The 72,089-nt window shown below is 40.1% G+C and overlaps 1 long non-coding RNA gene across 1 annotated transcript; it reads left to right on the top strand.

The window, feature by feature from the left end:
* The first annotated feature begins 19,969 nt into the window (after nt 1-19,969).
* On the top strand, nt 19,970-65,497 carry LOC135109408 (uncharacterized). The gene is made up of 3 exons (XR_010272695.1): nt 19,970-20,040; nt 48,171-48,217; nt 63,859-65,497. It is a non-coding gene; the product is annotated as an uncharacterized LOC135109408 (long non-coding RNA).
* The last annotated feature ends 6,592 nt before the right edge of the window (nt 65,498-72,089 follow it).

Below are 72,089 nucleotides of genomic sequence, written 5' to 3'. Positions count from 1 at the left end.
GTGTATGATAGAAACATGAGAATCAGTTAGAATATAATTGAAAAATCCAGTACTTTTTTTTATAGTTGAAAGTGATTCGGAAAGAATGACGTAGAGAAATAGAAGAGATACGATGCAAACATGATACATACTAAACTGAAACATAAATCCGAACTGAATACTAGAAATAATTCATCGTCCTTACACGTAGTTGAAGGTGAATCGGTTTTACAATAAGAGCGGCCTTCAGTGTTCTATGAAAGTGAAACTAGGCAATGCAAGGCAGGCAAAACAACTCTCTTCTAGGAACGTGTGAGTGTGGAAACATTTACTGATACAGATAAAAGAAGCGACACAGTTGTGCAAGAGAAAGTAGGAGGCAGAAAGTAAGTAGTTGGAGCTAAACATTTATTGCTACAAGTAAAAGTAGAGTCACGACGATACAAGTCAAAGTATATAGATAGTAGGAGGTAAACAGTAGGTAGTAGAAGAAGCTAGAAGAAGGTAAGAAGTTAGTAATAGACGGAAGATAAAGAGTGAGTTGTAGGTAGTTAGTAGTTGGTAGAGGATAGTGAGAGTCAAGCTTTGAATTTCATGATGATAAAATTAATATTGGCAGCTCAAATTAATACCAACAGAGGAAAGGAGGAATCTAGATTTACACTATTAAGTAAATTACTCTCTGAAGAACCTTATTGAATAGAAAATCGCACCACTTATTCACATATAGGTGATGTGAAAGACAGAATATAAGTTTTATTTGATAATGTGACCCTTGAATGCACAGGTGATATGAGAGACTGTAGTGAGCAGCGAGAGGAACACAATACAGCCAGGGAAAAGATACGAAAGCTCTGGGAAATATTGGTGAGTGTATAGGAAGTGCATTACCGTATGGACAGGAGACACGAAATGGCAAACGAAGCGTACAAAATATAAAGAACAGTAAGGGAGGGAAGAAAAGGCAGCTAAGAAATAAATATGAGAGCTTTCGTAAATATGAAATGAATGTTGTCTAGAGGCAGTAAAGGAAATGCAGTCATACATACAAGGCAATGAGGAGAATAAAAACACAAAAAAATAAGTAAAGAAAATGAGAAAGGAGAGAATGCGTAGATATAAGTGGAAGCCTTGACAAATAAAAATTTGCTATACCTAGAGGCAGTTAGGAGAAAAATATGGAAATTAGAAACGAGGGAAAGGAAAACCAGATTAATAAGTAAGAGATAAGACTAGAAAGAAATGTTATCAATATAAAGAGGAAGTAAGGGAAGAACAATGTCACACGTTAATGCTTGCTGCGTTAGCATTAAGACTCGAGAAAGTGGACGTAGGTAAGCGTGTATTGAGTACATTGAGAGAGTGTTTTGTTCGATACGTAAGATGGACAGGATGAAGGCTGAGATTTGATGGAGAGAGAAAGATGCTGCAGAGATGTGAGGCAGGAGATCAAAGAGAAAAATTCTAATATAATGTGATCTAGTTATGAAGATAGTTAATGCAGAAGCTGTAAAAAAAAAACCGAATCAATAAGGCGAGGGGAAAGAAAAAGGAGTGAAAATTATGATACACACACACACACACACACACACACACACTCACACACAGAGAGAGAGAGAGAGAGAGAGAGAGAGAGAGAGAGAGAGAGAGAGAGAGAGAGAGAGAGAGAGAGAGATAGCACTATATTTAATTTTGACCGAAATGCGATCCGAAAAAAAAAGAAAAAAAAGTGTATAAAAAGAAAACATCATGCGGGTCATGGTCATGCGGCGCCCTGGTGACTCGCTGAGTGCCGCCACGTGGAGGGGAAGGAAGGGGAGTCCAGGGCCGCCACTGGTGACCTTGATAGACCCTTCCTTTTGCGACCCCCTCAGAAAAAAAAAAAAAAAATCGTTTCCATTGCACCTCCTTCAGAAGAAAAGACCTTCATTCTGTGACTCCTTCAGAACAAAAGATCGTTGCACTCAGCGCCTCCAGAAAATAGACCCTTTCCTTTAGCCCCTCCTTCAGAAAAATAGACCTCTTCCTTTTGCGGGTCCTTGAAAAAAACAAAAATCCTTTCCTTTGCGCCTCCTTCAGAAAAGACCCTTCATTCAAGGCCTCCAGAAAATGATCCTTTCATTCAGCGCCTTCAGAAAAGAAAAACCTTTTATTCAGCGCCTCCTTCAGAAAAAGACCCTTTAATTCAACTCTTCCAGAAAAAAAAACTTTCATTCACCTCCTTCAGAAAAGACCCATTCATTCAGAGCCTCCTTCAGAAAAAAAAGACCTTTTCATTCAGCGCCTTCCTCTCCTGCGCCTTCTTGAATAAAGTGACTCCTTGTTTTGCGCTTCCTTCAGAAAAAAAAAAAAGGCTTCTTTCTGCGCTTCCTTCAAAGAATCGTCGCAAAAAGTCTGTCAGTCAATCAATCAATCAATCAATCAGTGTTAGAGAAAATACATTAAACTGACGATTGCACACACACACACACACACACACACACACACACACACACACACACACACACACACACACACACACACACACACACACACACACACAATCGGGCCGTCTTATATGCATATTTTGAGGAAAGGAAAAAAAATAGATATATACACAGCAAAAAAAAGAAAAAAGTTAGTTGCGTCCCGTGTGAAAAATGATACTGCAATGAAATGCCGTTTTTTTGGCGTCATGCGCTGGCCGGAAAAAAAAAAAAAAAGAGATAGAGGGAGAGAGAGAATGAATGAATGTGCAGAAACAAAATATCAAGTTCTGGATGCCTGATATCTAAACATGAGGAGTGAGGAAGATATGAAGAGTTAAGGGAAGCGAAACTTGCATGCATAGTTTTACTCTTCATAAAAGATAAGAAAAAGAAATCACGAAACTTTCTTCTTAAGTCTATTTTTTTTCATAAGTGAAAGTAATTGAATTCAGAAAGTTAAATGAGTTTTTATTTTTTCTTTATTTTTTTTCTGAGAAAGGAGGAAGTTTAAAAGGATTCGTGTCTTGCTATACAATTTCTTAGTGGTCAATAAACTTACCAAGCTTCTTTAGTTCTGAATTTATTAGGGATAAAAATTCTGTAAATGAAACTATTTGAATTCCAGCATAACTTGATTGTTTCTTAAAGTTCCCTGAGTCCTGATTATGCCACACCATTCTCACGCTGATATCAAATTCTTTTCAAATCTTTATTTTTACGTTTCTCATTTTAGCGGATCTTTTAGTGGTTTATAGTTTTTTTTTTTTTTTTTTTTTCGTTATTTTCGTCCTTCATGTTCTTCTATTCTCTTCTTCTATTCTCTTACATTCATCAAGCTCATGAAATTATTTTGATATCTTTCTTACAACCTTCCTTCCATGTCCATATTTCCCATCACATACTCATTCCTTCTTCCTAAATCCCCACGTTTATCAAAGCTTCTATTTTTCTAATGAATGTCCTTTCATACTCGCCTCTTGTCTGAGTAAAGTCATTTAGTTACTACTAAATACTTGTTTCAGTGTCACCTTGGCCATCTTACTGAAGGTATAGGTTCTATTTAAGCTATAAGTGTCTTTCTATACACGCCTCTTCTCTAATAAAGTTATATACTCATACATTCCCTTGTCAGTATCGCCTTGCCCATCTTGCTGAGGGTATGTCTAGTTCCTGTCTACACCAAAGATGGGTGGCCACTGTAATCCTTCAGACTGCTACCCTATGGCTTTCATTTCATGGCTTTCTAAAGCTTTTGACTCCGTGCTGAATGAGAAGATTGTGAAACCCCATTTATGATTCTCTCTGATCTGCAGTATGGATCCTCTCGAAACCTGCTGTCGCCTTTCTGAGTCCCGCTCATCTTTTTGGCACAGCGAATGCTTTCCACAGAGCGTGACGCATTGCTGTGACTTGCTAACTATTCTTCTTTGCATGCTATTATTTCTCTTCTTTAGTCTCGTATCTGTGTTTGCTTTTGTTGACTGTTTTTGTGGTATTTTCTTCTTTGCATGCCATTGTTTGGCTTCTTTGGCGTCGAGTCTGTGTTTGCTTTTTAACGATGTATTAATGTGGTGTCTTTTTTCCCTATGTCACTCTTATGTGTTTTGCGTTTCCTGTCTTTCTCCTTTTTTTCTGTCTCTCTGTGTCTGGTTGGCTGTTCGTGTCTTCTTTTTTTTTTTTTTCTGACTGTTTCTGTTTGGTTGGTTGGCGGGTTGGTTTGGTGAGAATCGTAGGTTGTTAATTCATATTCGCAATTTTTGAGTTCACTAGCAATTCAGTTAAGCTCTTTCATGAACCAGACTCCTTTATCCTGCGTCCACAGACTAGGTTTCCTTCAGCACTTATATTTTACTGCCCCGTCTCTCACTCCTCCTCCATTTTGTATCTATTGGTCACCTCGATGTCCCCTCACTCACGGCGCCGCCTCGTGTAACTTCTCTCACATGTGCAGGCTTTTCCTCGTCCTTTCAATACGAGATGACTCATATGTATAGTATTATGTCAATTTTTTTGGTAAATTCTTAGATAAGGTTGATTTTTTCCTTCCTTTTAACTCGAACTCATGGAAAATTGCCCGCCAAGTTTGTATGTTCATATTTTCCGTACATAAGTTCCTTTCAAATCCGTCATTGGTCTCCTTTTATAACAGTACATGTATTTCTGAATTGTCTTCACTTGGGAATAAAGTGTAATCGAGCGCAGGAAGGTCTGAAGTGAAGGATTTGAACGACGATTTTTGGAGATCTGAGACGAGGAAGCAGAGGTGTCATAGTCTCTTCTTATAGCAGGATATCTCGGTTGCCTTTACGTATAAATTAAAATAATAAAATGGAATAAAATTAACTAAGAAGTCTGTACGATGCTTTGGAAGGACTAATAACAGTGGCCAGTGATGAAGCAGATGAGGAAATGGAAGAAGATATTTGTTCTTGTCAGTAAAAGAAAACTAAGGTGCTGATTTTGGATATGAATGCAGTCTCGTATTTTCACATGACTGCCAACAATGGTGTGACAATTGTTTCTTCATTTCAGTGACACTAGAATATTTAACTCAGCAAGAATAAAACACAGGCAATAAAAGATTTGAACTGCATGATATTATTTTTTTTTTTTCATTGTTATGACTAAAAAAGATAAACTGTGAATTTCATCCGTGTTTTTCTATTAAGCTTGAGAATTTACAGTTCAGAAGTTAAATCATGTTAATTATTTTTTTTTCCTCTTAGGACTTTCATTGTTTTTCATTTTTATACTGGGAGAGACATTTAGCGAACTTTTTACCTCCCCTGAATTGATATTTTACCCTTAGTTTCATCTGCCTTCTCCATAAAAAAAAAAAAAAAAATCCTTCCCTTAAGTTTGAGTCGTTTACTTCACTCGAGGACATGATGACAGATTAAAGTCAATGTGAAGTGCCTGTGAGTGTCTAGGAGGCGGAAGCGGTGGATAAAGGCTGCTTACAATAATTCACACTTCCATGGTATAATTCAAGAGTCGACAAGAGGAGAGACAGTCCTTTATTTTTCTCAGTCTGTCTAATAAAATATACAACGAACAATTCTCATTAATTTTTTTTACAATGCCCGAAAAAAAAAAAAACCTTGGCATGTTACGTAATTAATTCTGCTGTAGGTAACAACGCTGCCCTGCCTTGATGCATCACAGTACAAAGGCTTCTGTAGCTCCCAATGCAAGCGGCACTGCAATGTCTTCTTGCATATAGTAATTACAAAGTTCCCTGCACCAGTTGTCTCTTGTTGTGCTTCTGTATAACTTATCAGCTAAGCCTTGGAAGGTCAGTCTACTTCAGCAGTGTCAGTAATACAGTAATTTTCTGAGAGTTACCAAACTACAGCTGCGACTTGTGATGATTTGCATTTCTTTCTTAACATTTTTACTTGTACTTACACTGAATAACGTATCTTTTACTTATTCCCTGCTGTATGTCCCTTACTGGAAATTCATTAATACCAGTGGATTCAATTGAAAAACATCTCTGCAAATGTACTGCAAAGATTTTGGATCCTGCTTGTATTTTTTTTTTTAACTAAATTTGCCTTGCTCTTCCATGGATAAGAAGACTGAGGGAGCTATGATGCCTAAACGTTCCTTCAGTTGTCCTTGCGTGGATTAAGAGATAGAAAAGGCCGCCGTCTGTATCCCTAAACGTTTCGGCTTCTGGTGTCGAATACTTTCAACAGACTTCAGTGGAAATTGTTGCTGATTTACAAGATCCCTTTAATAATTCGAGTGATAAATTAACAAGAACTCTATATCACCAATAAGAAAAAAAATCGTCTGTGTGGCCTTTGAAAATATAAATGAGAGAACAAAACGCTTAAAAATATCAGCTCACGTCTCTCTAACTTCCGTCTGAATTACTCCAGATGACATTAACTTCCTAGAGGCGTCTTGTCGTCACACTTCCACCCTCGTCACGCACTGCAAGGAGAAAGGACGGAGGGGAGTTTTAACGCCTTTTTCCTCCCTAAATTCAATGTCGCAGCTCTTGGCCAGTCATCATGCAAAACAGTAACGTGAGTGGAGGGTGCCAGGCTTACACTCGCTCTTTCTTTTGCTCTCTCTCTCTCTCTCTCTCTCTCTCTCTCTCTCTCTCTCTCTCTCTCTCTCTCTCTCTCTCTCTCTCTCTCTCTCTCTCGTTTTTTTTTTGGTAAATAACATTCACGAATAAGACTTTGAAAACAACTAATTTATCTAAACAAAAAATAGATATACAACAAAAATGAAAGAAAAAAAAACATTCGGAATCCCAACTCTCTTTCTTCTAAGCACGAATAATGATAATGAAAAAAAAATAAAAAGAAAATAGCAGAAACAACAACAACAACAACAACAACAACAACATGCATTATTGAGAAGGAATGCATGAATACCTCATTACCCCTCTCAGATTTCTCCCGGTCCCTCGCCTCCATTGAAAATTAGACGTAATATAATTGGCGTATCTTACGGAGGCACAGGGCGAGGTGTGAATATTTGAGGGACGTCTTTTTTTTCTCCAGCCGTCCTTCCCCAAGTGATGTTCGAGTTATTAAACCAGTGATTGTCTTTAAATATTCAGCCAAGCTCCCCTCCTCCTGTGCTTCCCAGTGCATGCAGGGAGGGAGGCGGTCTGCAGGCGCTTCCTTGGTTCCTCAGGGGTAGAGAGTCACTGAGAAGCCACACCCAGTGATTACTCTCTCTCTCTCTCTCTCTCTCTCTCTCTCTCTCTCTCTCTCTCTCTCTCTCTCTCTCTCTCTCTCTCTCTCTGACACGTGCGGCTGATTTTTTCTCCTTATTTTTCTTTATCACATCTATATAACACCGTATTCATCACTGTAAATTGTAAGATATAGTACTTGATATACAGGGTGTCCTTTTGTTATTTACGTTCAATCAAGAAGCTTTAAAATAAACATACGGACCCTTAAAAGGAAATAGCGAGATTTAAAAGAAGATCGAGAGTTTAAAAAAAAAATGTTCGGATATTTAAAAGAGGAAAGGATTTTTAAAAACATGCTAGGGGCTTTTAAAAGAAATGAGGGAACTTTAAATGAAGACTGGGAGATTTAAAAAGAAGATTAGGCAAAATTCATGGATGGGAATGATAGGTAGAAACGGGTATAGCTTTGTATAGAAACTGCCACCTGTAGGCCTGAAGACTTCTTGCAGTTTTCTTATGTTCTTATGCAAACAAGAACATCACTGTATTATATTGTGACTTATTTCGGTCCACCAAATGACGAATGACTCGCAGAAAGAACGTGAATCCAATGGTAATATAAATTCACGTTAATAAAAGACCGAGAGAAGAAAATGACAGAAAATTTGAAAGATGAAGAAAGAAAAACAAACGAGAGAGAGAGAGAGAGAGAGAGAGAGAGAGAGAGAGAGAGAGAGAGAGAGAGAGAGAGAGAGGTTGGAAAGGTGAAGGAAAGGAAAAGGAAGTGAGGGAAGAAAAAAAAAGATGATTTTTATGCAGAAGGGTGACAGACCAAGAACAAAAACAAATCCAGGAAAAAAAAAATAACATAATTCTCTCCTAAAATTGAAGACTGAAGGAAGAGAGGTGAGGGAGGCTGAAAAAATAAAGAAGAACAGGGAGTGAGAGAGGGAAGGACAAAAAAAAGAGGAGGGAAAGAGAAAGAGGTTAAAGAAGTGTAAAGATGGGAAGAATAGCTAGTGAAGGAGTAAGGATAAGAAGGAGTGAAACGGAATATGAAGAAGAGAAGAAAGTGAAGGAGAGAAAGAGAAAAAGAAACTGGAAAGGAGCAGAAGAGGTGGTGAAAGAAAGATGAGGAAGAGAAGGGAGTGAAGAAGAGAGACAGAGAAAGGAAGCTGGGATGAAAATAAACATATAAAGAAAAGAAGGGAAGAACAAGAGAGAGAGAGAGAGAGAGAGAGAGAGAGGAGAAAGGCAGAAGACAGACAGGTGAATGACACGCTGCCTGTGATAAGCTCAGTCGTCCCTACCACAAAGTTCGTCTCTGATAGTATCTACAAATTGCTGACAAATTACCTTCGAGTTTTCCGAGGGAGATCGACAGGGCGGCGGTGAGGCTTTGTCTTGCTCCTGACGATAATTGCCCGCCTCCTCTGCTGCCTAAATTTGAATTCCTAAAGTGTTTTCCCCGTTCTGTTCAAGTTACACGTGAGTCAGTTATGAAGTTTGGTGTGTGTGTGTGTGTGTGTGTGTGTGTGTGTGTGTGTGTGTGTGTGTGTGTGTTTTATTTTGTCATGTCAGATCAGGTTGTTGACAGTTTTTTTTTTCTTTTTTTCATGAATAATATGCAAACCGGTTGAAGATTATTTGTTTGCCACCTGATATTGTTTACTTTATGCATCGTCGTGTGTGTTACTTATTTTTTTCTTTTTCCTTCTCTTTTTCATCCTTTTTTTATTAATTTCTTGTATCCTCTTTTCTTGCTCCTTACTTGTTTTCCTTGTCCCTTTCCTCCTTGCTTAGTTTACTCTACTTTCTGTTACTTCATTCTCCTTTTTCTTCACTTTTCCCTCCTCCCATTTCTCATTGCTCCTTCTCATACTTTTCTTTCCATATTCCTCTCTTTCTCATCTTTTTTTCCTCTTTCTCTTAGTCTTCCACATCTCATCTTCATTTTAGTACATTTGGTCTTCCTATTCATATTTTTCCTCCTCTTCTTCCTTTTCATGCTTCACCTCCTCTTTCACCTCCTTTTCCTTTTCGCACTCTCCATTTCTCTCCTCCACCACCTCCTCCATCAACACTACCACTACCACCACTACTTCCACCTTCTCCTCCTCCTCCTCCTCCTTCCCCTCCTCCTCCTGTCTATAATCATTCCCAGCAAAACTCACTTCCCAAAGAGAGAGAGAGAGAGAGAGAGAGAGAGAGAGAGAGAGAGAGAGAGAGAGAGAGAGAGAGAGAGAGAAAGGAAAGGGAGAACATATCTATCAAAACTACGTGCTTCGACTACAGTGCACATTATTTTTGTATTTTATTTGTTCTCTTTTTATGCACCTTTTTTCACAGATTCCCTCAAGTGGGTGGCGAGAGAAGCAGCACCTATGACCCTTCTCTTAAGAGGAAATAAGAGGGTGAAGGGTGGGGAGACGTAAAGACAGGAGACAGGGGAGGAAGAGATAAATGGATCAAGAGAGAGAGAGAGAGAGAGAGAGAGAGAGAGAGAGAGAGAGAGAGAGAGAGAGAGAGAGAGAGAGAGAGAGAGAGAGAGAGACGAACAGGAAATCAAAGAGAAACAGAAAGACAGGTAAAAACGAGGAACATCACATGGACACTACATACATACATACACTTCTCCCTGGTATAACACCTAACAAAGGAGAAGGAAAAATATACTGACAGAATTTTGCTAACTCTTCGCACACACACACACACACACACACACACACACACACACACACACATACACAGGGAGGGTACAAATAACACACCTGGTAACCCAAGACGAGAGCAGGGAAGTACAGTCACGAGATTACGAGATAGTGAAATAAGTGTGTGAATGACTCTTAACTCCACCACACAGACCCACACCCACCACCCACAGACACACAAACACACACACACACACACAAACATTTTCCCCCACGCAACTTTCGATATACAGTGGGCATTCTTATTTAGTAGGAAGGAATGGACAATAGAAACTACATGATGAAATACTATATACCACTCACACACATACGCACACACACACATACGAGTATATACATACACGAAGGAAAAGTTACGGTAAAAGATCGCGCATGTTATATATATATTTCTTTTTAATGCTGGGTCATGAAAGAAATCTGAATATCTGTTGATTCAAAGGCAATATCGGCTAGAATTTCCTTGGATATAACTCAAACCCTTCACCAGTCGCTTTTTATTATGGTGCTGTTCATTTTTCAGTCGTTGGTTGGTTTGGCCTCGCTGATAGGAATGAGAGAGAGAGAGAGAGAGAGAGAGAGAGAGAGAGAGAGAGAGAGAGAGAGAGAGAGAGAGAGAGAGAGAGAGAAAGAGAGAGAGAGAGAGAGAGAGAGAGAGAGAGAGAGAGAGAGAGAGAGAGAGAGAGAGAGAGAGAGAGAGAAAGATACCCCTATCAATCAAGAAGTAATTGCTACCCACAGTCTCAGCATAAGGACAGTATAAACTAAGGTATATTTCTACGTGTAATTAATTTAATATGTGATTGAAGGTGAAGATTTACCAGAGAGAGAGAGAGAGAGAGAGAGAGAGAGAGAGAGAGAGAGAGAGAGAGAGAGAGAGAGAGAGAGAGAGAGAGAACTTCAAAAACAAACCTTCCCAAACATTACATAACAAAAAGATACTTAAATACGCCTCGATATACCCACTGAGATACCCCTAAGCAAACCCTCACTCCGGATACTACCACCTGCTGTCCACCCCCTCACAGCAACCCATGGCATCAATCTGGGCATCATCCTGGCGCATCTCTACTTGAGGAGCCTCCCACGTGCCCGAAAGTACCCCAAGAGAACCACGTGACGCGAGAAAGTGACGTGAAAAAGCCGAAGTAGCAGCAGCAGACAGTGGCGGGGACGAGGTAGAGTCAGGCCTACGGTGGCTGGCCGAGCGTCACGCCAACAAAATGGCCGCCGTCCCCCTGCTTAGCATGTTATTATGAGCCGTAATAATGTCGCATTTTTTCCGCCTCCCTTCCAGCTATTTCCCTCGTTTTTTCGCGTCACCCGCCTTCCAGAACCGCGCAGGGAGTCACGGGGAGTTCAGGAAGATGTAAGGAATGAGGAATTACGAAGAAATGTGGTGATAGGAGACGGAGAGGAGAGGGTCGTGGTGGGCTGCTGGCTGGGTGCTGGCGGGCAGTGGCGAGGGGGGTGGGGAGGGAGGGAGGACCGTGTCTCGCCACCCGCCAGCCAGTCAACCTCGCCTCCCTTCCCCTCTTTAGTCACGTAGCCTTAGATCGGAGGTTCTTTTTGCGATTTTCAAGCTACACGTGTTTTAGTTTGGCGAGAATCTTGATGATAAATGACGTGCACGTGTTTCTTTTAATATATCGTTTTGTTTTCTTATGATGCCAGATTTAGTAATGCAATGTCAAGTCTCGTGTGTCCTTTGTCTTCTTCCTGTATTGATTTTAAGGGTTTTTTTAGATTTGATTTATAAATAAGCCTTCCATTTGGCAAAAGAAAGCGTTATGGAAGACAGTGTTATGTTGGGTAACGAAAAATAAGACAGTTTTAGCTTGAGTAAGAATAGTAAGGCACTTCCGCTGCATCAGAATCAATACGTCTTTGGTGTTTATTGATATTAACATAAGTCATTACGTCCTTTCACCTCCAGCACTTGTATTTCCTTAGAGGTGTGAAATAACAGTTTTGCTGGGGTGGCTTGTAACAGACGGACAGCCAAGGGAGATGAGTGAAGTACCGGTATGAGAGTTTCTTTTATCCTGAAGTAAAATAAGAACTTCAAAACATTAGCAGATAAGGAGACAGCAAAAGTCCCCGTTAACCTGCTCAAAGGGAAGTCTGACCCCTTGAAACTTACCATCTGCAATCAAGGGAGCTTTTGAAGATTAGACAAATTTATAGGTAGAGATGATAGGTGAATATAGACAGGTGTGTTTTGTTCATGGATTGCCACCTTTGGACCTCATGGCCTTCTGCTGTTTCCCTTACTATTCTCATGTTTTATTTATTCTTGTCATCCTTGAGTTTACCAGAATTCTCTTTCTATCTATTTTTTGTTTACTTACCGCTTTCATCCTGAGTTTGTTTCGTTATGAGGATATAAGAGAATAAGGAGACAAATGATAAAAGGCCAATGATTACCTATGAGTGAATTAATTTGGAAACACCTGTCCTCTTAAATCGGAAAGCTGAGTAACTGTTAATTCGAGAGCAATATAATAAATTACCTTGAACATTACGCAAATAGTCTCACTGATCTGTTTTTATCATATCTTAACCACAGGTCTTCCTTAGAAAAAGAGGAAGACGTAGTAAGATGTGCATATAATACTCCTGTTTCTGTATGACTTTTTCTACTACCTTAGTCGCTTATCGTAAATTTTATAAGGGAACCGCCTAGGTCAATATTTCAACTTCTGAGAAAATCGAGATGAGAGACTGTGACCTTACCCTGAATCTAATTTTAAAAAGGTGAATTTTCGCCCAATAAAGAAAAAAAAAAAAAAAAAACCCTTGAAAAATTACTTAGACTGTTTCTTTATGAGGGTAGCAGTATGAGTATTTTAATATTTCCTAAAGGACTTTTTTAAGACCGTCTTCGCATTATTCAGCAGCATGTGACAAATAGACAGACAAATAAAGAAAGAGGAAAAGATGGTGAGGGATGAAGAAGGACAGGAAAAGTTTAAGAGGGGGAGGAAGTAACTTTTAGTAATAGGAAAAGTCATGAAGGCCTTACTTTATGTGCAAGGTTGCGTGGATGGGTAAGGAGAGAGTCGCACGAAGTCAGTGGCATGAGTAAACTTCCCACAGTAAACTTGGTAGATATACGTAAAAATATTCCATACAGCCTGCCACATGTAGATCTGATGGGTTCTTCCAACTTCCTTATTTTCTTATGTTCTTATACGTGTGTGAAGGTGGCATTCATTTCTTAAACAATTCTATCAATAATGCTAAAGGAGAATATTGAAGAGATTAATTGAAGGAGAGGTTGAAAGTCACTGACACGAACCCCTGTTGATAAAATAGACATTGCACAGTTACTCGTAGCTGGTATGTGGCTCTGGGGCTCTGTGGCTCTCAGGAAGGGATAGGAAATAGACTGGAACAAATGCTAACCTATGACAGAAGAAGAGAGATGAAAGCATAAGTAAAAGAGAGTGAAATTGTAATAGAAGCGCAGCGTTGGCAAGGGGAAATAAAAGCTTAATTAACGAATACAGAAAAATTGACAGTCTGGACTCAGATAGGAGAACTGAACACCCATCCACCCCCTCACCCACCCACGTAGTATGAAACGAGTGATTGCTTTTGAACAAGAAGAACAAGAGCAGTGGTTGTGATTTTCCAATAAATATATGACGTGCAGGGATGAGGAAAAAGAACACGTGGGATCCTCAGAGAGATACAATGGAAGTTCGTGACATGACAGAGAAAAAATTATAAAGTTTGAGTGATAGAAATGGAAGTATTGGTGTTCTAGATGATAAGAATTTAAGACGTAGGAAATAAAGACCACATAAATAAATAAATGACAGCCTTGATAATGTGCTGAGTACTACAGACCAAAAAACAGCCTGTGCAAAATCGCTGGCAGCCTAAATGACAAGATTTTGAATAACATGAAACAAAGCTTAAATAAAATGGATGGCAGTCTTAATCATAAAATCCTGATAAATATAAAAAGACAACGACCTGTGTGACACGATAGAGAAAAAAAAGCAATAGAGTGTGAGTGGATAACAATGGAAATATTGGCTTTCTGGATTGCAAGATTCTGAGACACATGAAACAAAGGCTAATAGTATTTGTGGAAGCCTGAATTACATTGTGAGTACTACAGAATGAAGATAGTCGGTGTAAAATTACCATCAAGCAAAATTATGAGGTTTTGAATAATGAATAAAAAACTAGCAAAATTGTAGTCTCTGTAAAGTTACTGGCAGTATAGATTGTAAGATTTTGAGTAAGATAAAGGAAAAAGAGCATTATGAGGTTGATGACAGCTTGGATGATAAAATTTTGTGTATATGACCAAGACAGTATATGCAGGAATAAGATTTAGAGTAAGATAACAAAACTACTTCCAGAGAGAGAGAGAGAGAGAGAGAGAAGAGAGAGAGAGAGAGAGAGAGAGAGAGAGTCCTTCAGTAATATGTGGACAATATGTACAAGACCAGCTACCACTAAACAACACTCATACAATCACAAGCCACCTGAACAAAACACAAAAAAACCACCACGAATGAATCTTTAGGAAAACACACTCATCTGACAACAATTCCTGGACACTGACAAGAACCAATGATAAAAACCCCATGCATGTATTTAGATATTGATCCTAAACCAATAGCAGAGGTATATGTATAGAAGCAACATACACCGTGTGGTGACCCTTACACTTGTATTAGCGAGAGAAGCACTTAGCGCAAAAACACTGCCGGAATCAATAACAAGCGCCTCCGGAAATCAGCCTTATTAGCACGAGAATAATAGAGTGATGCTGACTGCTGGCTCAACTAAAATGGCCGACGCAAATATTTCCATCCTGTCGTTAAATGATTCCTGTATCCTTTGTGTTTTTGTTCTCCACGTGAAGCTGAACATTTCCTAGACCACAATAACTGGTGGGATTAAGTGACTATACACAATGGAAATGCCTGATGGGATACAAGATAGACCCTTATTCAGGAACGCTTTGCTCTCTCACCACGACTATTTCCAAACGCCACAGAGATGATCAGCCAGGTTCTCAAGAGTGCTTCTTCTGTAAATATTATAGAAATCTTGTTAATCTGTCACTAGAACCATAAAAACACCCGTGTAACTTCGTTTCCTTTTGAGAGCATGAAGGTGCAGCGCAGAAGTGTTTCAGAACAGTCTATAGAGTGAAGAACGAGGATTCGGTGGAGGAACGAGGAAGGGAATCGGGGAAAAATTGGGGAATGGGAAGCCGATTGTCCATCAGGAAGGAAGGGGGAGGAAGGCAGCTCGCGGCCACAGGGGGCTGGAGGAGTGTGCAGGTGAAATCAAGTGCCTTTGGGTGCGTGGGTCTCGGTCTGGATGTATCAAAACGCGATTGAAATGCGTATATAGCGTAACATAAGGATGTGTCTTTCTGTGAGTTAAGGATTCCTCGTTCTAAATTCTTTGTCACTGGAGGGTCTCGACATAAAAGTAAAATCGTGTCTTTCTGTGGGCTTTAAAATTCCTTGTCCTATATTTTTTGTTGCAGTTTAAGGACGTGTCTTTCTGTGGGGTTCAAAATGCCATGTTCTAAATTCATTGTTCTTAGTCACTAGAGGCTCTCGGTGTATCAAAACGGGATTCAATGTTTATATTGTGCTGTATAAGGATGTGTTCTTTCTCTGATTTAAAGATTCTAAGTTCTGAATTTCTTGTTCTTTTGTCACTGGAGGTTAGTGGTGTCAAGGTGAAGTCTATGTCCTTCGGGTGAGTAGTTGTGGATGTATCAATTGTCTTATGATAGTAAAAGTTATTTATTGGCTTCTTATTAATTCAGTCGTATTTATGTCTCAAGAGCTAGTACATATCCAATTATTTATTTATTTATTTTTTACTTATTTATTTTTATTTTATTTTATTTTATTTTTTTTATTTTTTTTTCTTGTGTGTGTGTGTGGTATTGTGGATGCATCAATGGCCATATGGGAGTTGAGGTTAGGTTTCTGTCGGATATCTTAAGTACTGGTTTCTTATGAATTAATTTATGTTCTTCTTATAAGAACCAGGACGTGTCAAGCTCTCTTTTTGGTTGTGTTGTGGTAGATGCATAGTTATCTTTGTGATAATAGAGGTTATATCCCTGTCTGTCTTGAATATTGGTTTCTTATGAATTCAATCATGTTCCTCTGTCAGGTGCTAGGATACATTATCTTCTGTGTGTGTGTGTGTGTGTGTGTGTGCTTCACCTAGTCTTTGCATGTATCCGCCCTGACTTACGGGTACTCGGCAGCCTGGCAGAGACCCTGACGCAGCCACACCTTATCTCTCCTTGGAGTAATGATCATGATGCCAGCCATCTACCTGTTTTGGGGGTGGAAAGTGTTTGTCTTAGTGGATTATTTTTCTTTCTTGACGTATCTTTGATTAGGAGAGAGAAAAGAAAAAAAAAAATACACGTGACAGGATCCAAGATTGTGTATATCTTTTTATACATGAATTTGCCCACATGGAAAGAAAAGGGAAAGAAAAATGGATATTAAGCATATATGACGAAAAAAGGAAGGCTGTGTCATAGATAGGGACAAGCGAAAAAAACAAAATAGAACATATAATAAAATACAGTATCAAAATAGGATATTGAAAAGTTAAAGGCTGTTCGCCAGATTTCGCTGAAGTTAAGCCGGTAAATCTGGTTGGTGACAGTCAAGGGGAGGAACGGGGCAGTCTGCTGGACAAACAAAACTACAGTGATGGGGAAATGGGAAAGTTAAAACCTGGATCACGGACGACAGACGGCGCCACCATAACGAGAGTCTACTGCCGAAGGGATGCACTCTCAACCAGTACACTACTACCTTACCTTCACGCGGCTTAAACGACAAAGCGAAGACCTTATGTGGAACCTCCAGGGGGTCAGGGGGGCTTAGGGATTCCAGGGCAGTTCGATGGTGTGAAAACGGGGAAAAAATGGCTTACATGTAAAAGTCATGGAGGGTGTTCTGGTGGAGGAAACTGCACGGAGAGGCGTTTCTGTGGCGGGGAGGGAGACCTGAGGGAGAATACGACTCTGAAATGGAGACGTGGGGTTATGTAGTGCTGTGCCTGCTGTCTTAAAAGTGGGGCCTGGAGGAGTGATTTTGTCTAGGAAATGAAAAGGGAGTGGGGGGAGTTGTTGTGTAGGAATGAGGAAGGTTGTGAGTGGGGTGTTCTTGTCTTTTGGTATTGTATCATAGTTGAATAGCTTTATTTCAGGCGTGGGTGACACAGAAAGTTATTTATATCCCCTGAAACTTATTGTGAAGCTTCTGTGACCAAAATTACTTATCTTTATCCTACTCACGAGAAGAATATTTCAGGCAAGTGTGAGAAAAAAAAAAGAACTAATTGTAAAGTGATATATAATGGTAGAATAAGATAAAAACTGTGGGACTGTGAGAACAATAATTCAAGCAAGTAGAGAAAAAATAAAAGATACTCAAATTCTTAAAACGATACAGTGATAGAACTGGAAGAAGAAAACCTGTATCCTGTATTACATAAGACAGACCTGTAGATTTCTTAACTGTTTGACTCCCGTGGCTTCTCCTCAAGCTAAATGACGCTGTTAAATTTTAGAATAGGATAAAAAGTGTATCCTCTGTTACGTAATTCAGGTCCATACATTTACTTAAATATTTGACTGTTGTGGCTCCTCAAACTTAATTAAATGTCATAGTGCAAATTTAGAGTATAATTCCAAGGCATTACTGACTGAATGGAGAGGTTCAAATCGTTTAGTGCCTGTATATCTATTCTTGTTCAGTGGAATCAGTTATTGTTACTCCAGCTCTTTTTCTCTTGCATAATTAGTGAAAAAAAATTAAAAAGTCTTCTTGTCACGCTTCTCTTCTGCGGCAAAAGATTGAGTAAGATCATGATTATAGGAAATGTAAGCATAGGTACAAACTGAATGCTGTTTTGAAAGTGTATATATATATTTTTTTTTTTTTTTGCGATGGATCTTTACATTTGTTGGTGTATCTTTTCTATATTTGTGCAAGAAGACACAAACCCCCCCAAAAAAAATATGGTTTCAAAAGAGTAAATGAATAAATAAATAAAGCGCAAGGATCAACTCTCTCTCTCTCTCTCTCTCTCTCTCTCTCTCTCTCTCCTCTCTCTCTCTCTCTCCTCTTCTCTCTCTCTCTCTCTCTCTCTCTCTCTCTCTCTCTCTCTCTCTCTCTCCTCTCTCTCTCTCTTTCTCTCTTCTTTCTCTCGTTGTATATATAGTCCACCTTTTACTTTTTCCTCTTCCATTTTTTTTTAGTACCTCTCTCTCTCTCCTCTCTCTCTCATCTCCTCTCTCTCTCCTCTCTCTCTCCCTCTCTCTCTCTTCTCTCTCTCTCTCTCTCTCTCTCTCTCTCTCTCTCTCTCTCTCTCTCTCTCTCCTCTCTCTCTCTCTCTCTCTCTCTCTCTCTCTCTCTCTCTCTCTCTCTCTCTCTCATCTCTCCCTCTCCTCCTCTCTCTCTCTCTCCTCATGCATATATACATTCAAGCACAAAACTAAAAACAGTGAAGGTTGAAAGGACCTGAAAAAAAAAATAAAGAAAAGAACAAAAAGAATAAAGGAAAGGAAAAGACTGATAAAGAACCAAGAATATGAAGCACAATGGCTGGACTAAGACATGGCAGGAAACACACGTATAAATATTCAAAAAATACCTTGGTGCATGCGGTTCCCAAGAATGTGTTTCTCTTTTTCATTCTTACGTTCTTCACACACACACACACACACACACACACACACACACACACACACACACCACACACACACACACACACACACACACACCACACACACCAACCACACACACACACACACACACACACACACAACACACACACACACACACACACACACACACACAGACACACACACACACACCAGGAAGTCTTAACCTTAGAACGAATAAAAAAGAATGTATGCACTATTTTTCTTTTCTTCTTTTCTCTTTTTCTCCTCTTTTTTTTTTTTCCCCTATACACCCCTCCGTTGTGGGCCCCCTCTCACTTTTACACTCACCCTCGCATTCTGTTAACCTCTCCCCCTCAGCTCCTCTCCACACAAACACACAAAAACAGAAGGAGCGCCTCCCCCGCTTCAATGCACGCGGCGAAGTAGGTCTAAAGCGATTTTTTTTCTTTGAACTTACCGAGTGCGAGGCGAGGGGAGGGAGCCACGCGCCGCCACCTCCCTCACTTTTCTGAATTGACGTCCTCACGCCTGACAAAGGATGAAGCATTGTGCTGGCGACGAGGCTCTTAAAGGGACGATGGACTTAAAGGGAGGGAGGAGGAGAGAAACAGGGACGAGGCAACGGCTTTGTACTACACCTCCGTCTTTCTTGGGGGGCAAAGATAATTTTGACTGCGGAAAATGAGTGAGCCGCACTGAAAGGGAAGAGCGTGAAGAGTGTGAGATGAGAGATGCACATTAAAAGTTGGAGTTCTAAGAGAAAGTGCAACGTAAAATCGAAGGCGTGAGTGGATTTCCTAGACGCACGTTGTTTGTTTTGAGCCAAGAGAGTAGTGGGGGGAGGAGCAAGGAAGGAGATACGGGTAGAAGGAAAGATGACTGTTTCCTTAGATGTTACCACGGCACGCTACAAGAAGTGGATGTGATAGATGAGCATGTGGCAGCGTGGGCATGTGACGGTGAGATGTGACTGTGAGGGTGTGACAGTGTGAGGATGTGACAGTGTGAAGATTTAACTGTGTGTGGATATGCATTGCGATTTTCAAAGAAATGTAGACTGCATTCGGAAAAAAAGGGATGCTCTGGATAGTAATGAGGATTCCTAGAAATAAAAAAGGTCTCTCTCTCTCTCTCTCTCTCTCTCTCTCTCTCTCTCTCTCTCTCTCTCTCTCTCTCTCTCTCTCTCTCTCTCTCTCTCTCTCTCTCTCTCTCTCTCTCTCTCTCTCTCCTGCAGCAGTATGCAAGCAAATACCTGAAGGCGAAGTGTATTTTTAACACACACACACACACACACACACACACACACACACACACACAAATTGGATCGTACATTATCTTACCCCAAATAACTGATAAATTTAAGTTTGATAACATTATGAAGTTCTTCTTTTATCTCAAGTAAAATACAGTGTTTTTTTTTTTTCTCTCTCCTATTTTCAGGGCGACACCAGGGACCTGTGTGGCTTCCAGTGAGGAGGGTCATCATTGTTCCTCCTCTTGGCAGTCTCTCGTGTGAGTAAAGGTTATTTATTATTTATCTGCTTATTTTGATTTTTTTTTTCCGTTTTCTTTTATAGGAGAGACAATTGGTACATCTTCTTTCCCTGATTTCTTTCTTAGCGGGTCATGTTTTTTTTTTTTTTCCTGAATTTGTGTTTCTTTGATATTTTTCTTCCCTTGTGCATGAAAATAAAATGTATGTCCATCATTATTTCCATTATTGTTATTCTCACTTCCATCATCATTATTATTTCATGGTTCACTCTTCATTTTCATTATTTCCATCATCTTTAATTCCATATTTCATTACTTCCATTTATTATCAGTTCTATTTTATTATTTTGACTTTTTTTTCTATCTAATATTTCCTTGCATTTACACTACAAAATGCAGTGTAAGAGCTTGTCGCTTCTATTCATTATTCCCTTTATGCAATCATTTTAACATTCAGTCTTATAATTTCATGTACTTTGACTACAAATGTAAGAAATGTAAGAATCTCAAAGAAATCCTACCCAGGCTATATCCATGTCAGAGAATAAGAGTGGCGTTTCAAGGTATCCATTGCCCTATAGGACACACCAGGAAGCCTTCCGATGCCTCCTCTCTACACACTGCAAGGGGCCGTTTGTTCCCAGCACTGCCACACCGACTTGACTTGTGTGTGCTGACCCTTGTCCGTCTCACCTCCGTCCAAGAATGTTGTCTCTAGTGTCAGGGTTTTTAGGTGTCTATCACAGTTGTATGTTTCTCTCTCTCTCTCCTCTCTCTCTCTCTCTCTCTCTCTCTCTCTCTCTCTCTCTCTCTCTCTCTCTCTCTCTCGGAACTGTAACGTAAATACACTGACAAAAAAAAGCCACCTATTTACTTCAAAAAATAAAATAAAAAATAAAAATAAAGGTAAGGTGACAGTCCCGAATTCTTAAAAACAGTTTAGTTCTTGACATCGGGACTCTTGAAAAGCAGAGTTTATATTATATATATATATATATATATATATATATATATATATATATATATATATATATATATATATATATATATATATATATATATATATATATATATATATATATATATATATATATATATATATATATATATATATATATATATATATATATATATATATATATATATATATGAGTATTCCCCTGACCTTCCCTCTCCCTCATCCCTCTTTGTCATTTTTTTTATTCGTTTTACTTTTCTCACTCTTCACTTATCCACTCTCCCACACCTCTTTTTTCATTTCCACTTCCCCCTCTTCTCTCTCTCTCTCTCTCTCTCTCTCTCTCTCTCTCTCTCTCTCTCTCTCTCTCTCTCTCTCTCTCTCTCTCTCTCTCTCTCGCTCTCGCTCTCACTATCTTTCCCTCGCCTGCCTTCCCCTCTTCCCACCTAACTGTTGTTTATAGTAACCCGACTGAATGAATGCTTCCCAGTTTGGCTTGGGGCGGTGTGTGTGGGCGGCGGGGTCACCACTCCCTCCGCCCGTGCTGATGGTGATAAGTGGTGCTGGCAGAGGGAAGGTGGCGCTGGTGGAGGTGGAGGCTGCCAGGTGAAGATGGTGAATGACGGGTCGCTGACAGGGCTGTGGTGGTGGTGGATTACAGTGGAGAGAGAAGTGGTGATGGAATGTTTGGGCTGGTGGAGGTGGATGGATTGTCTGTGTGTGTGAGAAGAGTTGTAAATTGGGAGTTTGTGCTGTCCCCTTCTTGGAGAGAGAGAGAGAGAGAGAGAAAGAGAGAGTCTTAAGATGCTTGATAAATAAATAAATGTTTGATCTACCTTCATGGATCTAGAGAAAATACATGAAGTAACTGATAGTGAAATAATAATAGCAATAATAATACAAGCCATTATCATGAAAATTGTTAGCAGACAACTTTCTTCATAATCTTTCGTGGGGTAAGATTTTTCTGTATTTTTGTCTCAACTTTTAATATCTTCACAATTTCCGCCTTTGAGAATGATTAAATTTTTGCTCCCTGCATAATATAAATTCTTCCTTTGATGTATCTTGAGATCATGGTTCTATTTACCTTTACTAATATTTGTTTATATCACATCTGCTATTTCCTTCTCTTTTCTTTTTATATATATATATTTTTTTTTTTTCAGTTAGACTATTTAATTTGTTTTCTTAGCCTCATATTTAACGGACCTAGCTTGCATGTTTCTTGTATACCATTTGCCAGCCTCCATGCTCAAGAACTTCCTGTAGGGTGTAAGTTAGTGAGCATCAAATAATGTACGTACTTTTAGGAAGAGAATTGCTGAAGTCTTGTTATCAGGAAAGTAAATGTGTCCTCTAAACCACATATCTATCTGGTCTAACCCACATGTTCCTTGTATACCATTCCTCTATCATTTGCCAGCCTCCACGTTGAACTTCCTATGAGGTGTATGTTAGTGTGCATCAAATAATGTACATAAGTAGAGAATCACTAAAATCTTCTTATTAAACTACCTATTTTGTCATCGGAGGAGCGCTTCCGTAACTATTCCGTCGAAAGATAATATCACCTGGTTCTAAGTATTCCAATAATATCGCCTGCCTCTTGCATTACCTGTGTTAAATTTTTCCCTGTCCATTTTGAGAGTTGTGGAAATTTCTCTATTCAGGACATTGAACAACACGAACACTGCCATTTTTTACAAATTGGTATATTACAATTTGAGTTCATGTTATAGTAAGTGTAGAATACCAGGAAGACTCAAGGGAAATTGTCTGTATTTTAACGCTGATAGCGACATTTTTATAGTTGAATATGATTTGATTGCATGGCACAAAGTAATACGAGTAAATGCAGCATGCCAGTAAGGCTTAAGAAAAGTGCCTCTATTTTAACACAGATAGTGACCTTTCAATAGAGCATGTGTGATTTGATTGCACGTTACAGAGTAGCAAATGCATCACGCCAGGAAGGCTCAAGAAAGGTGCTCTATATTTTAACACAGAAACCGTGAAATATCGCAGAGTAACGGATGAACACCGGATGTGCTCGTGAGCAGAAAAAAATGTAGATGAATTTTCGCCCAGACTTTAGTGAGGCCTTTTTTCACCCTTCCTGCTCCTCCCCTCCCCCACTCTTCCCTGCCTTTCCACCCTCTCCCTCTCCCTCCACCCCACCGTTGCCTCAGCCCGCCAGCAAAACGTTATTTTCTGACTTATAACTTGCCATAAAATACCCTGAAGCATTTCTCCGGGAAGAGCCTGGAGATGAAAAATACGATTCTTTCTATTGATTCCTTGATAAATATATAGGATCGAGTCAGAATATACGACATGTACTGATATTTCCAACATTTAGTCTTTTTCAACCTTCACGTAGCAAGGCAGCAGATCAGGAACCCCACGGCAGCAGGTGAGGACTCGAGGGGTGTGCAGGCAAAAGCAAGCCACTGATATTCTCAAGCTCACTACTGTTACGGAATGCAAGGGAACCACCATTACAGTGTGCATTCAACAGTCATGCATGCCTGACCAGTTTGACGGGAGCCCAAGCAGGAACGGGGACAGGTATGAGGGCTTAGTAAACTTGCTTTGGGGAAAACTGGATGTCGTCTTGCCTTCCTTGCCCAACCTCCCCTTCCCCCTTGATGTGCCATGTGGAAGCAAAGCACTCAGAGCTACTTGTCTGCCTGCTGGTCTGCTTGCTGGTCTACTTGCTGGTCTGCTGGCTTGCATATACGATGGGGTGGAGGAAAGACCGTTTGTGTTATCCTGTTGTATTATCAGAGTTCAGTCTTGTGGTTGTATACTGGATGCTTCAAGAACGTGGAAATGTATCAGGATTTTACTATTTTCACAAGGACTTCAAAGTAGCAAAAGGGAAAGATGTAGGAGCAGTTATTCACTTATAAATTATTATCATTTAGTGTAAAGAAAGAGGTGAAGAAAGAAGTGTGTTTACAAATCAGTGTTGAGAGATTTTTTTTCTTTTTTTTATATATATATATATAAGTAAAGACATAATTCAGAATATTATCTCGACATTCTTAAGACTAGTACTTAAATATTATGATTTTTTTTTGTTGGTTTGTATTCAGAAACGGTAGTAGTAGTAGTAGTAGTAGTAGTAGTAGTAGTAGTAGTAGTAGTAGTAGTAGTAGTAGTAGATATATAGTCTTCAGGAAAAAGTGTTGTTTTTTTTCTCTCTCCCTGGATGTGTGGAAGCAAAATTGGTCCGGAATACACTTGTGAAACACCATCGGTTAGTAAATTTTCCCTGATAGAGAAAGAGAAGCGATAGCAACATCATCAGAAATATTGAAATACCAATCGTTGCTTGCATCAAAATTAATAGCAACATCAAAATTTGACTTGAGCAATTCGTTCACTGCCACCACCACAATCACCACCACCACCACCACCACCACCACCACTATCACTACCACTACTACTACTACTATTACTACTACTACTACTACTACAACAATAACTACTACTACATCTACTGCCACCCACTACAAATAAAATAATGATAAAAAAAACATCATAAAAGGAGAAAAAAATGAAGAGAAAACTGATGATAACAATAGCTACTACTACTACTACTATTACTACTACTACTACTACTACTACTACTACTACTACAACTACTACTACATGAATGGCAAAAGGAACACCAACAGTAGTAGCAGCATGAACAAGAACAACAAGAATACCACCACCACCGCCACCACCACCAGCACACCACTACGGTCATTCACAGCAGCAGTAACAAAAACAACAACTCGTCTTAAAATGCCTCTTCCCTCCCCTCTGTGAATCAAGTCTTTTTTGTGGCCTTGACCTTTGTCTATGTTACTTTTTTTTTCGTTTAATCTCCCCTTCCTGGTATTTTACTTCAACCCTCTCTCTCTCTCTCTCTCTCTCTCTCTCTCTCTCTCTCTCTCTCTCTCTCTCTCTCTCTCTCTCTCTCTCTCTCTCTCTCTCTCTCTCTCTCTCTCTCTCTCTCTCTCTCTCTCTCTCTCTCTCTCTCTTTCTGTGTGTGTGTGTGTGTTAGTTTGTCTGTTTGGTACATCTCTCTACTTCTGTTTCTGGTTACTTTTCCGTTTGTGTCTGTCCCCGTGCCTTCGCGTCTCTCTCTCTCTCTCTCTCTCTCTCTCTCTCTCTCTCTCTCTCTCTCTCTCTCTCTCTCTCTCTCTCTCTCTCTCACACACACACACACACACACACACACACACACACACACACACACACACACACACACACACACACACACACACACACACACACACACTTACATACATACATACACACTATATTAATTTCCAAATGCAAGTGACAGAGTGACGCAAGCAGACAGCATCCACTGGGGAGTTTCTTGATTTGTAAGCCATTAGTAACATCAGCAATTGATATAATCTTTCCCTTCTGGGGTGCTGTATTGCCCCATGTACCGCTCCCTTTACTGGAAATACTGTATACCACACAACCATCATTTTATTTCTGTTTTGAATTCAGATGCCCTTTTTTAATTTCGTATGTTGAACATGTTTATTATTTTATCGTTCTTTTTCTTTTTTTCTGTTTGTTACTTGGGTATTGTCTTGATGAAAGGTTAGGCATTTTTCTTTTTTGTGCCTTTTATATAAGAACGTTGTTACATATTTATTTTTCATTTGGCTTCGTGTAATAGGGTAATTTTCTTCTTTTTCTTCTTCTTCGTCTTCTTCTCCTTTTGTCGGCCATAACATGTTAACTTTTACCAACGTCCTCGGCCTTCTGTGCCTTCCTCCGTCAAACCTAACACATGCATGCCTTCTTTCACTGCATCCCTTAACCTTCGCATATAATAAGATAATAAATACTACCATTAATTTTCTAGATATTGGAATTCTTTATGTCTTCTATACTATTACTTCTTTCATTCACTTCTTTTTCTAATAATTAATGTACAAGTCTGGTAAGATAATGTTATTCTCACCAACTTCTCTTACCATAAGGATCCTCTCTCTCTCGTGTGTGTGTGTGTGTGTGTGTGTGTGCGTGGAGAGAGGAAGGAAGGTGTCACGGTCATCAGTGTATTTTGAAGGTGAAAGGTTGATGATGATTAATTTTGTTATGATGCAAAGGAAATACCTTGACTGATCTCCCAGTGATAAGTATCTTCATGTATACATTAAGTCACACCCTTATTTTCATTACGCCTGATTATTACTTTTTTTTTTTGGATAATTTGTTACTTTCCCCGCCTCCCTCTCACTTACCGCATTATGTCTTTAGGGGCGGGGGGAAGCATTTGAATATATAAACGTATAAACTATGGTGAATTTGGCTTGTAATCCGTGCGAAAAAAAAGTCTATAGGCATACACGAAGGCTGGAGGGGAGGTGAGTGTGTGGCGCCCTGTTCCGGTCACAATTATCGTGGCGAACAGTTCCGCAAAAGCCACATTTATTAATATCCCTCAGCACACGTCCCTCGCCCACGTAATGGCGGGTCGTCCATGGCGGCGAGGCGATGCAGTATACTTCATTAACAAGGCTTGCAGCTTAACGCGTCCATACATGCAGGCCAGCCACCACCACCACCACCACCACCACCACCACCACCACAGCCACAGTCACTCTCCCTCCACATGTATATACCGGTGTGGGTTACGCGGTGCTTCCCCATCAACTGTTTTCTTCCTGCCTGCGACCGAATAATAAAAGTTTGGTGTTTTAGTCTTGTGTTTAGTAATAATCTTCTTACTTTTGTGGGGTATTACGTTTCGTTACGTGGTGAATGTATTTTCGGTCAGTGTTTTGGCGTGTAAACATCATCTCATTTCCGATTTATCTTGTCCGTGTGGGGAAAATGTTTACGTTTTCCGATTTTTCGTTCGATTGGTTTCCTTCTTCTCTTTTCTTTTCTAACGTTGGAAAGGTAAAAGTTTTAAGTAACGTAGCTTATTTGGTAGCATTATTTCTGTTATGATAGTGGAGTTTCAGATATTGTGGCCTTTATCACAAGTGGATTTGTTTCTCGTCCACTCATTATGTTTCTCGTATGACTATTAGAGTATTGCTTGAGAGAACATTTGTTTCACCAGCTACCGTATCTCAGTTTTCCCACCTCTCAAGATTCCTCACAGCTTAGCACGCCGCATCCCTGGCAGGATCCCTTCCCCTGCAGCATCTCGGGTCCGGATAAGTGTGTGGCTCCACTCCGCTGGGCCGAAGTTATCCTGCATCCCTAAGCGCTCACAACCTTGGGATAATCCTCAACAGACCGATATTGCAGCCTTGACCTAGCGAGATTCAAGACAAAACAAGATTATCGCTCATTCCTTCGTTTTTTCCTCATTGGTCTTTCTTTGTCGTCTTTGTTTAATCAAGAACCTCCCTTGGAATTAGTAGTAAATACAACAAGTAAGGCGAGAACGCATCGACGAGGCCTAAAGCGAGGCGGTGTGAGGAGAGGTGAAGACGAATGGGATCAGACGGAGGCCAGTGAATTCCTAGCTAGAATCCCCGAAGTCCATTTCCATTTCCCGAAGACCGACGGCCATTAATGTGGGACGGACCAGTAATTATACGGATTTTAGAGCAGTGCCTTCAACATTCTCCCGGGGCGGAAGCTGGGATCAGGCCGCGATGGGAATTATCGGAACGATGATTGAGGGGCCTCAGTGTACCTCCCGCGACGACCTGTGGCCCCCTGGCGGGTTCATAAGGTCACGCTTAGGGTTCCGAGGTATTCAGATGAGGATGTGCTCTTGCGTTCAGTGTGATGTGGAGGCGATGAAAGCTAGTGTGAGTAGATGTTATAAGTGTGAGTTGGTTATGCTGTAGTTGCTTCTCAGTCATATATTGTACTAAGTCATAATGGTAATTGTTGTATAAAGATCCTGACTCATAATTATAGTGGTGATGAAATGGTTATATGATGATTTTTTTTTTTTTCTGGTACATGTTGGTTACATCATCATCTGGTAATACGTTAATTTGAAGTGTAATATGTGATTTTTTTTTTCGGTTTATTATATATATTACATTAAACATTTTTGTCAGGATTGTCAGAGGATCTTGATGGAAGTTGGAATGATATCCCGCACACCACTCAGCATACTAATATTATTCGGTAACTTTAAACTCTAGCATATCTATGAACTTTTTTTTTTCAACACTATCGATACATCCTATAGGTGAAAACATAACATAAAGCTTGTATACAAAGATTACTCATTAAATTCTTATATATCCATGCCTTCTAGATGCAAGCTATCCTGTGCTTACCAAGACTTCGAAAAGCAAAGTAGATACATAAAAACTTCTTCCTTAATTTGAATATCACTAGACTTCACTGCCTTTAAATAAAACTACAGATACTAGAGACTTAAATTTCTTGACCACTCCTTTTACTATCACTGGTATCCTTCGAAATCACACTCAAAACCGACACCAGGAAATTTTATTAAGCTTAAGAAGTCACAGTAATTATTGAATTAGCATATAGTCCTACACTTTCCTCGCTCTTGTTACTGGTGAGGGCGAGAACACCAGAACCCTTTGCTTGGCTCCAGAATATTGTCTTAGAACGGAGGAACACAAGAAGCAGAATTAACCCTCCCAGTATGGTAATGGCCAGGCGGAGAGTGATCAATGCAATCACTCACACAAGATTGGGGAGGAAATGGTGCCAGGAAGTGAGCTGCCGTGCCGCCCTGTCCCCCTTCAGGCACTCCCTTCCCTCCTTCCTTCCCTCATCCTCTGCACACCACCCACTCACCCACTCACCCACAGCCACAGCCTCCATCTCGCAAGGTATTTGATTCACGGGCGTCTAAAGAGTAAAAGCGAGAAAGTTATAAAGGTGAATGTAAGGAAGTAAAGGAAAGAGAGAAAGAGAGGTAGGAAAAACTGGTGAAAACTGCACACACACACACACACACACACACACACACACACACACACACACGTATCCTCATGAAAATGAAGTAAAAATAAGCTAATCTACTAAAACTGTCACTTACATTTGATACATATATTATTTCTTCCCCTTCATTGTGCAGGAAACGAAGGAAGAGGGTTCATGAAGACTTTTTTTTTATCTTTTATTCTTTCCTCCTCTTTTCTCTTTTTTTCCCAACGTCTCCCTCCCTGCAGTCGGGTCACAGCATCCAATTAGCAGGTCAGGGAGTGGGGAAAATGTTCTTAGTTTTACGGAAGTGCGAATTAACTCCTCTTGAGGGGAAGGGGAGGAAAAACAGTACCGGAGCTCTTGTCACTTTGGAAGATACATGCTTTGTGTCCTGCACCTTTCCGTTTCTGGTGTTGCTCTCCCTTTGTTTTCTTTATTTTTAGGAAGGGTTTACTGTTTTATTTTTTATCTTTTTCTGGTTTTCATTTTATTGATTTGTGTTTTTTTTTTTTTTTTATTCTTTGGGGTATCACTTTTTTTTCCTTTTTCTTTTATATTCCTGTTTTTTTATTGATTTTTCTATTATTTTTGTATGATGAACTATATTTTATTTATTTATTTTTGTTCTTATTATTATATATTATTTCTTGCTTTTTTAGGTGTGTAGTTAATTTACTTCATCTTATATTCAATTTCCTATAACCTTATATTTTCTTTTTAGCAGGAATACTGCGATTTTTTAATTACTCTTACTATGGTATGAATGTGCTGAGTTAAAAGTGAGAGAGAGAGAGAGAGAGAGAGAGAGAGAGAGAGAGAGAGAGAGAGAGAGAGAGAGAGAGAGAGAGAGAGAGAGAAGGAAAGAAAATTAAGTTTACACACTATAAAGTTTTTTTTTTTAGTTACAAACGTCATTTACATTTATGTTTTGTAATCATTAATCACTAACTACGTATTAAACATCATCATTATATTCAAGAAAATTAAAAGCAAAATATATCATTTGCATATGCTTATTATTCTTGTTTTCCTCCCTGTTCTCTTCCTTTTTTTTTTCCTTTTTTTTTGAGATACTAATTTTTATTCATCTGTGTCTTGCAAATATACCCATTAGTCACTCCACATACATATATATCTACCTCTCTACCTCTCTCTCTTTTTCTCTCTCTTGCTCTTTTTTTTATGAAACGATGGGGGGGGGAGACAATTTTCAGGCGCTGACAAGCTTTAATAATAGACCAGAAAGAATCCGAAGGAAGGAACATGACAACAGAGCAACGAAGCGCGCGAAATTTGAAATGTTCTGATAAATAAACAAGCCAATGAATTACTGATAGAGAAAAAAAAAAAAGTGTATGGCGGAGAAATGTTACAGACAGCAAGTGAAAGGAGAACGAGGGAAAAGAACACATGGAAAGAGGGAGTGTAAGAGGTAGGGGGAGCCTGGAAAAATGCAGTAGGAAAGGGTTCACGTGAAAGGAAAGAGATGGTGCTGTGCTGTACTTTTGATGGGATGTGTTGTGATGTTAGTGATTGTAGTAATGATGGTGCCGATGATGATAATAATGACAGTAGTGGCATGAGTGGTGATTGTAGTAGTAGTAGTAGTAGTACTGGTGATGGTGGTGGTGGTGGTGGCGATGGTAGCAAAAGTTATTAACAGTTGCAATGATAATGATAATAATAGTAATAATAATAATAATAATAATAATAATAATAATAATAATAATAATAATAACTTTCACCCCTCACGTCAGGCAAACTACAATCCATAAATTGACAAATATATGTATAAATATTATAAGATTTTATGGAAAAAAATATGCTTTTTCCCTAGTTTCAAAAGGATTTATTATTATTATTATTATTATTATTATTATTATTATTTTTATTATTATTATTATTATTATTATTATTATTATCATTATTATTATTATTATTATTATTATTATTATTATTATTATTATTATTATTATTATTATTATTATTATTATTATTACTAATGCTACTATCTAAAAATAATGTTTAAGAGGATAGATGGACAGACAGTCAGGCAGCTACATACATGTGAACATAATAAGATCGATAGTCATGGGTGGGCAGATGGATATGTAAATAGGTGGATAAATATATAGAAAGATACATACATAAATAGATAGATAGATGGATAGACAGACAGATAGACAGAAAGATAGATAGATATAGGTTGATAAATAGACAGATTTAGCATGCACTATTTCATCACTTCATCAATCGCATTCGTGTCAGTGAGTGTGCCTGGCCAGTGCGTGCAGGGCGGTATTGGTGAGACGCGAAGATGTCACCACATCCATTACAGCGAGCGTCCCTCCTGAAGGCGCGCCCTGCCGCCCCGACGCCTCGCTCCCAAAGTGGACTTGACGTAATAAGAATGTATGATGCCTCAGCCTCCGCCGGGACCCCGAGGCGCCCCCAGCGGAGGTCCTGTTCATTTATCCGAGTTACGAAAACATGGAATTTTAAGTGCACATGAGAGAGGAAAAGTTGCAAAATATTTTCTGCTGCAAATCGCATCTGCTTGTACCTGTCAGGGCGGCGCGTGTGAGGACAACCCGCGCACTCGGAGAGGTTACCAAGGTCAGGCTTTGCTGGGGATTTTCGCCGCAAAAGTCGAGTCGCAGCTTTGTGTTGGGTCGAAATAATGTACATGAGGACGAAGCAAATTGTTGGTGTCCCTCCCGCATGACGCCCGCACGTCCTGCATCTCTAGGGGAGAGTGAGCAGGATTATTTATTTACTTTCCTTGTCTACGGCTGGCCTTAGCGAGTACTGGGTCTGTCAAGCCCTCCATCAGGTGTTGTGTTTAGCTGGCGGCTGCTCGTGTCACCCCTTCCAGCCTCATTGCCCCTACACATCTTTGGTCTTAATTAACTCTTTCACTAATATTTGGCACATCGTTCCTTAATCCTTAACTATTCTGAGACATTTCTTCTATATACAGTCACTTCCAAACTGGTTAGGAACTGCAAAATTCATTCTTTATGTCCCCTTCTTTCTGGCAGCTACTTCTTTCTCCTTGATTAACTCTTTCTCTGCTACTTAGCACATCGTTCCTTAATCACTAACCACTCTGAGACAATCCTACTTCTACAGCCACCTCCAAACATTATTCTGGCTAAAGACAGCAAAATCTCTTCTTTTTATTCTTTTCTTTCTTGCAGATGCTTATAAATATTTCATACTTTACTTTCAGTGCTGTGAAGTGCTGCATATCGCCTCCATTACTCTCTCACTTTCTCAGACCTCTAAGAAAATCACAGGAACAGAATAGTGACAAAGCCTATATAGATGACTAGACCTGAAGAAGGATTATAACTATTAGGACTACTTAACCATCGCCTCCATTAACCAGTCACCTTCTTGACCATCTAAGAAATCCCTGGAACAGAATAATGACTCACGTCCTCTGTAGATGACGAGTTCTGATGGAAATAAAGGACTGTTTAGTACTACTTCAGGTTATAAACTTCCCTGTTTCTTCTGCCCAAGCTTATAATTATGATCTAGTGCAAGTTTAGGGTGTAGATTTTTTAAGTACATCAAGAGCGAAAGGGATGGTCAAGTGGTGCAAAGCCTTTACTGACTGTAGCTTTACTTCTGTTCAGTAAGGTAATGTAGGGTTACTCACACAGCAGGTGTCAAATATTCGCATTATAAGACGCTCCCGGCTCTCACTACAACATTTTCTCAGATCACAGGTGATAAATTAGGTTTCCTTGGACTTCTTTTTTTCCTACTAATGATGCAGAATTCTTATTGAATTATCACTTCTTTCCTGCTTATGTATTTCCCCTATGCCCTAAAATTTTTCAAGAGGAAGGTTTAAAGGCATTTCTCTCCTGTAATTTTGAATGATAATTTTATTTCAACTCCTTAGGATTGGCAATCATCGATGGGGGCTTTTTTTTTTTCTATCTTTTTTGCAGCCCTTCGCCTTAGTCCCTATTACATAAAGCAACTCCTTTCAAAACCCAGATGTCTTCCATTACAGCCTGCAGAATTAAGCTTAGAATAAGGGCAAAAGTATCACCAGCATGCATTAGTTCAGCATCGTCAACCGTTCTGCAGAAGGTGAAATTAACTCTCAGGATAAAAAAGTAGAAAAAAAAAACAAGTATCTTCCTTTTGCAGATTATGGAAGGTAGTTGAAGTAAGACGTGAAAACTTTTGACCCTTTCACTGCAATAGGAAACGATTCACAGTGCTAAGAACAATGCATATAATCTTTTTGAGCACGTACAATAAAGAAGGGAATAAAAATAATAGATTTTGCAATTTCAAGTCCGAATAATGCTTGGAGAAGAACATTTTTGCCCCAGAGTGGTTAGTCACTGAAGAAGAATGTGCCAAATAGCAGTAAAAAAGGTTAAGAGTACGGTACCAAAAGTGTCATTAGCATACATAAGTTTAGCATCGTCACCAGTCCTGCAGCAAGTCAAACTAACGCTTCCGAAAAATGCTGCAGGGGATCGACACTCGGCACATAATTAGCTTGAAGGAAGTATGTGTGTGTTAAGATAATTTTATGAAATGGTATCACACTAGTATTCATTTATTTATATATTCATCCATTTATTCTTCGTGACAGCGCAATATGACCTCGTTGTTGTGGCAGAAAAAAAGAAATGTACCAAACAATTAGTCAATGAGTGTTTTCTATACAGTCCGTCGTTTAATATTCAGAGGTGAAGATAACCTACGTAGATGTAAAAGTATTCAATCAGGTAATATCAAAAGTAAAACTTGTGCTGTGAAAGTGAAAGCTGCGTTGCGACAAACGAGTAAATGCACACTTGGGTCTCAGTCTCTCGCTTCTCTCGTATTTTCAAAAAGCTGCGAACAACAATTTCTAAACTGAAGACAAAACTATGAAAAATAAAAGAAAATATAGAGCAAACTAAGCACAAGTATTTCAAGAGACACACCTTGAAGCACCTCTTGCCTAATCCTGTCTTTCAAACTGACCTAGAACTGAAGATAACAGCATCAGTATTACCACCTCATCATTGCGGAAACTATATTACAACTCAGTATCAGCAAATGTAGATAGAAAGCAAATGTTCCTCTTTCATTCTTTTTTTTTATTTTTTCTCCTACACTTTAATATGTTTTCACGTTGTATTCTCTCTCTGGACGGATAAATAAAAATAAATCCAGTTATTTACACGTGTGCTTCAGGATCGTGAGGATCGTGAAAATTATATTTGCTGCTTGTATGGACTGAAGCAAGGAAGGCAAGGTAAAGGAAGGTGAACTTTATAGAAACTAGAAATTTTAACATGTTGGGTAAAAATAAGAATAAAAAAATATGGAGAAAGAATAGATGTGTGTGTGTGTGTGTGTGTGTGTGTGTGTGTGTGTGTGTGTGTGTGTGTGTGTGTGTGTGTGTGTGTGTGTGTGTGTGTGTGTGTGTGTTATCGCTTCATATTTCCCATTACATCATTATATTAATTTGGTCATTCACTCACATTCACATTGCCATCATTACAGTTACTGGCTGAGCATGTGATAATGGCGCCGTATAAACAGAGAGAGAGAGAGAGAGAGAGAGAGAGAGAGAGAGAGAGAGAGAGAGAGAGAGAGAGAGAGAGAGAGAGAGAGAGAGATTATGAAATTACAAGACAATATATGCTTTATTTCTTATTCTTTTTCAATTACGATTATTCAGTATCTAGGCTGAGAAGATTTGAGGAAATCATCTGCACTAGATGTAAGTGTGTTTTGCTGTGCTTGGCTGTGCTGGGCTTTTTTTTTTAACATGTTTCTGCTGTTCACGGGCTTTTGGCTGTCTCTTCTTCCTCAGCCTATCTTTTGTTCATGTGAGTTGTCTTGCTGTACTGGTCTGAAATGTAAGTCAGTAAGGATTTAGGATTGTTCTATTCCTCTGTGCATGGCTGTTTTAAGAATAATTCTGCTCTTCAGTTCTGTATTGTGCTGGTATAAAATATACTGGATAGCAAGAATATAAGTTGTTTTGTTCCTATGTTCTGGACTGTTCAGGTATCATTCTGCTATTCTGTGCTGTGCTGTACTTGTATGAAATGTATTGGACAACAAGAACGAAGGCTGCTTCTTTGCTGTGCTGTGATGTGCAGGTATGAAGTTTAACAAGAATGGATGCTGCTTCGTCCCGCTCTTTTAAAATGTTTTAAGTATGATTTTATTATTCTGTTCTATGCTGTCCTCTGCTGGTACTGTTCTGTGCCACTATTCTGGGATAAGTATCATTCTGCTACTTTGTGCTGTGCTGGTTTGAAATGTACACATAAGTAAAGACACAAGAGTATACTATACAATGCTGCTCTGGGTCAGAATAGCGAGAAGTCTGGCCTGAGCTTCCCTCCCTACACTTCAGCTCTGGACAGTCTGGCGCCGCTAAGGAGAGGCAGCACGTCCATGGAGCGAGCGAGAATTACGGTGACGTGCTCTAAGGAGGGCGATGAGGCTGGCGGGCTGGCGGGAGGCGGGCGAGGAGGGGACGTGGGTGAGAGGAGAGAGAGAGAGAGAGAGAGAGAGTGTCCGGTGTATCCTGCATTCAAGGGCGATGTGATATTAATTCAAGTCGAAATTATTGTCTATCGTCGATTACACGTGAGCTGTTCCTCCCCTGCGGCAGCGCCCTGGGGGAGAGGGAGGAGAGAGGGAGAGTGAGGTGTTCCGGGAATTCTGAACAGCGATGCTCTCCCCGCCGAGTGGTACATTATAGCACGCCGCTCAGGGATGCGTCAATACACCGCCGCCCGCCACAAAGGACTGCCGCCACGCATACAAAGGATCTAACAAGCGGCATCCTGCAGGAGACTGATTCCGATTTACTGCTAAAGGAAAAGATAAGACAGAAAAACATGCTAAACGTCATTCTACAGAGCCCTACAGGAGACTGGGATTTTTATTTACTGCTCTGGCAAAAAAAACAAAAGGAAACATGCTCGAAAATCCCTGTTCTACACTCCTTCAGTCCCTCTCCCTTTGAAAATACTGTCCCCCAGCGCCCCCTTGAAGTAAGACAGGTGCGCTATGGCCCCCACAGTTCTCCCTCGCAGTTCAGGGTCACCTAGGTACGCTTCAGGAGTCCCCGGTAGCAGTGTACTCTCCCCCCAGTCTCCAATTCTGTAGCTTTATGTTTTTTAGTGTTGCATCTCTATATGTATGTTAGGTGCTCTCTCTCTCTCTCTCTCTCTCTCTCTCTCTCTCTCTCTCTCTCTCTCTCTCTCTCTCTCTCTCTCTCTCTCTCTCTCTCTCTCTCTCTCTCTCTCTCTCTCTCTCTCTGTATGACGTGTGTATGTAAGGTATTTCCCGCACAGCCAGGTGGACTAATCGATAAGCAGGTGTATACACGCATATGTCGCCATTTAGGTAGTCTGGTGAGTAATGTGCAGGACAAATAGATGCGTATATTATGTGCGTGATGTGTGGCATTTTCGTGTTTTTATATATTAATTGGTCCTGTTGACTTCATGAGAGGGGCGTGTTGTCATATCTCTCTCTGTACATCAATTATCCCTGAAGCTTTGGTAATTACAAATGTCAGTATCTTTTAAGTCATTACCACGGCTACGCGATATAAGCACCTTACCTCATCTCGTGTCCTCCGTGATGAAAGGCCCTCCCCCCGAGAAAAAAAATTGCCGCACAAGTTTAGATAGCATCTGTGTTTCGTAATATGAAAGTGGATTTCGTACCTACAAACTATATTTTTGCTAATGTAAACACTAATTTAACTCCATGGTCTGATGCGTTTGCCAATTTCCTACATTACAGGAGTTCACCTCGCACACGAACACACACCATGCACGCGCACACACACACACACACACACACACACACACACACACACACACACACACACACACACACACACACACACACACACACACACACACACACACACACACACACACACACACACACACACACACACACACACACACACACACACACACACACACACACACACACACCACACTCGTGTTTGCAAGATACGCACATATATTCGTGCTTAACGTTGATAAAAATTCATTAACACACACACACACACACACACACACACACACACACACACACACACACACACACACACACACACACACACACACACACACACGGCAAGGTTATCAGCGTAGTTAAGTCAAGGCACACAAGACCTGAGCATTATCTTGGAGAGCCCGCGAGACCTCCACCAGGGAAATCTTTTTAATGCTGATCAGCGAACGTCCATCTTATCGATTCTCCAGTCTTAGCTGAGCCCGAGGCCATCATATTCCTTCGTGCCCTTCTCCCTTCCTCTCTCCTCCTCTCCTCTCGCTCCCTCAGCCTGCACACTCGGCGACGCCCCCCAGGCAGAGTCACCCACTGATATACCAACCAGCCAAGGGAGAGAGTGAATCCCACCGTGAAACAATAGTCGGCGTGCACCCCAGGGGCTCCGGTCAGCTCAGTAGTTTGATATGCAAATTATATGGTACCCTTGTGATGAGGGCCGAGCCTATTTGCGATGTCAACTGCATACGTGGTCATTAGATCTCCCGGCCCGTGCTGCAGCCTGGCCCTCTCATAACACACCCGGAATCAGACCTGCATTGTCGAGCTCAACTCCTTGGCTAAAAGGCCATTGTCCCTTGCAGCGTTGAATCTGCAGGAACTCTTGAATGACTACGGTGGTTTATTATTGTCATTGTCCTCCGTCTCAAGGGAGAGATAGCGACGCCGGCAAGTGGATGGTACAGGGCGCCATAAACGGGGCCGAGAACCAAGGAGGGTGACAGAGGGGAGCAAACGGAAAGAGGGGACGTTTGCTTTGGGGAATGAATGGGTGCCGAGGATGGGGATTGTGCGTGGGGAAGAGGCGGAGGAGATAGCAGAGGCGTTTCAGGAGTTGCAGAAAGGGGAGGAAGATGAGGAGGCCGGGGAGGAGGTGAGGGGAAGTGCCTCTGTTGGCTTGGCCGTGTGCAAGATAAGTGGGAGGGTGGACTATTATTGTCTCCTGTCGCGGATGGGGCTATGAATATCCTATACGACTTAAGGTTGAGGCGTCATCCGGCCTGCGTGGCGCCGCGGTGGTGTTGTCATGGGCGGCAGACACATAGGGGGGCATGTTGGCCGGAGATAAGACGCACACTGAAAAGAAATTATTATGATAGCGATGTGATAAGGCACTGTCCATTTTGAGACTGAACACACCGCTCCTGTCCCTATTCCAGACATACACACAGGAATTTAGTGTTTGTAAGGAGGCACGTATATAATGGCATAGTTGTGTAGTGTAGTTTTCCTAAGACCCTGGACAGGCCGGAGGGAGCAGTGGGAGCAGCTTCAGACACCGCTGCTCACTCCCGTTTCTCGCGTGCACCCAAGCGAGCAAGTTGACCCCGAGGCCCAACTTAGTGTATGGTTGGTGGACTTGGTTGACAACGTTGTCCGACTTAATTGGTTTTGACCGTAGCTCCCCTGCGAGACCCCGCCTGTGTTGTCCGCCACTCTGCTACTCCGACAAACTGGTTAACGTGGACATTCGGGGCCCCCAGGGTGAGGCGCGGCTGGGGCGTCGGAGCTGCTCGCTGGGACGTGGCCGAGGCTCTTACTAGTGAAGCGTGCCTGATGTCCTGCGAGGGTCGTGGTGATGAGAGGGCGGCTCGGGGCTTGCTTTGTCTTGCTGCTCGCCCTCTTGACGCTGGTGATCCTGCGGGGGGGGGCGCCGCAGGACTGCTGGCTGGGTTCACTGGACGAGTCTAACTCACGATTTGGCCAAATAATCAATCGGTTTACTGAAGAGATAATCTTGTTCCATGTACTGAAAAAAAAAAAAGAGAGAGAAAATACTTTTATATAATAGCTAAAGCTCGATATTATACGGTATACTGCAAAAAATACACATTAATACATTTTTCATAATATATCTTTCACATTTCAAGGTATCTGGATTAAGCAAGAAGGAAAGGAAAGGAAGAAATGCAAGTCAAATACAGTTCCGGCATATTAGCTCATTCCCCCCTAAAATATGGTCGCGGCATCTCAAGGTCACTCAGGTGAAGCTCGTTTTCGTTCAGGCTGCAAAACACAAGATACTAAAACCGCGCCGCTCTGGTATGAATCCATGGTGTGTGTGTGTGTGTGTGTGTGTGTGTGTGTGTGTGTTGTAGATGATGATGATAATAATAATAATAATAATAATAATAATAATAATAATAATAATAATAATACGAGTAATAATAATGATAATAATGATAATAATAATAGTAATAATAATAATAATAATAATGATAATAATGATGATGATAACAATTATTATTATTATAATATTTTAGCAGCATCTAACATTCCTACATCTAGCAACAAAAATAAAGTAAAAGAATGATAAACAGAGCATAGGTAAATAATAATAATAATAATAATAATAATAATAATAATAATAGTAATAATAATAATAATATCAACAATTACCTCTATTACTATTGATTAATGTACACACTTAGCTTCCTTTATTTTCTTCCTTTCCTCTAAAAGAACGTTTTACAAATATAATAAATGTCACCTCAGTCTTTTAAAAGTAACAAAAATTATCATTATCATTATTACCTGTCGCTCTCGGCTCGTATACCAGTCCCTCTCAAGTATTACGTTCCTCAGATCCCAATACCTTTTACATATCGAGAGTCAGGTCCCTTTTTTTTTAAGTTTTCTAGTTTTTTTTTTTTATAGCAATTGTTTTTCTTCCTTTTTTCCTGTCTTTTCACGTAAGATTATTTTATTTGTCCTCTTAGCTTCATATGATTTCTTTCTAATTTGATCGTTCTCTCTATTTCCATCAATAACATCTTTAGTAATCATTCTTACATTTCTTCGAATTTCCCTCTTTCTCTTCCTTCGAAATATTTACATTTTCTTCACTTTTAGCAAAACTTTTATCTTCCTAATCCGCATATTCCTTGTCTTTCTATCATTAATGTCATTACCGATCATTTCTAGCACTCAATATAGCTCTCCTCTCTCTTTCTCTCTCTCTCTTCCCTCGAAACATTTGCACCTTCTCTTCTAGCATACTTTTTTGTCCAAGCATTAAGTCTGCCTCACCTATAACAACCTCAGTACTAGATTAGTTCTTTGTTCGATCCATGTAAACTATACCATGAGATTCACTAGTTCACTGTGCCACAAGAGCTGTCTTTTACTTCGCTTGAGTTTATCACCACGAGTTGACTAATCCTAACTATTTTTCTGTTTGTGTTGGATTTGTTATTTATTCCTGGGATCATAAATGGCGTCTCACTGATTATACTTCTTTGTTTCCATCCTTCTTTTTCTTTTATTTAGATGGTGTATTAGTTTCCGCTTCCTCTATCTCCTCTGTTATCAAATGTGTCTCTAAATTATCATGTATTACAATATTTCACCTTTCCTTTATGTTTCCTATGTATTTGCTATCTTCTACTTTGTTTCTGGGTTACCATATGACTGCGATGGTGCGGCGCCTTGACATTTCAAATCAATCAAGTCAATCAGATTTATCTCATATTTTCTATCCATGAGTCTGCTTGGAGTTTTACGTTTAATATGACTCTTTCACTTTATTGTTTTTACCTCAAATGGTAGTCAGTGTTTCCTTGTCTTTCCTTCCTTCCCTAAATCACCATTCTCCTTCCTGTCTGTCCGTGGGATGTTTATTTATTGTGATCTTCATTTCAAGGATATATTTATTCACTGATTTGTTTATTCATTTATTTATCTGCCTGATCAAGTATTTATTTACCTATCTGTTTATTTCTTTATTTATCTGTTTATTTATTTAGTTAGTCAGCTATTTATTTATTTATTTTATGTGTTTATTTATTTATTTATTTATTTATTTATTTATTTATTTATTTATTTATTTAAGGATGCATATGTCTGATTCCCTGGTTTTGACTGACAAAGTTACACCGTGCCTCCTCCATCCCAAACAAGTGCTTTTACTGGCTACCTATCTTTCTTTCTTATTCTGTCTTTCTTATTCTTCCAGGTCCCCTCTTGTAAAAGGTTGATGACATCTAATTATCACCTTTACGATCTTTTCAGTGTACCGAGTGAAGTAGATACCTGCTTCAGTTATTTATCTATCTTCTTTCATCTTTCATAGCGAGCAGTAGACAGTTTCTTAATCGTGTTCTTCACTGTCCCTTTACATAAGTGATGGCGTGTCTTTCAATGATAATGTGCGGTAAATTATTAAGGCCTCTCTGTCCCCAAACCTTTGCTCTCTTCTTGCTCTTCTCTTTAACGAATAAAGGTTTCATTGGAACACTAAATAAAAATGTCCCCAAACCTCTCTTCACTTCTTGCTCTTCTTTTTTAAACCAATAAACGTTTTTTTTTTGTCGAAATGCTAAATTAAATAACTAATCTTATACATAACGCTCTATTTTTACCTAGACGTAGAACAAAAAAAAAAGTTACGTGAAACATGTTACATCCGTTACTCTAACTCTGTGGCACACTATATATATATTTTTTCATTAATTTCACACCAGTTTCGCATTTTTCTCGCGGCATCCTGGATGATCCTCGCCTGGGCTTCAACTGCGGCCTTAATCATCCGCTTTTAGTTTTGTTAGTCGCTGTCTCTCTGCCGCTTAGCCCGCCACCGCTAATTGATAAGAAAACAGCAAAATTAATGACATCGTGGGTAGAATAAAGGAACAAGAATGAAGATGGGCTTAGGTGGACTGGAATAGGAAAATATATTGTACTAGTCGCTTTCTGTCCGTAGCATAACGTACCATAGCTAACTGATAAGAAAACACAGCAAGATTAGGTACAGTGAAGCAGCAAACACGAAGACAGGCTGCAAATGTTACAAAAACGGTATTATTAAGCTGATTGAGTAAAATGAAAAATGTATTATGATAGTCGTTATCTGCTGGGTAGTTGGTAAGAAAATAGAACTTAGTGACATCTTGGGTACAGTAAAGCAGGAAGAATTAAGAGCATTATAAGAACAAGCACACACATGACTGATGGATTAGAATAGGAAGTGTAATGTAATAATCGCTGTATGTCTGCCGCATAACCAGCTATTTCTAATCACTAATTTCTTGGGGTCCTAGGAAGAAGTTGTTTTTTATTTTACCTCTGAACTATGAACTTTGATTTCAGACTCCATATGCTTCCGTTCTTGCGGCGTCATTAAGTCATTCAGTCAGCCAGAAAGAGGTGATGTTTTCTTAGCATTTTTCTGTGTGTTTTTTTTTTTTTTTTATGTTACAAATTATTCATCTGTTATTCAAGTTCCAAAGGTTTCTCTATTCTCTCTCTCTCTCTCTCTCTCTCTCTCTCTCTCTCTCTCTCTCTCTCTCTCTCTCTCTCTCTCTCTCTCTCTCTCTCTCTCTCTCTCTCTCTCTCTCTCTCTCTCTCTCTCTCTCTCTCTCCTGAGCTTAAGAAAAAAGAAAAGAAAAATCCATCTTTAAGTTCGTGGAATTAGTCGTGATATATTATGTAAGCAGACTAAGTGAATTATTAACTAGAATTATATTGCCTCTTGGACATTATTCACTATACGCATTTGTGAAGCAGTTGCTTTTGGGTGAAATTTATAGAAACGAGAATCTTCAAACGAAATGCACCTCGTTACAATCCCATAGCAACTCCGTCCAGTCCCCGTCAACGCTACGTCACACACCTGCTTGATTCCCGGGACTCGAAAAGGTCTGAGTGACATTATTTACCACAGCTGCAGGTACGCTTATCAGTCCTCGTCTTGCTCAGGCTACACTCACGGAAGCAGCGGGAATGAGGCAGTCATTTGATCTCTTCCCATTACCTTGTCTATATCATCTCACCAGGTTTAGGAGCCGTGGCCTTATAAACCTGTCAGTTTCTGTGGCTAATATAACCTGCTCATCTGAGATTCGACAAGGTTAGCATTACAAGAAGGAAAACACGTTGAATGCTAGCTTTGGGTGGCATAGATGTGTTCTTATGATTACCAGTATTCAAAGGTGTATTAATGTTCTAATTTCAGAATACATAAGGAGTTCCACACAGACTATTGCTTGGTTGTTCGTCAAAGGTTGTTACATAGAAACTATCTATAGATCTTTTCGAGTGAATTTCAGGAAATTTTTCGCAAGTTTCTGGTTTTTATTTATCTGTGTGTCATCTTAGTTTACCTTTATTTGCCTTACCTTCTTCCTCCTCTTCTATCCTTCTGTTTTTCCTTCTTCTTCTTCTAACTGTTTACAAGTATCTAAGGGAATATCTCACGAGTTTCTGCTTTTGATATACCTTTTAATATACCTTTTAATATACCTTTACCTTTCTTTCCCTTACCTCTTTCATCTTCTATCTTTTTTTCCTTTTTCTCCTCTTCCTTTTAAATGTTTACAAGTATCATTTCAGGAAATTTCTCACAAGATTCTCACCTTAATCATAACTGCTTAATTTTTTTTTTTCCTTTTTCCATTTTCTTGCCTTTATTTCCTCCCCTCTCTCTTTGTCCCCAACTACTGATGTGTTCACTTTTCATGGTTTCAATTACGTTGTAACAGAATTTCTCAAAAGATCCTACTCTCTTACCTGTTAACTTGCTTTACCTTATCTCTTTCTGCTCCTTCTGTTTTTTTTTTTTTGTGTGTGTTTTTTTTTCCTAGTCTCCTTATATATTTCAGTTCACTTTTCATGTTTTGAAGTATCTCTTATCATAGAATTTCTTACCTTTGTTATTTGTGTTACCTGTGTTACCTTGTCTTGCCTTACCTGCTGCTCCTTCCCTTCCTCTCCTCCTCCTCCTGCTCCTCCTGCTCCTTCTCTTGGTCCCCTCGTATCTGTGTGTTCACTTCTAATTACTTCATTGTGGTTTCATTAGCATTGGGCTCTTCTCGCTCCCTCAATCAAAGCAGATTATGACGTGGTATTAATGGCCCCACTGACCACACGCCGGTTGTCTACTGCAGAAGTCGAGCACTGGAAAATAGATATTGATTTAGAGATGGAAGGCTTTGTGGAATTAATCATATCCCCCCGCGGACGCTGGCCAGGACAAGAGCCACCCGTTGTCACAGGCACTGGCCCGCTCCCGGCACGGCGGCGACCCAACCCTCACAGGCCACTTAGGGATGGCGCGGCCCTTAGGGGAGCGGCGGATTCAGGGTCAAAAGGGGATGCGAGGGTGGAAGGGAAGCAAATGAGGGAAAACAGAGGATAAGAAATGAGGATTAAAGCGCGCGGGGTGAGGTCAACTGGAGGAGGAAGAAGATATGATCGTGCTTGGCTGGTCACAGGGACTTGTTCAGGCAGGGACGGCCGGCCAGGCACTTCAAAGGGTGTACTGAAGGAAAACATTTATTTGTCCATGCACTGGGGTTCGTGAGGCAATAGAGATGGGGATAAGTACGAGATAAAAGTACGTTTAGACAGATAGTTGTGGATATATATATTAAGATCGTGTAAACATCATGAAAACTAAGGCTTTTTAAACACTAGCCGTTATGATCTTTAAGGTAATACAAATAAAGGTTAAATAGATCGCAATGAATTTATACTGCATCAAAATATGTAAACTTCACCACTAGCTTTTCTCAATAGATTAAATCCAATTTTATAGAGGATCAGAGATGGACGTCATAATCACAGGCATTTATTCCATAGTACACGCAATGACCAAATGATATTTTTTTCTCCCTACTGTCTTAACTATAATACTGGACTCTACTTAGCGTGACCAGATGCAGACGAGCAACTGATGGAAACACAGTGAAATCCTAGAGACAAACTATGATCGGTACGCAGCTTTCAAGAATTGCTGACCAGCTTTTAAATGTTTAAAAGTGTATGGAATATGTGCCTCACTGCTCGAATATTTGTGAGAGTCAGACCAGCGGGAACTGAGCCGGACAATGCGAAAGGAAAGAGAGTGGACGGACGTGAAGGGCCTTGAGAGATAATCGGATCACAAATAACCGTGAGAAAAAGACACGTGTGGAGAAACATAAAGGAGGTGGAGGAGAAAAAGAGGATGAGGCAAGGAATGAGAAGCGAAAAGGGTGGAACGAGGAACACTAGAAGTAAAAAAAAGGGAAAAAATAGTTGAAACCAGAAAAAAAGATGAGAAAGAATGAAATTAAGAAAGAAAAAAAGAGAAGAGAGAGAGATACAAGGAGAAAAAATAGTGCAAATAAATGATGGCAGAAAAAGAGCGGAGGAAGAAGGATGAGAATAGTGAAAAAAAACGCGAGGGAGGAGAACTCTGAGGAGCAAAACAGAAAAGAAACTAAAGGAAAGGAAGAACAGAGAAATAAAGAATTGGAGAAGGAGAAAGACAGGAGAACCAAATGCAAGTGTAATAGCAAGAAAACAGAGAAAAGGGGGATTACATAAAACACTAATTTCTTTGGCAGCAGAAAGGTTAACAGGGAAACAGAAAACCTTAGTGACAGAGTTTGATGTATTGTAAACCAAGGTGATATAACTGAGATGAATAACTGAGGAGAAAGATGACCTATGATGCAAAAATAAATAAAGAAAATCAGTGTTATTAATTCCAAACTTGATATATACCGTGTTTTATTGTGCAATTATATATACAAGAATAAAATAGATGGAGAAGAAATATATAGAGGACAGTCGAATAGTTTTATTTCAACTTTTAAGGGACAACTCAGAAAACTTTTTTTTTATTCTAACTTTAAGGGTCAGATATTTTTTTACAGCAAAAAGAGGCGCGCCTAGCCACACCTAACAAAGCAAAAGGAAAGTAAAATAAAATAAATACAATATAAATAAAATAAAACAAGGAAACATTAAATTTGCCTATTGCTTGATGAAGAGTAACAGAAGAGATACAAACGAGGTAGATACAAGTGCTAGACACGTTCTTTCCTGATAATCCTGAGTCGTAGGAAGGTAGATTAAGTCAGGGTGATCTAAAGATTACCAGAAGATATAAAAGAGTGGAAATACTTATAAAACTCTTAAGTGAATGTGAGATAATTAAAGGCTTTACTTTGAAACACAACATACACGTGGCGGGTTGAAAGAAGCAGCAATCACGCAGATAGCGGTGGAAGGCTGCGAGAGAATTAGCAGTGTGAGACTGACTCAGTGAGAAATCGAAGACAGGTAAAGGAGGGAAGCTGAAAAGACGAATGGCCTTTCACTAGACACGGGAAGCGGTGTGTGGGTGAAGCACCTTCCTTTACGCACCTCGCCCAAACACACACACACACACACACACACACACACACACACACACACACACACACACACACACACACACACATACACACGAAAGCCTACGTACCCAATGCTCTCCTGGAAACACTGCAAGGTCTCAATGACAAAAGTGAACGGAAAATGTAGCTTCCTCTAGCACATAAGCAAAACATTTCAAGTTTTGTCTACTCCATTAGCAAACAATTATAACTTTCTCTGCTGATTAGCAAAGCAAAAACAAAAAAAAATACAGTTTTCTCTTTTCTGTTAGTAGGCAAAGTGATCGCTTTCTTTTCTACATTTTATACTCTGCCGTATTAGAAAAAAACGTACAGTTTTCTGTAATGAATCAGCAAACAAAATTACTGTTTTTCTACTGTAATAGCAAATTAAATTACAGTTTTCTACACTGCTTCATCCTCTGCATTAGAGGAAAATGAGTTTTCTCTATATCGCATTAGAAAATATTACAGTTTTCTTTATCAAATTAGAGAAGCATTACAGTTTTCTCTACCACATTAAAGAAAAATTACAATTTTCTTTAACACACTATAAAATTACAGCTTCCATTACTGCACCATTAAACAACAATTACAGTTTTTTTTTTTTTTCTCCACAACGTTTCAAACAATCACACCTTTATTTACCGCATTAGTGACAGGCCTTTGCCACAGCGTGTTGAGTAACCACCCTTCTTTACCTGAGTATTGAAGTGAGGAAGAAAAACGGTAGGATATTGGTGGTGTCGATGCCCGCCACTCATCACTCAGCCGTGACGTGACGGGAGACACCCGCAAAGGTCACGGCAAGACAAGGGAGAAAACACCCAGGAAGACGTGGTGCGTACGAATAATAGAAGTAAGACTCAAGTTAAGAATGCAGGCAAGCAGTGGCCCAAGTTTGAGAGGGCGGTAATTATTCAAACACCCACACACGCACAGAAAACAGCTTGACACTGAATGACAAGCGACACGAAAAGTTCGGAAAAATAATAAATTGGGGAAGTGATCCAGCGCTGAAACTTCAAGAAATTAGAGGAAGTTTTGGTTAAAGAGTACAGGCAAGATTTTTTTTATATTCTTTTTTGTGTATATTTATGTATGTTTGTGTTCTGTGTGTGTGTGTGTGTGTGTGTGTGTGTGTGTGTGTGTGTGTTTGATAGAAGGTAGCTTACACTCATGAATATAGACAGTACGGCTACAGGTGTAAGGAAAATGAGGAAAAACATGACAAAACACAGGAAACCGGGAGATTTATAAGAAGAAAAGGTGGATAGATGGATGTAGGCATGTTTTATATAGCGACTGCCACGTGTAAGGCCTACTGGCTTGTTACAGCTTTCGTTATATTTTTTTCTCCTTGGAAATTAACGATTCTCTTACACTCGATTTCTTTTTTTTCAAGGGTGCTACAATAACATAGAGTCTATATCATTTCTCTTCCATGCGTGTTTGAAAGCATACAAGCAAACTCAAAGCAAATACGGCTGAAAATATAGCAAAACAGTAAAACCAGAGTAAGAAATAGTGTAAATAGTGAAATAACAATTCTCTTTCACAGTCAGTATAATTATATAACACAGTGATCATAAGCGGTGATCACGGAGTCAGCGGCACCTGGAAGCGAGGCTGCCTATACTCTGCTCATGCCAGTGATAGCACCAAACATTCCCAGACTGGTGATTGACTTTCTCCGCTGATTGACATGCATCACTTCCTGCTCCCTGCTCCTTACTCTCCTCTGACCCGTGTCTCCTCCTCCTTCTCTTGGTGCTATGTGATGACTGCATAGCCTCTGTTTTGCTTGCCACTAATGAGAGTTATCATCTTAATCGTCAACTATAACATTCTCTTTATAAATACGGTGTCTTTATTTAGTCTCTGTTTTGTCTGCCATGAGAGAATTACTATAAAAATCATCTGTGTCATACTTTTTATGTGTATATTAATTTTCTACTTCGATGGTGTTAGAACTTTCATAAGATTTTTTTTTTTTTCTCCAAGATTGAAAAAAAGAAAAATTCCTTTAAGCCTCACTGAAGTTTATTTTTCTCTCTTCTTTCCAGATATCGCTGCAAATGAGTCTCTCAGCTCTTGAAAGGCTGAACTAAAGGTAAATTTTTCACCCTTTCTTATAGACACAACAATACTGACCAGTTCTTAATGTGAGGCCTCTGTCCAACTCCTCACACCTCGACTGAACACCGAGCTTAACTAAAAATCACCTTTACAAATTATCACACACACACACACACACACACACACACACACACACACACACACACACACACATGTATTAGTATTTAAGTAAAGGTGAGGCCGTCCGTGAAAGTTTTGGCAGAAGAGCAGCACTGGCAATAACAACACACATGCACCTGTCCTTGATTCGTTTCCATCACCTGTACAAGTTATTTAGACAAAAGATGAGTCTGTGGAGGCTTTGACATTAGAGTAGCAGCAACAACCTTTCATTTTTCTTTAACGTGGCTGTGTATCCTGCCTGGCAAACCTTAATGCCACATGTCACGATGGACGAACACCCGCCAGATTAATACGTAATATTCCAGCAGGTGTCACGGTGCAGGTGAAATGAGCACGACGTGACACTTAGGCATGAAGATGAAGGGTCATTGCGGTGGTGACGGCGGCGAAAACACGGTAGAAATTAGTGTGGGAGTGAGAAACAGGAACATGGAAAGAAACAGAGAAGTGGAGTGATGAAAATAGGAAGATACGAGTAGATGTTAAAAAAAAAAAATGAATAACGGCAACGAAAGGAAGTAGAAATCAGTGTGAGAATGAAGACGAGAAACATGAAAAGATGGAAAGATGAAGAGTAATAAGAATAAGAGGAAGATTAATGGGTGGAAAGTGAAAGGCTGCTGCAGGGCTAGTGGAAGCGAAAATGAAGAGATATTTGTACGGGAATGAAGAGCAACCATGGAGAGTGATGCAGAAGGGTAAAAGGAGTGATAAAATAGGAGGAATATAAGTAGAAATGCATAGTACAGCGATTAAAACCTTAAAAAGATATATGTGGAATGAGAAAGAAAAGGACAATAAAATGAAAGCAGAAGGTAGGAGTAGGAGGAGTAATTGACAATAAAGAAAGGACAACAATGAAAAAAAAAAAAAACAGCAACTATGAGAAGAGACAATAAATGGAAAAAAAAATTAAGGATCTAGGAGTGAACAGGAATAGGAGTAAGGAAAAGAAGAGCAAAAAAGAAAAAAAAAAGAAAAAAAAACTGATAATTTATATACTGTCGCACTTTCTTTCCGTTTGCTACTAAAACCTCAATTATCCGTCCTTCACACAAATAAACACCAAGGAAAATAACAGAATAGACATTACAAGGCTCCTTTCTGAACTATACCAACGTACAAAATCCGCTATCTCACGTAGAAATTGGTAAAAGTAATGAATCCTTTAGCAAGAAAAAAATACCTTCCTTTCTAGACACGTTCAATAATCAGCACGAGTCACCTGCTGTCTTCTCTCACTTCACTTTTCGCCTGCACTGCCACGATCCCCCCTCCCGCCTGGCACTTCCTCCGCCTTCCCGCTCCCGCTTCTCCACCAGCCCGGAAGACAGTAGCGTTGATCTAGTATGCAAGGTCAGACTGTGGATGCATCAGCCATCAGTCCTAAGTGGTGGGGCTAATGACAATTCCTGCCAACCCAGAAGACTCCTCGTCGTCGCCAGCCATTCCCTTTTCCAAATACTCGTAAGTCGGTCGTTGAAAGGTTCATGACGATTGGTAAATTGAGGTAAGAATACTGTTTTTCTCCTGAGTTTCATGTATAATGCAGAAACACAAGTGCGGGAAAAGGAACTAGCGAACAACGCGTGGCCTTTGATTTACTCTCAACTTATTTCTTTTCTTGTCTGTTACTTGGACATTAACATCTCATTCACGCTGGAAAAGTATTACGTCTTGTCGCGTGGGTGATGGAGGGGGTGGGCGGGCGGGCGGGCAGCGGGCGGACCAGCAGTAGCAGTAGCGGTAGCAATTGTCGCTCAGTCAAGTTCCCCTCCAGCTGCGTTGCACACTTCTAACCTGAATTATTGAGGGACGTTCAAGTTGGTCTCCGTCATGGGGCCAGTGAGCCGTCCCTTGCCATAACGCGCGTGGAGATGAAGCCAAGGAGAAACTTTAGGAAGATTGCTCTCTCTCTCTCTCTCTCTCTCTCTCTCTCTCTCTCTCTCTCTCTCTCTCTCTCTCTCTCTCTCTCTCTCTCTCTCTCTCTCTCTCTCTCTCTCTCTCTCTCTCTCTCTCTCTCTCTCTCTCTCTCTCTGCCGGTGGGGTGGTGCAATATTGAACACTACCGCATGACTCCTCAGATCTACCAAGAGAATATGTGAAAATGTCAGTGTTGGTTGGGATGAGTGACTGTATTTGAGGCCCTTCAGAGAGAGAGAGAGAGAGAGAGAGAGACTTAGGCATCACTCTTGCACCTCATGATAACTAAGATTACGAGGCATTTCTTAATCAACACCTTCACTGCAGTACTCTCATCAATGTAACCTGACTGGGGAGCGCATAACATTCATTCAAGTTTAGCCTTTTTCTGTAAGTGTTAGTAAGTTATGTGTAAGTAATAAAGTGTTTAGTGAAATGTGATATGGCGATGATTCTTTTTTATCTTTCTTTCCTCGATCTTTCTCATAAACTATCGTTAGTGTAATTATCATCATTTCTTACGTGGTAGGAAGACTGACCAGGGACAAGAGACAAAAAATAATGGATAAAAATAGAGCTTGCAATGCTGCTTTGAGAAAAGAAACTAAAGAAAAGGCAAAAAAAGAAAAAAAAAGAAAGGGCCGACTTACTTTCAATTGCCGTCACCACCACCGCCATCATCATCATCATCATCATCACTCAAAGTCATTATTTCTTTTTATCCTTGCTCCTCTTCTTTTTTTTTCTAATCCACCCTTCCAATCTTTATCAATGAATAGAGGAGCTTTTTGTTGTACTGTCCTGTTTCTTTCTACCTGTGGCTAGTTAGAAGTAGTTACCAAACAGCCTTGCAAGGACCTAAAAGTCTGTTGCTGTTTGGCTTTCCCGTGTAACCATTTATAATATCACCATGCATCTTCAGTCTTTCCAGCTTCTCTTCCTCTTCCTCACCATCATTATCCATCTCCTCCACTTTCTCCGCATCATCGTTATACACCGCCTTCTTCTCTTCTTCCTCATAATCGTTATTCACTTCCTCCACTTTCTCTCTTCATCATCGTTACCCATCTCTTTCACTTCCTCTTTGTAATCATCGTCATCCACCTCCTCCACTTTCTCCTCTTCTTCCTCATCATCGTTGTCCTTCCTTCCTTCTTCGTCTCCACCCCATCTGCATCTCCTCCTCCTCCTCCTCCTCCTCCTCCTCCTCCTCCTGCAGTGTCTTGCTATCGGGGAAGATGAAGGAAAAACTCCCCGGCATCAATATTCGGGGCGCGATTGGCGAGGCGTCGCGCGTCACTCTGAAATATCCATTGTCAGGAGTGTAGATAATTCACTCTTCCTTAGACGTGGTGGCCTTGGAGGTGCTGGGCGGAATGTGCCGGGGAGAGAGAGAGAGAGAGAGAGAGAGAGAGAGAGAGAGAGAGAGAGAGAGTTTTACTTGTATTCATGTTTGTTTTATTTTTCTTCCTTCTCTTTTTTTTTATTCTTTGTTTTGGTCTTGTTTGTTCATTTTTGGGTGTTTTGGTCTCTCTCTCTCTCTCTCTCTCTCTCTCTCTCTCTCTCTCTCTCTCTCTCTCTCTCTCTCTCTCTCTCTCTCTCTCTCTCTCTCTCACAAGTCCCAGTCACTATTATCTAACAAATCACAATCTTACCCTCACTATAACTTCACTATCATCTCATTATCATCTGTTTACTATCTCACTCTCATCTCACTGTCATTTTCACTATCATCTCATCAATAATTCCCTCTCCAATTTTTCACTGTCAACTCACTATTTCCCACCAGTGAGCGGCGCGTCGTGTCGCTGTGAGCCGCAAATGCGTGGATAATTACTTTCGCGTAATTATTAGGTTTGGAATACAGGCATATTTTTCCGTCGTGATTAAAACAAAGGATGGCTTCTCTTTTCCGATCCTCTGTTGCCCTTGGTGGTGGTACTCAGTGTGCTGTGTGTGTGTCTGTAGTATCTCTCTGGCTTCCTGTCTCTCTGTCTTTGTTTTGTCTTTGTATCCCTGTCTGTTTGTGCTTCTGTCTCTTTGTCTGGCTGTTTCTGTGTGTCTCTGTCTCTGTGTGTCTCTATTTCTGCATTTGTGTCTTTCTGTTTCTCTCCCTGCCTCCGTTCCTTCGTTTCTCTCTCTCTCTCTCTCTTCAAAAATTTTCATGAGCTAATTCATCTTCAAAATTAATTATGACACCTGCTTTATTAAGAATATAAGCACTATTTGGTTTAAATCTACTATTAGATGTACATTTTTTGAGTAATGTTAATGTCTGTCAATTATTTCATTTTTATTCAGAGTTGTCTTGTTACCTTTTCTTGTTTTTTTTTCTTTCTTTTTTTTTTTATCGTTCAGGGATATTTTGCCGCTTCATACGTAACAAAAATGTCTTTCTTCACTAAATAGTTTCTTAGTTTTCTTTCATGTACGTTTCTGTGAGGATGTTTTTCCCTTAACATCTCGGAGAGAGGTTTCCTTTTTCCACTTTATTTTATCAGATATTTGGAGGAGAATGATAAGCAGCAAAAGAAACAATACCCTCAGATTTCCAGTTCACAGGTCAAAAAGGGGAAAGCATGGCCGTTCACACCTGAGAGGCTGCCACCCACACCTGCACAGCACGCTCACCTCCTCCCTTGTGAGGTCATCCCGCTCACACCTCGGCTCACTTTTTTTTTCCAAATTTGACACGAAAAGTTGTATCTTACTCCTGTTAGATGTAATTTTTGTTGTGATTTTTTTGTGTGAGTGGTTACTGTCACTTTTCAGCTTCTTTTTCTCGAAGGAATTTTGCACCAGTAGGTAGTGGATGACTTCGACGCACGAGCGGATGAATAAATCAAGTAAACTTCTAGGAAACTATAAATAGAGAGTTAAAATCTTGCACACCCTCAACATCTCCACGGGCAGCGAACTAAATATTCTTACGAGCCTTCCTAGCTTGGAGACTCTACTGAATTATGTCAAAGTGAAAGAAATTTAAGAGTGACGCACGAGACCGTACTTATTTAGGCATTTACACCAGCCTTATGTAAGTGAGGAGTATACGAATGTGTAGGTAAGTAGGTAGCTAGGTAGGCAGGTAGACAGTTGGTTAGATAGACCCAGATAAATATATGATGGATGGATGGTCGTCTTGGCATGAAAATAATTAATAACTTTGTAAAGGTAACGAAAGAGTAATTGAGTGTGATCATTTTCTCATAAAGGTCAGGTGGCGCGTTAATGCCTCACTGCTCCCTGATGTCGGTGCCCGCGTTGTGATGTCTTCAAGAATTCATGCGCTTTACACTATTCACATTCTGTATTTTTTCGAAGAGAGAGAGAGGGAGAGAAAACTTTTACTGAACATCGACGAGAGGCGGACGATGGGAGAGGAAACAGTAGGTGAGGTGTCGCAATAAACTCCTTTTTTTTTTTTTTTTTACCTGACTATTGGCTTCGAGGTTTTCTGAAAGTGTGTGTTTAAAGTCTCTTATATTTGTGAATCTTTCGGGGCTGAAGGGAGTAAAGGGAAGATCGGACGCCTGGTCTTCTATGTTTGATGCTCTGATGGGCGACTCGTTTTCAGGTTTGATTCAGTGGAGTGGTATTCTTCGTGTTTCTTACATAGTGGGTAGCAGAAGAGAAGATCGAGAGGAAATGGGTCTTTTTTGTTTAAGGTTAGGTTAGATTTGCATTTTCTCTCTTTTTTTTTTTTTTTTTTTACTTATACTCGAGTGTGTTGCTATAAATTATTATATAAAGAAAGTTATTTTAGTTATTTTGTGCTATTTATTCATTTTTTATTTTATTTATTTATTTATTTTATTTTTTTTTCTGGTTTCCAAGTAATGAATATGAAAGGGATTCACCAAAAGGATAAATATAAGGTGTTTCTTTTTTTCTCTCTCTTTCTTTTGTTGTTTTTTTTATAAACCAATTCTCTTTATGTTTTATTTTATTTTGTCTTTTATTTTATCCCGAATGTCACAACTCTTTTCCAGATTTTTTTTTTTTTTTTTTTACTTATTCAGCTTACAAAAGATGTGGCTTAGTCTCTCTCTCTCTCTCTCTCTCTCTCTCTCTCTCTCTCTCTCTCTCTCGGTGTGGTAAAAAATAGTTTATACATTTCCATTTACTATTTCACTGTAGAACGACAATTATCACCCAGCGTCCGAGGCCGCGCCCACACCATCATCACCACCACCACCACCACCACCACCACCACCATTGCCTCCAACACTGATACCACAACCACCGTCACCTCCACCCACTCAAGTTACCGGCGCCACTACCTCCAACACTGAAACAATAATTTAATAGTCTTTCCAACCCAGTTTATTTATTTTTTTTTTATGTATGAAGGCGATAGACCAAGACTAAAAAAAATAAATAAATAAATAAATAAATAAAATACAGTAAAGGAAAATAGATAACTAAAGGATTAAAGACGCCGTTCAAATGCCGTTCACAAAAGAAAACAAAATTGCTGTTTAACTATCATCATTATCATCATTTTTATCGTTATTATCCTTACAATCACTACCGCTCTAACCTCAATACGCTTTCGTTTTTCCGTCTATGTTTTCATTTTACCATTACATATTCCACCGTTTATTCTTCACTAGAGTTCTAAGATTTGCCATAATTTCACTGCAAGATAAAGGCTCATTTTCACTCCTGTTATATTAAAAATCTTTCCCTTAAGATTTTTCTCACTAATCTATGCAGTGTTACAGTTAAGGACATTATTCTCTATTAAGCGAGTCTTCATCATATTCTCCTTTCATGTATGTATTGCAGTCCGTCTTTTCCTTCTCTTTTTATCGTCACTTTCATTCTAGCTATTCAACGATACAAGTAATAGATTTTTTTTTTTTAGATTCTCCCCACAAAGTGTTCCAGTGTTCCAGTCAACGACTCTATTTTCCAATTGAAGGAATGTTCTTTATATTGTCGTTTTCATGTTTGTATTATAGTCTGTCTTTCCCCTCTCCCCGTTTTATCGTCATTCTCATTTTAGCTATTCATTTATACAAGTGATAATTTATTTCCTTAAGATTTCCCTACAGAGAGTTGCAATGTTACAGTTAACGATTCTATCCTCTAGTTGAAGGAATTTTCTTTACATCGTCGCTTTCATGTTTGTATTGTGTATCTTTTCTCCTCCCCCCTTTGTCGTCTCACTTTCAATCTAGCTACACAACACTATGAGTGATATTTCCTCTTCAGTGTCCCTCAAAACCCAACCACTCACCCCATCTGATCCAATTGCCTTTCTCACGTCCAGCTCTTTCATCAGTTGTGTCACTTCCTGTTGATCAGCTGCAGCAACAACAACATTTACTACTAATACTATACTACGGATACAAAAGCAACATCATCTTCAACCCTTTGCGCAGCCAAACACATATAATATTTGCCATCAGCTGGAAACATCAAGTCGTGTCCATATTTAGAACCACTGATACTTAATGGCTAACTAAATTTGAAATAATAAATCTTTACGTATTGTTCAGCTATTTTTTTTTTCTAATTCAATACTTATTCCATGCAATTTATTCGATTAATATAATGTTCTTGGATTTTTTATGTCTTATTCATACCTACTTCATTTTCCTGTATACTATTTTAGTCATAACAATCAACCAAACCTCCTTTTACTTCACTCACAAAACAAAATACAGCTCTTCACACTCTAAGACTTCCTACTTCACTTCACACTTCACCCGAAAGCCTAAAGACAACACAGTACAAACATACACTCACACATGGATGCTTCGACTCCACTATGCATGCTGAACTTCCACTAAACTTCCACCTCTACGCAGCTTCGGTTATTAAAAACTGGTAATCCTTCCACAAAATCACATCTAAGACTTCTCACTTCATCCCACTCTCCACCTGGTAACTAAACCTCCACTTATACGCTTCCTCTAGCTTTAACAACTGAAAAATTTATCTTAGTTCCCCCTGAGAAGCACGTTTAACATCATCTCCGGCACCCTGACACGTCCACACACACACAGACACACAGACACTCTCCCCCACCTACCCCAAAACCACCTTCCTCCCTTTGTCTCATCTTCTCGTCCTCCTCCTTCACTTTATCTTTAATGATGGCGGGTGTCCAGGCAAGGAACACGGTCGCTCGGAAGCTGCACCCACTACAAACTTAATGCCAAGAAATGTTCAAGACTTTTCACATTCTTTACTTAGACTGACCCACCGGCACCTATGTTTATAATTCCGCTGCGGTTCTCTGGCCTTAGGTGTTCTGAAGGGTTTCCTACAGCGCCTACAGGAGAAAATGGGTGTCTCTGAGGTTTGGGTGTTTTAGGATTTCATGGGGTGTGAGAGGAACCTGAATGTGAAATAGGAGTGTATGTTTTTTTTTTTCTTTCTTGATTTTTAGGAGATTAGATCGTTTTTGTTGTTTTTAATACCATATTTTTTTTTTATTTGCAGAGAGAGAGAGAGAGAGAGATCTTTAATGTAACCATCCCTTGTCATAAGTAGTCCCAAAAAATTCTTCTTATCTCCTAAAATGAGGCCTCCCTGTGACCTTTCAACACCACACCATCACCACACAGCACCACACAACACCACACAGCACCACACCAACACAGCACTGATAGCTTATATATATTGTGACATAATTTTCCTTTCTACATTGATCATTCCACGGTGAAAAAGTCCTTGTTATTTCTCCAGTAATACACTATGAAGCTGTATAAAACATTTTCCCTTAGGAGTTCTCGAGACGCGAAAAGAAAAGGTGAAGAAAACGCAAGGACTACGAATATTGATTAAATGATATCAGAAACTCCCCTCTTGACCAATGCAAGGTTGTAGAAAGAGGAAAAAAAAATGTAAAAAGACAAGAAACTCCCCTCTTGACCAATGCAAGGTTGTAGAAAGAGGAAAAAAATGTAAAAAGACAAGGTGTTCTCGAGTTTACAAATGAAGGAGATGAAAGAATGAAAGTATTATTTTTCTTCTGCATTGGGAAGATGAACAGAATGAACAGGGAAATGTGAGGGGAAAAAAGTCCTATACATCGAGACAACTGGAGGTGAAGAAATGTGGTTAGCAAGATCAGAATTGCGGTTACCATGAGAGTGGGTGGAAAGGAGAGCAAGAGAGAGAGAGAGAGAGAGAGAGAGAGAGAGAGAGAGAGAGAGAGAGAGAGAGAGAGAGAGAGAGAGAGAGAGAGAGAGAGATTTTGGCACATTCACTCGATTTTATTTGCAGCCTTCACTTTTTCACACTTTTTTTTTTCTTTCCAAAAGCACACCAGTTGACAATACTTCTTTTCATGCCTTTCATCCCTTAACCTTTATTGGTATCGACTTCTCATCCTGCACAAACCATCCTTCCTTCACTCCCCTCTCTTCTTTCCCCTCCCTCCCCTCTCTCTTCTCTTCACAGTAATCTAAGACGCCCTTCCAAACTCTTTCCACCTGACTCACAAAGGCGCTGGGGTAACTGAGGGAGGAGTGAGTGGAGGCGCTGGAAGAAACACGCTCCTCAACCTTTCTAAGTTGCTGAATGAGTCAAGGCTTTCTCTCGGTAGCATAAAAAAAAATCGCTAGTTTTACTTTGTGTTCGAAGTGAGACATTTTTTATTTACTAGGTTCCTTTGCCGACCGCGTGAGGTAGGTAGGTAGATAGGTAGGTGGACTTGGAGACAGGAGGAGAAAGTAGAGAAAGAGGACGAGTAAGAGGAGAAAGAGGAGGAGTAAGAGGAGGAGGATCTCAGTTTGTGTTACCGTGAGTTTATTTTACTATATTGTTTCTTAATGTTAGGGATAGGTGGTGTTGGTGGAGGTCATGGTGGTGGTGGTGTAAGATTCAAACACCCTTTTTGTAATCCTGGCTGCCTCAATCAAGGTGTCAGTGTGGCATGTCTTTATTTTCTCTTATTTTTATCAACTTTTTCACGTTAAGGATGGGTGGCAGTAGTGAAAGTGGTGGTGGTGGTGGATCCTTTAGTGGATCCTATTGGCTATTTCAATCAAGATGTCCTGTTTCTTTATTTTTACTTTCCATTTTTATGTTAGCAATGAGTAGTGATGGTAGTGGTTGTGGTGGTGGTGGTAGTGGCCGTGGTACGACTCAAACCCCTTTAGATGATCCCCTTGGTGACCCCCGCTGTTCCAATCAAGATGTCCAGCGCCACCTTTAAGAGATCCTTTTATCAGTTTCCAGCCGTAACCTTTCGTCGTGGTGAATAATGGACCGCAGCTCTCCAGGGAAGATCAAGAAAGGTCGCCTCTATCATCATTATAATTCCTCTGTTGCATTTTGGGCTTGACAAAGGGATTTATTGAATGTGATCCGGAATTAAATGATTCTTTTCTTCCGGAGATTCGTCAAGTTGTATTTTATTCAAGGGAGAAATTGAGTCTAATGATGTGTGCTTACGAATTCCGCATCATCTTCTTCGTTGTGATGATGGGGACGTGTGTGTGTGTGTGTGTGTGTGTGTGTGTGTGTGTGTGTGTGTGTGTGTGTGTGTGTGGGTGGGTGTGGGTGGGTGGGTGTGCGCAGAAAGGAGAATTACATTGCCATTACACATGTATGAGTTCACAAGCCAAAACTTATTATTCTTTGTATTTGTTTTTCAGATTTATTTTCCATGTTATTATTTTTGCTATTGATATATTTTTTTATAAGTATCGTTATTAATATTATTATTGTTATTATTATTATTATTATTATTATTATTATTATTATTATTATTATTATTATTATTATTATTATTATTATTATTATTGTTGTTGTTATTTTTGTTATTATTATTATTATTATTATTATTATTATTATTATTATTATTATTATTATTATTATTATTATTATTATTATTATTATTATTATTATTATTATAATTATTATTATTATTGTTATTGTTATTATTATTATTATTATTATTATTATTATTATTATTATTCTACTTTTTTTGTATTTATTTATTTTATTTTTTTTATAATTACTTTTCTTTCTTTATTTATTTTAATTTGAGTCTGAACGCCCTTAAATTCGTCAAGATTAATCCCTTCTGAATGTAATCGCAATTTAACCTTCCTACAGATGCTTGAATATTTCATTGAATCGCAACATTCCCTTTCCTGGTAACCGGCGTGATGCTGTTGGCCAGAACGGAGTGAGAGACGCTGAAATAAAGCGGAGTGTTGGCGGTGTGACCCCGGAGGAGGAGGCCGCGGGACCCGGCCACGCTGCTCGAATATTGATGGAAGTAATCAAGGCAGATCCTCTATTATTGACGCTGCTGCTCCTTGATTGAAGAACTGTTTCGGCCACTTCGCTCTCGGGAATCAAATTGTGCGTCTTTTCAGGAAGTTTTTGGGCGACGTGAGATTCAACTTCAGCTTTTTTCTCAAGCGTCCTCCAAAAAACGATACACTTTTATTTTGACACATTCTTTTTTCCTCTCTCTCTCTCTCTCTCTCTCTCCACCTACCCTCTGTATTTTTGTGGTGGTTGTCCTCTGAAGGATTGGTTAAGGCATGCAGGCAGGCAGGCAGCGCGGGTCTGGTCTGCTAGTCTGGTCTGGTCTGGTCTGGTCTGGTGGTGAGGCTGAGCGGGAAGACAGACCGCGGCAGGTTGCAGAAATCCTACATTCAGCCGACACCTTTGGTTTTAACTTTGCCTAACGAAGGGTCAGGCTTTCCCAGGCGCCGGATTGAGACTCGCGACATTGACGATTTAAAGCCAAAGATTTTGTTATTAGGCGTCCACAAGGCAATTCCTTGGGCCATTTGAACTGTTAGTCTTATTGTAATTAAAAAGCACGTTTATAGTAAAGCCTTTTGGGTAAATCATTGTGTTAACAAGCCGTTTTGTGAAGAACTAAGATAAGGAATGTAAACTAAACTAACATACGACTGAGACTCAACCTTCAGAGAGAGAGAGAGAGAGAGAGAGAGAGAGAGAGAGAGAGAGAGAGAAGGTCTTGTACAGCACCTCGCTTGAAACCAGAAGTGACGTTCCAAGCTTTGGCTTTTGTCGTATATATACAGGTTAAGGTACAAAATAATCTATACTATTGTCAACTGAGGGATGCTTCTCTTTCTGTTAACACACACACACACACACACACGACCAGGTTGAAGGCTGTTGAGTGTTGCCTTACCGGGTCGTCTCGTGTCATGCGTGTTCATGGTAGTATTGGTGGTGGTGGTGGTGGTGGTGGTGGTGAGTGAGTGACTGGGTTGGTGGTAGGAGTTGGGAAGGTAGTGATGGCAGGGGTGAATGGAGTAGCTTGGTATTGATGTGGTGTTGTTCATAGTGATGGTAGTGGACTGTACATTGTGTGTGTGTGTGTGTGTGTGTGTGTGTGTGTGTTTTGGTGTGTCAGTGAAATTTATTCTGTGATATAAAGAATGTAGAGTGAGTGTGAAAATAACATTGGTAGAAACATGTTGTATTTTCTTTAATGCTCTAGAAGAAAAGAAGTAGTAGTGGTAGTAGTAGTAGTAGTAGTAGTTGTTGTTGTTGTTGTTGTTGTTGTTGTTGTTGTTGTTGTTGTAGTAGTCTCAATCCATTTCTTTCGATCAGTATACCATATATCTAATTTAGCGATAATCAGTAACCTCCAAGACACGCGCATCACACAAACCACAAAACAAAACCACAGAAATACAGCTTTTTTATTATCATTTATCATTTTTTTTTATGTAATTTCAGGCGAATCTCTTTGGTGGAGGCAGGCTGTGCTCCCCCACGACACTTGTTTACCTTCAGAATATGTCCAAATATTGTTATTCACTCCGGAACACATAATGCAGAGTGAGGACCCTCCAATATCGCCTCATCACGTTCAACAAAAGGCTATTATGGCTTGAGAGTTTGTTGTCTGCGGCGTCCTGTCCTCCGTGCCGTCATGTAGCGCTGTGGTGGCGGAGGAGCAGCCCGAAGCCCAACCCGTGTTTGCACTAATGTTCACCGTAATGCAATATATTAACGTAAACTAAATATATATTCATAGCCGGCCCGCATACCATATCTGTTTATATCACGTGCGGCTCGCAGAAACGCAGGCACCTAGGCTCACACAAACACACACACACACACACACACACACACACACACACACACACATCCACGGGGAAGAAAGCCAAAACCCACAAATCGTGCTTTGAAAACTGATTCCTTTTTTTTTCTCTCTTTTTTTTTTTTTTTTTTTTGTCTTTTCCGACCATTGGACAGGTGGGCGGCAGTGACGGCGCTACAACTACCTGGTAAAAGACTAATAAAAACATGTGTACCTGGCCGACAGAGACTAGTAGGCGTATACCCTCGCACGATGGCCAAATATGTAGGCATATGTTTCCATTCTGACGGTAAAAAAGTGTTCTGATACATCTGAGTTTGCGGTGAGAAATATGTCGTGTTTACCAGCCTCCTCACAGCCATTAGTCAGGCTGTCGCTCGGGTGGCGGTGGTGGTGGTGGTGGACGCCGCGCGGCCCCACCCAACTACCCCCCTAGCGACACCCCTCTCTCTAGTCAATCCCCAGCTTCGTTACTAAGGGAATAATCGCCTCGTAACCTCTCTTCTCACAGGATCCTTGGCTCATTAACCGAAATGACGTGATCAGGGACGCGAGAAAGACGAGCGGGTCAGAGGAGAGGTAAAGAGCGGCCGGTAAAATATCCATCATTCAAACGGACCCGCGAGCGGCCCGTGAAGGAAAACGTGGAGGCTTGTGTGGCGTCGGGGTGTCGGCAATACAATGATGGCCGCGCTGGAGGCTTATCGTTCCCTGTTTACTGTCCACGTATTGGGTCTTTGTCCTTCATCACCGCTGGCTGGGTGTAAGAGGATGCTGCTCGGGTCTACGGAATGGTATTGATTGGCGCGTGAATCTTGCATTTCGTGGTGAAAAGTACCCAGCTAGCGCCTGTTACCGAGACCGATGCGCGATGATTTAATGAAACTATGGATTATCTTTGTCTGCCTCTTGACATATGGTGCAGGAATTAGTGGGGGTGGCCGGGGTATGGTATAATGCCCTTCTCACTGCTATGGTTAAAAGGCTAATGGGGCATAACAGCTTGGCACTGCAGTACACCCTATCCAGAGCTTGGTGCTGTTATCTTGTGGGGGCACTGAGCCACTGTTCCTGTTGTATGGGGTGAAGTAATGGACATGGTACTAATCTCTCTCTCTCTCTCTCTCTCTCTCTCTCTCTCTCTCTCTCTCTCTCTCTCTCTCTATACACTGTGAAATGTGAATAAAATATGTTTTCTGATGGTAAATGACTTGAAATTTCTTAAAATAGTCCGAAGAAGTGACCCAAAAACTGGACTTTTTTCTTAATTTAATTGTACTTGTCTTAGATAAATAGACAGATAGATAGATAGATAGATAGATAGATAGATAGATAGATAGATACAATGATGAACTGACTTGATACATCGCAACAACACGGCGCCAATCCACCTTAGATGAAATGTGTAAGAGTCAAGATGTGAAAAAAAGAAAAAAAAAAAGGACGGAGAAAAGAAGAGACTTAACTTCTTAAATAAGTCCTGAACATGATTAATAACACCATAGACAGCGCATTGTAAAACCCCAAAGATTACTTGATGCCACGTGACACCACACAACAAAGAACTTCTGTGGGAGAGAAAGACAAAGGAAGAGAGGATGATACACACACACGCACACACACAAACAAAAAAAAAAGAAAAAAAACACATCCAAAAAAAAAGTTAATCGCTTTCCCAAAATGGTGACTGGCGAAAGAAATAAAGAAAAGCGAGAGAGAGAGAGAGAGAGAGAGAGAGAGAGAGAGAGAGAGAGAGAGAGAGAGAGAGAGAGAGAGAGAGAGAGACGAAGAAAAAAAAAAAAATTACCGTACCATCACATTCTCAGGCCAGCGTAGTAGTCTAAGTAGGATGTGAAAAATTAATGGAGTGTTGGATCACCTCTCATGACTGATGCAATGCTGGACTGGCCCGGGAGCCTCAGAATGTCAACTGTTGTGAGAAAGACCTTATATTTAGCCTGGCTGCCTTTCCCACGATGGTAAAGCACCCTGAGACCTTCGAGTGAATTGTGGACCTAGTAAAGATGTGAATATGGAAGGGTGGTTTCTGATATTAGACGCGTGAGAAGCTTTTTTTTTTTTTTTTTTTTGAGGATTTAAGACGAAAATGGAGGATGTATTGGTTGTGAAGGGCACTGAAGTATCTGAAGTTTATATACATTTTTTTGTGAAGTTCTGAAGATTTATATGCATGAATTTTTGCTCATGAACGGATGTAACTCTCAGGATTGTGTTTTGAAGTGTGTGTAATGATTTAGTAATAAGGCATTTTTATTTAGCAACCTTACCTGCTGAAGATCTACTTACTGCACACTACATATCAACCCTAAGTCAGTAGCTACAGTGAGATACTTAAGCTGCGACAACGGGAAGACCAGGCCCCGGATGATCAGGCCACCCCGTGTATTTTTTTCAGTAGTTTCTGCGTGTGTGTGTGTGTGTGTGTATGTGTGTTTAACTAATATCATAAAAACACATACTCATTTTTCTCCCTTCCATTATTTCAGGGTCACGGAAGAAGATGCCGCGATGTTCTACAGAAAGCTGACTGAAGGAGTGACAGAACACCAACTATACCGCATATAAACTCGCTATGAACTGCTGAACATAAAGGTGTGAGTCGGAGAAATCACATAAAAACAGATACGGGGCTAGACAAGCTCTGGTGTGCTCTCAGTAACTAGTAATAAGAGGGTTGGAGTAAACTAGATAAGTACTGATGTTCTTTGAGTGAGTAACAACAGGTCGTGTAACAGCAGAAAGTAGGTGGTGTCATCTCAGTGACTTGTATCAGCTTGCGTGAGGCTGTGAAGTAGATTTAATAAGTAATCATGTCTTTTTCAATTGACTTAGGGTAGAGAATTGGTTAGAAATGTATTGGTATCCTCGTAATAACTCAGTAGGTTGTGTTAGAGTAAAATTGTTAGACTCGATAAGTTTGTGTCCGTTCAGTATCTGGTGATGTGAAGGTTGAAGTTGGCTGGACGAATGTTTTACCCTTACACAGCCTGCTATGGGTTATAAAGCTGATGATAATGCAGGTGTAACTCACTCCATACTATATAACCATGCGCACGATAAATAGCAGTATCATTACAATTTCCAGTCATGAGAACTATTGTCTTACTTGAGCCACTAGCACTGTTGTAATGTTAAGATAAATTCTCTCCTGCTTGAGGGGGAAATGCAGACAGCAGCCGAGTTTTCTTTCATAGTAATATTGTTACATTATTAATCTTCTCAGCAGGTGATACGCTTTGTTACTTAGCTCTCCCATTGTTCTTAGCTATAGTTCATCTCAGGAAGCTTTCATTGGCAGCTATATGATATTAAGCAACGGATTTCGACATTATTTTAGCATTCAATAACTCCATACATTGTTTTATGATATCTCTGTACGTGCCTTTATAGTACCATTTGTATTCTTTCGTAATTATACATGTCCAGACGAAGTTCCTCTTTTAATTATTCACCTGTCGGCACAATGAGTGATAAGAAGGCCTACGTGACATCTTCAGCCAAGTGGAATGGTGGAAGATGGAGAAGGTGGGGGGGGCCAGAGTAGGAGGCGGGGGTGAAACATGACGTAATCACGCATATTCAGTTCACGTAATTAGATTTCTGTAAGATTTCTTCACTAATACGAATGGAAATATGAATTCTCCACTTGAAAAATATTAGTAAGTAAATTAATAAACACCGTAATCTTGAAAGAACAGCTTGGTGACGATAAAAAGAGGGACAAAGGGAGGGGAGGAGAAAGGGAGGGTTCCTGCGCCTGAGGACAAACAGCCTATGCGCGGGCGGTTGGCCACTAAGCGGGGACAATCCTAGGAGACACGGCAGGAAGAACATTTTTGTCCCTTAAAAGGCGCCTCGTTCAGCCTGTTTCTATATGTGAGTTGTGCAGGAACGCTAGACCAACTTGATCAGTGTCAGTGTGCGCGGTACAAGCCGTGAGGACTTCTGAAACAAGAAGAAATGTGCGTGCATTCTGTTGGTGTGGGTGGCCCGCGCTCCATGTGGCGGGAAGGAGACGGCTGGGGACTGACCGGCCGCCGTCTCCACCCCGGCACCTGCTTCATCCTCACTACGACGACGGAGCTACACCTGCCTCGGGTCTCAAGTAAGGTATGTCAAGTACTGAAATGTTTATTTTAGAGAGAGAGAGAGAGAGAGAAGGGTGAAGGGGCCGCCATGGGTTGAGGCTACCAGATTCATTTTTTTTTTTTTCTTATTTCAAGGGTGTTTTCTCGTTATTGTGTTGGCCAAGGGTTAGGTAAAGTTCTAATGTGTCTTTCGGTAAAGTTTCGCTGTTGTTTTTACCAGAAACTCTTCTTAGTGACGAGAGAGCGGAGTGCCGGCTTTGGCCGTGAGGACTTAACGAGGCTGCGGTAGTTAGCTTGTTACCTCGTTCTCTCTCTCTCTCTCTCTCTCTCTCTCTCTCTCTCTCTCTCTCTCTCTCTCTCTCTCTCTCTCTCTCTCTCGATGTGCATTTTTTGTCAGATGTTCTTTTTTTTTACGTTTCAGGTCATGATTTCTTGTTAAGTTTGTGTTCATTGGTAATGGATGAGTAGGAATTATTTATTTACTTGATCGGAAAGCTAGTGATAAAGTAAAAGGTAAGTTTTATAAAATTTACTGAGACTAACATACTAGCCTTTCATGACCTTGTTTCCGTGAGTGCAAGTTTTGTAGATTCTGAAAAAAAAAAAAAAAAAGTAAAAAGTAGTATCCTAATTTCATTTCGTGTATGGCGATGTAGGAGTTTAAACCGATGAAGGAAACAATACATAACTAAGATATTTTTCTGAACTATTACACGTCGTCTCCATCTCACTATGACCTGCGTATCATCTGCAATCCCTCACAACTTTGCTCTTTCACAGTCTGTCCGTACCAAGGCTATGTCTGGAGGGACGCGGTACATTTTATTCCCCCACCGTGTCTTTCCTCTATTAGTGAACATTTTCTTGTGATCCTTGATGCCCCACATTACGCTCGGGCCTGCAGCAGTTGACCAATATTCCACAAAGCAGAGACACGCTCGTAGAGGCGACGTCTGGGCAGCCAAGTGCTCTCCTTCCGCCTGACACACAATGCCGCCACCACAATGCGATGCGACTCGAGAAAATAGGGGAGATTTCAGTCGAGAGTTTGAAGTTCACAAATAGCCTCGTATTCAATTGTTCAGGGAGGCCCGAGCTCACATACGGCTAGGACAGGTTCTTTGTGAAGGGCGGCGCGGGTCCTGCCTGGCGAGGGCTCTTTGAAGGCCCTCTGCTTTTGAAGTGTTCTCTGAGGAGCGCCGGTTTTCCACGATCCGGCAGCAAGAATGGCATTAGGCAAGTGATCCCCTCCGCTTAGACGGTCTTTATGGTCCCTGTTTGGTCCCCTGCGTGGTGGTGGGGGGGCGGCGTCCCCTGGCGGTCTTGCTCCATCTGCACCCACCTTAGTCACCTTCACCTCCACCGCTGCCACCACCACCACCACCACCACGAGCATCTCTTCTTCCGCCACCGCTCATTTCTTGCCTCCTCTTACTCTCAACCTTCATTAATTTCTCTCTTATCCCAACCTCCACCCATAGCCCATTACCTCATCCACTCTGCTACTCGTATATCCCGTTTCTAACCACACACACACACACACACACACACACACACACACACACACACACACACACACACACACACACACACACACACACACACACACACACACACACACACACACACACACACACACACACACACACACACTTGGCTAATGGATTTGTCTTTCTTCTAGTGAATATTACTGTTTGATACAAATGATATTACTACTGTATCAGTGTTTAATACATATAATAATAGTAAATAGTCATGCTATACATAACATATATAAAGTGTATAACTAAAATAATATTCGAATACATTGTGTGTGCAAGTGTGTGTGGAACCGGCTGGCTTATTTTTTCACTGCATTTTATTGTGCGTAATTGTTGCATCTTCCGTGGCTCGTTAAAATATACAGGTACTGATGATAGAGGGAAGTCACAGTGAAGCATTCCATCGTTAGCTTAGAAGTACTGAGGCATACGGTACTGAGCGTAGTGGAGAGTCAGAGTGAAGCTTGGATATTTTTTTGGAATGCTCTCTTTTAGAACGGTTTTTCAGTGGGGCTTTTTTCTTTTCCCACACCCGCCGCCACCCCTTTTTCTTTTTCCTTAGTTAGAGCCACCTGTCCATTAAAAGAGTATAAGTAACACAGAAGAACAATAATAAGAAAAAAATATTGATAATACGTAACGCAAATCTGGTAGAGCTATTTGTAGCATCAGCTTAACCAGAGAAAGATTTACCAACGTGACACCTTAAATAACAGACAGTCTTAATACTGGGAAGTCTTAATACTGGGGATGTCTGATTTTAGTAACGCACTCGAATTATTCAGTAACTAGGAGAGAACTACTGTAGGCTTGTACTGTGGATTAAAATGAGTTAGGAATTATTAGACGTTTCGGCAAAATTTAGTAAAACATTTTTCTGTATTACCAGTTTATATTTGTGTATGCTGAGGAATGTTTTTACACTTGTTTGATAATTAAAATGACAGGCTACATTACAAAATACTTACGCATGGAATAGTTAACAAAGCAAAAGGTGAAAAGTTACTTGGTGCGTGCTAGACGGAAAAAGGAACATCATTTAACTGGATACCAATATTAATGCAGTCTGATAGAGTCGAGTGTATCAATATTTTGAATTCTTGTGCATTTCTTTGATTTAAAAAGTGTTTCAATTTGAAATAATTGAAAAAAAAAGAGGTAAAGTTTTTGTTGGCGTGTATTAGAGTAACAAAGGACATTATCTGACTGGAAATCATCAGAATATGAACTGCTTGAAAGGCGTCGTAGAAAATCTTGGTTTAAGTTGATAGGGGAAAGCAGTTATTGCGTTATAAAATATTTTCATGTATTATATAAAAATGGCGTGATTATAATTGACAGCTCTGACCGTAACAATCACTACCACTGGCATGTTTTCACCACTACCATCACCATCGGAAACAACACCATCCTTTCTGACACCATGACTCTGCCTCCTTGTTACTAATTTCACCACTGCTACTCACTCCCTCGCCATTATCTTCTTCAGTGCAACTTGCTTCCATTTCCACTTACTTCCATTACTCACAATACCATCTCCATCACCATCACCACACTGTCTTCATCACCACTGCTACTCACTACCACTCAATAATACCATAACTTGATTCTCACCACTGCAACCTCATCACTATTCTCCTCACAGCCTTTCTCTTAACTTGTCGCTCACTGCCACTTCGTAAACTCCTGAAGCTGTTATTATTTCTATAAGGACTACCCTCCTCCCCCAACTACCTCGTGTTATCGTGGGTGTTTCCTCGCTAAGTCTTTCTAGCGGAACTCTACCTGAAGCTGTAAGATCATATATATATTATAAATAGCAAATACTAACCACTCCAGTGTCACATATAGCTCTTCTTCTCTTACTCCACATGTTCTTACTTCTGTTTCTTCCCCACACCTGTCCGCACTATCACCACCACCACTAGTACTGCTTCTACTACTACTACTACTACTGCTACTACTACTATTGCTACTACTATTTCTATTACTACTACTATTACTACTACTACTACTACTGCTACTACTACTACTACTACTACTACTACTACTACAGTAACAACCAGAAAAGTCACCAACGCTGCACACCATCAGTTACCGCAATCAATACCACCACCACCACCACCACCACCACCCCAGCAGCAGCAAATATGACAACAAATGAGCAGCGCGCCACGGCCTCCGCTGTTGATGCTATTACTGCTGTTACTACTACTACTACTACTACTACTACTATAACCACCATCATTACTACCACCACTACTACTACTACTACTACTACTACTACTACTACTACTACTACTACTACTACTACTGCCACCACCACCACCACCACCACCACTCCTATTACCTTGAGGTCTCTTTTATATTCCATGTACTCCAGCTGACCATCGTATTCCCTTTTCCACAGCATATCATAAATATTCTCCAGCTAGTATCATCCTCCCTGGCCACAAGTCTTCTCCTTGAGCTTCTTTTCTCTCTCTCTCTCTCTCTCTCTCTCTCTCTCTCTCTCTCTCTCTCTCTCTCTCTCTCTCTCTCTCTCTCTCTCTCTCTCTCTCTCTCTCTCTCTCTCTCTCTCTCTCTCTCTCTCTCTCTCTCTCTCTCTCTCTCTCTCTCTCTCTCTCTCACAAGTAAACAATATCTCTTTGAATGTCTTACCAGGACCTGAGTATCTACATGGGGAAGAATTTTATCTTTATTTATTGGCGTATTTGTGTTTCTATTTTATGATTTTACTTTTAGTTTTTGGTATGTAGGGTCTGTTTGGCAGAGAGAGAGAGAGAGAGAGAGAGAGAGAGAGAGAGAGAGAGAGAGAGAGAGAGAGAGAGAGAGAGACAGAGAGCTCTAGACAAAGATGAAAACTTTTACTTATTTCCATCATTGTACCTTTTTTTCATCTCTTTTCCTTTTTTATCTCCTTTTTTAACTTCACTCGACATACACACGCCAAGCCTCCCCATCCCCTCCCCATCTTTCCCCATCCGTCCCTTTTTTTTTCCTTTCCTGCACCTCCTGTTCCCTTTTTCATTTATTTTTCCCCACTTTTTCCTTCCTCCTTTAACCTCCTCACTCAACATATACACACATCAGACCACCGCAGCACCATCCCATTCCCCATCTTTTCCCCATCTCCATCCGTCCCCCATCCCTTTCTTCCACCTCCTATCCTTTTTTTTTTCCATGTATTTTTTAAATTCTTATTTCCCCTTCTTTTTTAACCTTATTATTCAACATATACACACCAGGCCTTTCCATTTTCCCCATTCCTTCTTTCCTGCACCTTCTGTACCACCTCCCAGTATCCCCATGAGGACCTCTGGGGAAGGTTCATGTCAAAGAGCCTTCCCCGCTCGTGTGCGCCTCACTGAAGGTCTCTTTTCGTCAAATATCTCCTGGGGTTCAGCATTTTCCTGGCCGTGTCTCGCTTGTCCCCGGGCTCAGCGTGTGGGAAGCTGATCAGGGACATTTGTTGGCTTAAGTCTGTGTCTCTGATCTTCTCTTGTGTTCCTAAGGGTGGTGTGTGATGTTTTTTTTTTATTTTTATTGACAGGGTTTGTGTGTGTGTTTGTGTGTGTTTGTGTTGTGGTTGTCTTGTCAGTGTTGCGTCTGGCGTTCTTTTTTTTTTTTGTTGTGTTTAGTTTGTGCATCGAACTCGTGAATTCAAGGTTACTGATTGTGTGTGTTTGTGTGTGTGTGTGTGTGTGTGTGTGTGTGTATGTGTTTTGTAGTTATTGTTTAGTGTTTAGTTGTTTGTATCTTGGTCTTTGTGAAACTGGTAATTATTATTATTTTTTTTATCTGATTGCTATTGTGTGTTTCTTTAGTGGTGTTTTTTTTTTTCTGACATTGGGTTTCTTTTATTTTCTTTTTTTTTTGTCTTAATATTTTCTTAATCTTAGTAGTTTTTTTTTTTTTTTGTATCTTCATGACGTCAAGTAGATGGAATATTGTTTTCGTAATTCGTTAAAACGCATGTATTTTCTCTCGTATTATTTATTTTCTAATAGGTTTTCGTATATTTTGTTGTATTTCATCATAGCACGCACTCGTTTTCCTTCCTTCTTGCCTGCTTCCTATATCCCATCAAAGCACACTTCTCGTAACGCACTTTCAGTTGTTTCGTTGCTGGTCAGAGCACACTTTCTTATTTTATTTTTCTTTTCATTTAGTTTACCATATTTTTATTTCACATTTAAAGCCATCTTTTCATTTTATAACTCGGCAGAACTTTACTTTTCCTTTCACATTTATTTTTCATTCGTCAGATTTCTCACTATTTTCTATCGTCATTGTCTTCATTTTATACAGGTATCTTGCCAGAATACACTCCTCTTCCTGGCTTTTTTTTTATTCTTTGCAATTCGTCAGAACGCCCTTTTTTCGTTTTTTTTTCTTTTTCTCTTAACTCGCCAGAATTTTTTTTTTATCTCGTCAAAACGTACTCCTTTTCAGTTTTTTTCTGTATAAAAACTCGATATAACATGTTCTGTTTTCTGTTCTTTTCTTTGTTTTATAACTCGTCAGAACTTACTCATTTTTTTTATTCTATAACAAGTTTTTTTTATATAATTCATCAGAGAACACATTTTTTTTTTTTATTTTGATTATTTTTCATTTTATCTAGTAGTTCTCATCAAGCGAAGTGTGAGTTTGTTAAATGTTTGGTTTAATTTCGGCATCGACGGTTGACAGACACTAAGTTTCCTTACTAGTACTCGTATTTTCCTTCGTGCACTTGAAACAGAAATGGATCTATCTTCCGTTGTGTCTTGATCGACTCTTTCTCCCCCTTTTCTACAGACACCCTTGCCCTGCGTTGCTCCTTCCCTTCCTTACTCTCTTTTACACACACTTTCCTCGTCCCTCCCCCTCTTTTACAAGCCTCAACATTTTTGCCTCCCTTTCATCCATTATTTCCTCCTTCTTTACATGTTCCCTTTAATCACCATTTCCTCCACTCTCCCTTCTTGCTTAAAATCTCCCTTTCAATCACACTCCTTTTCCTCCCTTTCTTTTAAATTCTTCCCCCATTGACTGGCACGATTTTTACCTCCAGAACCCTTCCTTTCCCTTGGTCTTCAATGC

Source organism: Scylla paramamosain, chromosome 18, assembly GCF_035594125.1.
Source record: "Scylla paramamosain isolate STU-SP2022 chromosome 18, ASM3559412v1, whole genome shotgun sequence".
Classification (NCBI taxonomy): Eukaryota; Metazoa; Arthropoda; class Malacostraca; order Decapoda; family Portunidae; genus Scylla; species Scylla paramamosain.
This window is presented reverse-complemented; position numbering and strand designations above follow the sequence as displayed.